The sequence below is a fragment of the Citrus sinensis genome, chromosome 1, assembly GCF_022201045.2.
Source record: "Citrus sinensis cultivar Valencia sweet orange chromosome 1, DVS_A1.0, whole genome shotgun sequence".
In the NCBI taxonomy this organism is placed as follows: domain Eukaryota; kingdom Viridiplantae; phylum Streptophyta; class Magnoliopsida; order Sapindales; family Rutaceae; genus Citrus; species Citrus sinensis.
This window is the reverse complement of record NC_068556.1, coordinates 17,010,369-17,082,457: the sequence shown is the minus strand read 5'-3', so window position 1 is coordinate 17,082,457 and position 72,089 is coordinate 17,010,369. Positions and strand designations below refer to the sequence as shown.

The following is a 72,089-nucleotide window of genomic DNA, read 5'->3' as shown; positions in this document are numbered from 1 at the left end:
ATCACATTTTTTAAATTTAAAGTAAAGAAAAAAGTTTAAATAATTAATTAATTATACCATTTTCTTTACATAAGTCTATTGTTGATCACTGTAGATGCCATATTTCAAAGATAGCCCATTACGCCACGTGCCTACTCTTCTAGGTAAAAAGAAATTTTTCTGAAGGAAGCGACAACTAAGACAAAAAGGAATTATTCCAAGAGAAATAACACCCAAGATAAAATTTCCTAGGAACTTGTAAAAGCGGCAAGAGGGGGAATTAAACTCATTTCAAATTCAATGGCCTAAGGAAACCACGCCAAAAGTCATATGTAGGGAAACATGCATATAGGAAATAAATATGTTTGTTTCCTTACAATCAAATTCATATCCATGTATATAAAAATGATAGGTGACACGTGTCATTAGGAAGAGATCTTAAGGTAAAACCCCTAAATTCATGTCACCCATCATCTATAAATAGAGGCCACCTCTATAAGAAAGGGGTCTTTCGGCCTCTGAAGAACAATGTTCATCCTAGAGAGAGAAAACACATTTTCTTCTCCATTCTTCATTATATCAACCTTAGTCAAGCACTAAATTCGGGCGTTAGAGTGTCTTTTTTAGGTATTTCCCTCTTTGGATTCAAGGCCAACTAATCTTTACAAGTTTTCCGCAACTACAAATTCATGTAAAGGTAAAAATCTATCCCTTCAATCACTAATGTTGTTTCAACTAAAGGGTAGAGCTATTTGAACCCACAAATTTTCTCTCTAAACCCTCTTTTTAATTTAGTATTTTATTATTTAAATAATTTTTGAAAATATTAGTTCATCAACCCTTTCTTTTCTTTCTCTTCTCAATTTCAAAAATTCTCATCAATTCATTCATATATTTTCTTTTATCTGCAAATAATTGATATATCAAACTAAAAGAAAAAAATTACTATTTAAAAATGAACACCAACAACTTTTTAACAATCATGAAAGTTAATGAATATCAAGAAATTAATTTTTACCAAACACAAAAGCTGTTATCAAATTCTTACATACAGAAAACATGAAATATAAACCATGATATATTAAGAAAGGAAAAATAAAAGAAAAAGTGAAATTGAGTGTTTAATTCGCAGAATATAAGAGTAGAGAGATTATGCAATCATAAGATAGAGAGAAAAAAAGATCAGTGAGGGATAATTTTGAGATTTTTAAATTTTAAAAATTTTTAATAATTAATTTATTTTTTAAAATGAGTGTGGAGAGGAATTTAGTAAGTTCAAACAGCCCCACCCTTAACATAATTTAATTTAACTATTTTATCCTTATAATATAAAATGGCTAAATTATTTAAATCATGTGCTTTTTGTTTGTAAGTTAAAAAGATTAATGAAGATTTACTTGTTAAAATTTCTTCTTTATTTAAAATTTTTAAATAGTATATGAATTTTCTATAATTATTTGTTGGAGTGGGTTGGGTTTAAATAATTTGAGGGGTGAAAATATCACCACCCATAATTTATTACCTATTAAAAGAGTAAATAAAAATTGAAACATTTTAATGGATATCCTTATAGTTTAAATTAATGACAAAGTAATTGAGCGAAAAAGTTACCTTAATGAAGTTGGGGTTCATTAGGAAGGTGAGTATCATTTTTTTCTTTTTAAATTTATAAGTCAAAAAAAGCATCCTCATTCATTTTTTGAGTATTGATATTTGAATTTAAAGATGGCTAACAAGTCGTGCCGGCAAACCAAGGCTCGTAAGGGCCCACGGGCCGGCATAGCACAGCCCACCAAATTGGTGGGTTGTGTCGTGTTGTACCCTTTTTTTTGTTAAGCCCAGCACGGCTCATGGCACGAGTCCACGCATGTCATGCTTATGTCGTGCCCAAAAAAGGCCCAACAATTTTTTTCCTTCAAAACCACGTGCTTTTTTAAGTCCACGTGCAATGTGCTTTTCCAAGCCCATCAGCTTATCTAATAATAATAATAATAATAATAATAATTTTTATTAACTATTAAGAGAATAATTAACATTTTATTATCAGTTTATCACAATTTCGTAACTATATATTTAAATATTTAATTTCACAATTACCAATTCAATTATAACACAACAATATTATTTGAACTACAGTGAAGCAAATTACACATAATTTTATTTGAACTATTAATATTATAATTGGACTTGAACTCCATTGAATAAAATTGCAACTTTTAATTTATCATAAAAAATAAAAGAAATATTTCGTTCATAATTTTATTTTGTGTATAAATATAAAAAATATTTTATTCCCAAATCACAAATAAAACATATCTCCATTAATTAAGTTATGATTTCATAAATGAAATGTTAATTGTCGTAAAGTTTTGATATATCATTTATAAAATTGTGATATTTATAATTTTATTTATTAAAATTGTGATATTTATTTATTCATTTAATAAATGATAAACTTAAAACAATTAGAATTTTTTCTAAAACTAAGACTTAAATTAATTTAATAAAATATATTAAAAATTTTAATTTTAAAATATTTGTAAAATCATAACATTTTATTTTTAGTTTTTATTAAAAAAATTATTTTGATATACTTTAGCTCACAAGCGGCGTGCTAGCCCACCATTAAAATATGTTTATTACGTATTTTTTCGCGTGCTATACTTTATCTCACTACTAATCGTACCGTACTTTTAAGATCTACGTACCTAAAAATATAAACTTGTGTGCCTTGTTGAAACGTGTCACGTGCCGCCCGGCCCGTTGCCCTCCTTTATTTGAACTGAAGATTATCACATAATGACCACAAAACAGTTGTAAAATCATATGGTATTACTAATGCCGTACGATTTTATAAATATTTAATTGCAATTATATCACCGTTAGAGTTGTTTATCATTTTCCATCATCTCTTTTCATCAAATTTTGTCAATCGAATCTTATACAATTATCAGCTCTCATTTATTTCGGATTTTTATTTTTTTTTACGATATCTTTCTTTTTCCTCTGTCCAAATGTAGCCAAGTTGATGCTCGAACGAGTTGACTTCCCATCATTCATTGCATCTAATTGCTACACAGAAAACGAAGCCATGCATTAAAACATTGAACAATTTGTACTGTGAAAGGTACGTATACTGTCAGAAACCTCAATTAATTTCATCCATCCGAAACCCAAACCCTAACCCTACTAGAGTTTTCATTTCAATATCATTTTCACAGAGAGTTGGCCCAGATGGCCATAAGCCTACAACGTATAACAAACCCTAACCCTACTAGAGTTTCATTTCAATATCATTTTCACAGAGAGTTGGCCCAGATGGCTATAAGCCTACAACTAGCGGTGGTCAAAATATCTGTTTGGTCCGGATTCGGATTGTATTCGGGTATTATGAGCCGGGTATTATATAATTTGGGTATGAAATCGAGTCGGTCTTGGACATCACTTGATAAATCTGAAATCCAGATTTTATTAAAAAAATATTATAAAATATATATTATTTTAAATATTTATATTTATTTGACTCATTTATTATACACATATAAAGTTTTAAACACTTAAAGTTTATATTTTCATGTCAAATTTTATTAAAATAAATTTAAAACTTATAAATTATCAAAAAATAAAAAATATATACACATATAATATTAAAAAATATAAAATTTGGGTACCCGAATTAAAACTCGGCCCGAACCCGAACCCGGACCGATTGCATCTGGGCAGGGTCCGGTCATTGCAATACCCGAACCCAGCCCGGAGTTTTGCCATCCCTACCTACAACGTATAACATGATCACCAGTATTCTCACGTCGCAGGTGCATGAATTAATTAGGGGCCAGCTTCAACGACCATTTAATGGTGACCCCAATGTGGGGAAGCATTGTAAACCCTCCAAACAGCACAATGACAATGATGTAACCCCATGCAATTTTCATATTTTTGTGTTAATCCATCATATGTAACAACTGTAGCTGACTAGCTGTTTTAGCTTTTGGGACACAAACAATATATAAGTTGAATTTTGGTGCAACTTAATTCAAAAGCCTTAACAGGTTTCTTGCCTTCTTGTTGCAAATTGGACCTAGGCGGCTCTGCATACATGCACTTGGTTGCAAGTTATCAAGACTTTGAATAATTAAATGAAAGCGGTAGTTGCATCAGATAACATATTTAATATTTGTCTTGAACAAAAACTCATATTTATTAATAAACTGATGGTATTCATTAATTGGTTACATGGCATTTAAGATACCAATTTTCTGTAACTTTGAAAGTGTATTGTTACTGCAAGACATTGGGTCAAAGGCTCGAGTGAAGGAGAGAAAATCTCAATAAAGTTGATTTCTAATAAAAAAAAGATTTCAATGTATAACGTGTGTTAAAATTGTGGAGGGTATAATTGCCTTTGAATGTTATAGGTAATAGGAATAAGATGAGGATCCTTAAGGTCATGACACCAATCAAATCATACGACGATCGTTCACAATTAAAGTAGATATAACCAACAGCGATATTATAATGACACATCGAGAATGATAGTTATTTCATTCTTATCACTATCTTAAAATCTTCACTTGATTTCAACAGTTTAAATATTTAATACCTCTAAGGGTTGTTTGGGATTATCACTCAGAGGATCAAAAGTGATTTTATAAAATTAAAGATAATTTTAATTTTGAAATTTTTTTAAAAAAATTACTTTTGTCAAAATTTCTTACAACATATTTTTAGAAAGAAAGAAAAGAATAACTTTTCAAAATCTAATTTTGAGAGACAATTTTATAATTGATATAATTTCATATATATCCTCACATTTATTATAAAAATCTAAAATTATCCTTACTCAATTAGGAAATAAAATTATTAAATTTAATGATATTATTATTATTACCAATTATATTAAGATAAAAAATAAAAATAAAATTAACAAAAAAAAATTATTTTAGTTATCAATTATTATATATACACAATAAAAAATATTATCTGTATACACACACATATTCAACATTATGTCTATTTTAGTCATTTGTATTCTTACAACAGTTTAACATTAAGATTTACTAAACACATACAACTACTTTTAAAACTCATAGTATCTTTAAAAATAAATTTTACCAAACGTTTAACTACTTCACTTCACAACTGATTACTTCTATAGTACAACTAACAACAATTATGGTGCGTTTACTAATCAAGTTAATCGGAAAGGGTTGAATCGTAATGGAGTGAAATCTGAGTGGGCTGAAATCGGAATGAGGAATAAAAATTAAAATAAATTGTTTACTTTAATTATAAGAATCAAAATCGAAATGAACAGCATTGTCATTGATGTATTTACTTTATTTTGGAATCGGAATGGATTGTAATAAGTTACTAAACTGACATTAGTTGATTATTGTCATTATTTATTATAATAATCGTGATTAATAATAATAATAATAATAACAACAAGAGAATGACAAAATGAGAATTTTAAAATTTGAGCGGAGGTAATATGATCAGTTCAAGGAATAAGATTTTTATTTCTACCTCCCCTATGAGAGTGGAAACTTTAGTAATCATTCTCAATTTTAACTGAGATCCATCACTGTGATTCCCATTTCAACCTTCATTTAAACAAGTAAACAAATCATTTATTCTCATTCCTTAATTTCTATTTCGATTTCTAATAGGTAAATATATCATTATTTAAAAGTTAAAATATTACCAAAGCCACCCTAAATATTACACTTCTGAAATTTGTCTGTCAACTTTAACTGCTTTTGATTTTCAAACTAGCACAACAAAATAGAAAGTAGAAGGGGATGGTCAAACCAATTAAGCTTGGGGTCAAATTCAACAAGGGCGCAGCTGTCTTTTTCAAAAGTCATCGCCCAATTTTTTGTCCAACTTATAAATGTAGCAAGTTGGCCAAGTAAGACGAGACATTCCCCTTTTTTCTAACTTTCCAATATACATCCACTTTCAAGGGAAAATAATAGAAATTATTGATTAATCTAATATGTAATTAATTATCAGTTTATCGTTTGAATTATGTAATATTATTGGTTAAAATTATTTAGTTAGACAGACCCTAATATTATTATATCATGATTATCACAAATTCATCGTAACAAACCAATATTGATAATATTTAATACTTACAAGTCATGTAACTCACAAAACAGAGAACATGAACATGTCTGAATTCATTTCTTTTTCTAGATATTCTTCTCTTTGACTTATGTTGAGCTGCAAGTTGCAACTTATTTGTTGAAGATAATATTTTGAAAATTACAAAATATACTTAGCGAACTGGTAGGACATAGAGATTGATTGATCAATATGAATTTTCACTTGATTTTATTTATATTGATAAAATTTAGAATTGAATATTTTGTACGGACTTTTTAGGTCACGGTTATAAATTTATATTACGAATTATATAATTAAATTTTTTTATGTATTATTAAAGTACTTTTTTAATATTTATGATTTTAATTATGAAAATCCATAAAAAAATCTGCTGCAGTTTATGGATGGATTTAATAATTTAAATTTTTTATAAGCGTAGGTTTGGTAATGACAAATCTAGAGCGTGTGGGATTTATCACCAGCCTAATGAAGAGGAATTGTTTATTGGGAAAAAGGGCAGTGAATCCCCTAACATTTGGGAAAAAAGACATAAAACCCCTTAACGTTTAAAAAAAAACACATAATCTCATTTTTATTATGAAATTCCATTTGTTTTAATAGTAAATTTATTTTTAATTTACAATTACTATTATGTCCCTATAATAAATAATTCAATATATTGACTTAGGACATGTCATTGATAACATGTATAATGAAATCAACAACTTTTTATTTAAAACTTAAAATTGAGTTGTAATTACCTTTTGCCCAAATTATTCACTCTAAATTGTTAATATACCCTTCGTAATGATATGATGATAAAAAATGATGAATAATTGGTAAAATTAAAATAAAATTTATCATTGGAAAGGGTGTGTTTGTAACTTAGAGTGAATAATTTACGCAAAAGGTAATTACATCTTAATTTTAAGTTTTAAATAAAAAATTGTTAATTTCATTATACCCATGACATGTCTTAAGTTAATATATTGAATTATTTATTATAGGGAAATAATAGTAATTATAAATTAAAAATAAATTTACTATTAAAATAAATAAAATTTAATAATAAAAATAAGAGTTATATGTCTTTTTTAGAATGTTAAGAAATTTTATGTCTTTTTTTTCAAACGTGAAGGCCTCATTGTCATTTTCCCTTATTTATTTATATATGAGAAATTAATAAAGTGGGGGCCAACTTCACGTGCATAGACCACACTCATGCATGACTATCAGTCAACTATCTCAGCGTCATTACTATTGTAACAGTGTTATCCTACAATTTTATTCGAACTCAGCTGATTAGTTAAATAAAAATCATTTTTAGAGCAGTATTGTCTTACACTTTTATTCAAATTCAGCTAATCAGTTAAATAAAAGTTATTTGAAAACACTTGACGATGCCTTTGGAAACTTATCAACCATTTGATGAACATCGCATCACATACCACATTATTTGTAATAAAATTTTGAGATAAAATTTAGAATATTTATTGTTGTTACACTTTCTATTTAGCCATCTCAATCTCTCTCTCTGTCATGGAAAACGACAAAGTAAGATTGACTATTTCTCTCAAAAATTTTCTCCCATTTGTAGGGCACTAGGGCCCTTCGTCTTAACTCTACATGACTTAATCCCTTGAAAATTTTTCAGAAAAGGAAAGTCGAAAAGAGTTATATAAAGCCACAAATATCATAACCCAAATGCTTCATCCACCAAACATTCTCTTCTCACATATCTCTCTAAAAGACTGAAACTTAGAAACAAAAACCAAAAAGGATTATATGGATATCGCTGACACCCAGCAAAACCAAAAACACCCACCACCTAATAAATTAAACATCAAAAAGAGGCTAAATCAAGAGCAGGTGAGGGTGCTTGAGAGAAGCTTCACCACCAAAAAGAAACTTGACACAGAGCTGAAGCTGAAGCTGGCAAATCAGCTTGGCGTGCCGGCCCGACAGGTGGCGGTTTGGTATCAAAACAAGAGGGCAAGGTGGAAGACACAGAGCTTGGAGCTTGATTACAACACAATTCAAGTGAAGCTGGAGAATGCATTGGCTGATAAAAGGAGGCTTGAGAAAGATGTGAAGCTGCTTAAGGAAGAGTTAAGGCAGGCTCAAGAGATTTTGTTTGCTAAGTTGATGACTAGTAATAACAATAATAATCAGGAAGCAGTGGAAGCAATAACTTGCAATAATAACAGTAACTATTCAAGTGCTACTTCTTGTAGTGCTGAGAAAGCTGGTAGCTGCTCCAGCTTTAGCTTACTGCATGAGGAATACCATGTACATGGTAATGATCATGACCATGATCAGGGGCTGCAAATTGATCATGAGCTTTTTGCTTGTTTGATTGGCAATGGTGGGTCTGCATGGGGCTCAAATGAGTGAGATGATTGAAGAGGCATGTTTTGATGTAAGCTAACGACAAGCCATGTGAAGGGTGACCTGTAATTAGGATAGCGTGTTGATAATGATATTAAATAATTAAGTTAAGAAGCCGGCTAAGTTATGTTCCAGACACAGCAACAGTAGCGGGTGGGAACGTAACTTAGCCGGAGCCTTAAGTTAAATGTCTTCAGCGTATTACAAGTATTATTACATAGGCTACGTACATTGCTACATATCATGAAAAGTGATGGCTCATATGAAATTAATAATTAGATTAGATTTTTATTTTTAATCATCCTTTTTTCTTTTCTAAAGCTAAAGCATGACTGAATAAAAGAGCCAGTTGGCAACCACAACTCCAGAGCCTATGGTTAGGCAAGTTACAACAAGAGCTAGCCACGCAGGCACGACATAATTCACTCTAATGCATTGGAGGTAATCACATCGAGCCACCACGCTCACCTCAACACCAAACACCGGTTTAGAGTTACCACAATAAGGACCTGTTTGGGGCAGCTGCGCTGCCACCGCGCAGCTGCTCCCCAGGCCAATTTTAGGGGAATAGCGCAGCTGCCCCAAACAGGTCCTAAATTTGATTATTTAAGACGATTTTTATTTTTTCCACCACATTTATAAATTTGTACGGAATAATAGTTATTGCATCGAGAAATTTTGAAATCGTAGTCAATAATCACACATCCTCATTTACGTTTTAGTTGCTTTTGCAAGTCAACATGTTAACACCCAACCAAACGGAAGTAAAATTAATGCATTGTTTGGGGAGAACATAAAAATTGTAATAAAACGCCATGTGTCAATGAGGGGTGCCATGATGTTAAGTCTGTACGCACCCGAGGCACCTGACTTACTCCACAAGTTCGGATATCCAAGGTACCTGACCTACACCATAAATTCAGACACTCAAGGTACCTTGCCTACACCATAAATTCGGATACCCGAGACACCTGGCCTACACCATAAATTCGGATACCCGAGACACCTGACCTACACCATAAGTACGGATACCCGAGGTACCCAACATATGTTAGCCTAAAGGGCTATACATAATGTAATTTTGATGATAACAAACATATGTATTAAGTAAATTTAATAAATATTGTATTTCACATTTTCACTAGTTTTTGAAGGGTAATATTTATACAAGTGAGTCAAGTGAAATCAAGCTCAAGACACTCAACGGATAACGGTGAAATCAAGAATAAAGTTTAGAGCGCAACGAACAAATGAGTGCAATAAATTCTTGTAAAACCGGTATGATTTAATTGATGCATGATTTAACATTTGAGAAGTTCAAGAGATTAATTTAATTAATTACTTTTTATAAACTAAAAGGTTTTATTTTTATAAGATAAAGTACCTTGTGGTTTTGAGTAATTTGAACTTAAATGTAAAGTTTTGAAATCTTTGATTTTAATAAGTATTATTATTGAATATTCAGAGTTGGACCGTTTTACACTCATTTTAAATGTTTTGGGCGATACTATAATTTATGAATATTTTAGACTAAAGTGAAAGGTTTTAAGAACTTTAAAAAATAAGGGTATTAAGTTGAAAAGGACTTTTTTGTGAAATAATAATATCTTTGGGGCCATATCATAATTTCAAAAAGTTTTGGAAAGACAATTATTTTTAGGAAATTCTAAAATTGGACCTATTTGTAAAGTTTTATGACATTTTGGGCTGTAGTATAATTATAAAAAGTTTTAGGCCAAAGTGTAATTTTAGTGAATAGTATTACTGTAGCAAAATTCAAAAATAACGGTAATATCACTGTTCTTGAGCGGCTAGCTGGATAAATCAAGCGGTTAACCGCTTGGGCTCGGGAATTTGCATATAACGGCTAGTTTTCGGGATTTAACTATAAAAACTCAACTCAAACTTCATTATAAAAACTAATACAAGCATAAATAAGATCATATAACATATATTGAGCTTCCATTTCACAAATCATCATTTATTGAGTCATTATTGAGCTATAATTTGTCATCTACTCTTAAAGAGAGTTTCATTGTTGTGATTTTCATTTCTCATCAAATTGTGAGTGTACAAGTGTGAGAAACACTTGGGGTGAAGAGATTGGGGAGATAATCTCTTGTTGTAAAGGTTCATTGACACCTTGGAAGTCAATTGTAAACATTTGAAGTCTTGGGAGGCTTGGATAGTGAAATCCTGAAGCCGGGTGAGCTTGGAGGCGTGGACGTAAGCGGGGATAGCCGAACCACGTAAAAATCCATGTGTTTGTTTTCTCTTCCCTTACTCTTTTAATATTATACTTGATTGAATTTATTGTTTTTGATTTGATTAAGGCAATAGATTAAATTATTGTACGAATTATATTGCATAAATTTTAAAATCTCAATTCACCCCCCCTCTTGGGTTGCATAACTTACATTTCAACATACACCAGGTACACTTGGAGATTAAAAAGATACGAGAGGTATCACAGATCATATGCGAAACGGTCAAGGAAAAGTCCCTAAAAAGTCAGTCACGAAAGACGTCTCCATCACCTAAAAGATAATATTTGATTTTGTAAAAATAAATATTAAAATATTTTGTTGAAAAAGCGGCAACAATTGACTGTCACCTTTGCCAAAAAGTGAAGGACATTGTACCAAGGACAGTGGTCCTCAACAGCCCTGCCAGACAACCTCTACTAAGGTATCTTAGACCACCTTCCAACGTACACCACGTGTCCAAAAGGATAAATTACACCATGAACGCCTTCTTGCTCCCCAAGCATACTCTTAACGGCTCAAAAATCATGAAAAAATGGAAAAAGATAGAAAAAGCCTGGAAAAGGACAACCAATAACCATTAAAAATATGCCACGTGACAACTGGGGTACTCCATATATAAAGAAATCCAGGTTCTATTTTCATTATTCAACACCACACATACACTCATGAAAAGGCAGACGTCTTCTTCCACCTCAGACCACCATTTAAGAGGGCTGGTAAGCTCTCGCCACAGTAAAAAGCTTGAGTAACTGACTTGAACATGGGAGTGTGGATGCCGGGCTACCCCGACTCCAACTCTAACCTCTTTTTCATTGTTTTGCAGGTTAAATGCTCATTTCAAAGGACTTCCATTCCAGATTTCGACCTCTCGCTGTAATCACAATCCTCCCACTCTCATTACCTATTTTGAATCCTAAAAATATCGCATACAATAATCAAGTGAGGTCCCTCGTTTCCGCAAAAAAAAAAAAATTATTCTAAATAGGTTTTCTTCTTTTTTTTTTTGCACCCAAAATATATTTAAAACATGCATCAATAACAACAAAAAATTATTTGAAACTTTTTAAAAATAAGTTGGAAAAAAAGAAGATAAATTAAATGAGTCTACAACTCACAATGTATAAGATGTAGAAATCAGATTTAAATCCTATATTTAAAATGCAAAAAGAATAATCACAAGTTCAATGACGTTTTCTATAATTCCTTTTTTTTTAATTTAAAATTAGTTGTGGTAGTGTCGTTAAGGTGCACCAAATTTAAAACCTTACCACTAATATAAATAATTAGTACAGAGCGAGTAAGGATCGATCCCACAAAAACTATGTAGTTATATTTATTATCAACTCTAAAGCAAGATTTAAAATAAAATAATAGTAGTAATAATAATAGTAATAATAATATAAATTAATCTAACTAAAGAAAATGCCAATTATAAATAAACAAGGGGGTTTATGAATTTTTAACTAAATAGTAAGAAGTAAAGAAATTAAAACTACGAACAAGAATTTAATAAAAACTCTAATTAAAGGAGAAAGAAATAATAATGATGAAAACTTTGGTTAAAAGATCATTCGCCACCACCAAACATGCAGATAATATAGCAATTCTATCATTAATTTTTATTAAAACTATCAACTGTAGACAACAATAAGCTCTGTTAGTCTCAATCTTTCCTTAGTGTATCGTTAGGTAAAATAAGCTCTTCACCTAATCTCTAACCATTAAATAATTTAAAACAAGCTCTTTAAATTTAAGATAATGGAAGCATTAAACAGAGAAAGATATTAGGTTGATCTAGGCAATAAACACACAAGCTCGGATTATTTAATCTAGGTTATGTTCTTCAATTGAAATCACTAATTCCAACCTGCTACTAATGATTAAAATATTAAGACAATTACGGATCAAGAATTTTAATCTAGCAATAAAATTTATTCAAGTCCTATCTAATTGGCACTCAAATAAAACAAGAATAAACCATGAACATTAATTATAGAAGAACATAAACAATCTCAATTAAATAAATTGAATGATATAATTTAAATTTAATTGCATTGCATGTTTAGGATTTTGAATTCACCCTCAACCAAATAAAAATTTAGCCCAACATAATTGAATTGGGAATAAGAGAATTGACAAAACCAATCATGGAGATTAATTCAAGCGGCTGCCTTTGCTTTAACTTAATTCCAGCTGCTGATTTTTTTCTTCTCCTTGCGGCTACTGATTTTCCTCAGTGTTGCTTCCACTTGACCCTATTTATAATGCTTCAATTGTGGCTTTTTAAATCCTTGCCTGGAAAGAATTAATTTTCAAAGCCCAAAACCGCCACTTTCATGCTTCAATTAATAAGCCAATAATGATTTCTTAAAGCCAAAAGGCTTTATTCTCTTTCCTTTCACGTGGCCACTTTTGGTTTGCAATCTTTGTTTTCCAATTTTGCTTTCATGTGATGGCTTGGCTTGTTAATTGGCTTGGCTTCCTTTTTGACTTTCATTTTGTAATTTTAGCTCCATGTGCAACATTAATTTTGCTTGGCCCATACAAGCTTTAATTAAATTTATTTTCTAATTCCTTCTAATTCTTGATCTCTTGTGCACTTTTGTCTCTCAATCTTTAATTAAATTTCTTTACTGAATGCTCCGATTTAATTTCTCTTTAATTCCGGAATATACCTAAAATAACAAAATAAATAAAACTAAGATAAAAATTAACACAATAAAATATAATTTACTAAATTAAAAATTAACTAAAATAACTAGAATATTTAAGACCAAAATAAGAAAAAGATAGAGAAATTAATAGCAAAATATATGGAAAATATGCACTTATCAAGTTGATAAAATGAAAATGAAAAAATTTTGAATTTATGATTTTTATATCTTTTTAAGTGTTTTTTTTAAGGTGCTGGACTTTTACCTTCACACATATTTGTAACTTCTGGAGAACTTGCCACGATTATTTCGTCTAAAATTAGGTAGAGCGTGTACTTGAAAAAGACACTTCGATGCCCAAGTTAGTGTTTGTTTTCTACGGATGAACATTGTTCTCAAAGGCAATAGACCTCTCTCTCTTAGAGATGGACCTTTATTTACAGAAATATATAACATAAAATTGAGGTTTAGAATACATGAAAGTTTTCCTTTAGATTATCGATGTGTTGTGTTGTCTGTCAGGACGATGACCTTTCTAGAATGAGACTGTTAGGGCAGTTCCTTCGAGTAATGGATACTAATATAAGAAAATAAGGGATAAATGATGGAAACTAACTGTCATAAAAGGTAGTGAATGACAGACAATTCTTCTGTCATCTATGTCACTATTATTAATTTATGAAAGAATAATTTTCATCATGCATTCATGATGGTTTTTTGTTGTCATATATCTCACACACAATATTTTAATGTAAAAAAATATTTTAAATTTAAATTTAAATTTTTGCGACATTGTTTTTAATTTTGGCGTGAAATTTGATTATCATTTGTAAATTTATTATTCAATTTTGGCTGGAAATTATTTATGACAGAATTTATGATGGATATTTCCCATCATTAATTAATATAATTTTTTTAAAAAAATTATTACAATTATAATTTGTTGATAAATTCCTATATATTAATAAAATGAATATCATAAAAAATCAGAAAAAATTATTACTTAACATTCATTCAATCCAACAAATTAATTTCAAAAGAAATACATAAAATGTTCAATGTGATACATAATAAAACATCTCAAATTGGAGAAAACTATCTCCAAATATAAAACAACGGTTAAATTCCAATGCAACTACAACAAAAGCAGCTAAAATTCCAGCCACCAAACCTAATTTCTCAACAAAACTTCCAAAGATTAATGCAAGCCTTCTAGGACTTCCAGCACTCTAATTCCAGCCACAAAGTCAGGTTTCTCAACACTCTAATTCCAACCACGTACCCAGCAACACTCCAACTAATATCTAGGAACCCACCATCTTCCAACAACACTCTAATTCTAGCCATATACCCAGCAACAATCCAACCCAAACCCAGCAAACCAGTCTATGCAAAAATCAATCAAAATACGCAGTGTTATAACATCTACATTACAATCCTTAACAACAACCATTATAATTCGACACTACAACTTCAAACTCAACAATTTTTAATAGTTGATATTTATAGTTTCATAGTCATGTTGACTATTATGCTGATGTGACAAAGATGTTGGAAAGATGGTTAGCCCACTCCAAACAAACATCATCTAATTCATCTTAAGTGTATGCTTTATTTCCATTAAACTATTAATCATAAGATTAATATCGTCAAACTTCAAAAATAATGTCATATATAGGGAATAAAAGAAGTTAAAATATCTCATCATCAACTTACATTGTTCATCAACAAACTAACATCTACTATTATTTCCTTCATGTACTTTAACACATAATAGCCACACTACAATTTTGTGATGTTTTGTTTTGGAGCGTGTTCATGAAAAAAAAAAGGGAAAAATTTTGTTAGAGAACCTATCCATTTTAGTTAAAGTACGTAATCGATAGGTACATATATTTTCTATAGAGTTATTTCTTCTTCTTTTTATTTCTTTTTTTTTTACCTTCACAATTCTCGTCTTAATATAATAATTCCATTTTTCCTTACAATCTTCAGCTGTGAAAGGTGTCATGGCACTATATGAAAAACTAAACTATTATCTTTTAATCATATTGAAGAAACTTAAACTATCAGTTGTATGAAATGGATTGACATACATACATTTTAAGGAGCTATTCTAAATCAGTTTCAAGATTGGATTACATAGGATCCACATAAAATCCTTCTTTTTTTACCACATCAAATACAACTAATACCCAATGGTAGCTACAATAGGAGAAGGCAAAAACAAAAAAAAAAGCCAAAAGCAAAACCATGAATTAAGAAACAATTGTAAAAGTAATATGAATTCAGAAACAACTAAAACTTTTAAATGAAAATTAAAACTTATGAAGGATTATTTGACATGAGAATCAGTTGTCTATTTTTGGCCTCTTTCAAGTGGTCGTGAATATGCTCAACTCTCTCTGAGCAAAATATTTCTATAGCCCTTGGATTTGTTGGGCAAATCAAACTTGAACACATGAATCCGAATGGTTTTATTCATTTTCTGGTTAGTAGAATGGTACAATCCAACATCCTAACAAGAAAATCAGTGTATCAATAAAAAGGTATATCAGATTGATGTAAAATAGTATAAAGAAAAATCATAAAACCACTTATGCCATATATACTTTAGTAGCATTTACTCCTAGCGCTTACATTGACAACAAATCATTTTAATCTTTCTTCACAATATAAGTATAAACATCTCTTTAGAATACATTATCATTAATCATATATGTCAAAACACCATCATTTTCACCAGGCAGGTATTTCTCACACAATTTCCCAAATAAATGTAACATCGGATGGTTGTTTTGGTGCTTGACTACTGTACTCCTTGTATTCCTCATCAGCTGCACTATAAGTTTTTTAGTTTTATCCTTATTCAAAAGTGCCTTTTTTGTTAGGTTGTTAGGATGAATCTCGCGTATACCAACAACATAGTCAAAGTCCAATTGCCTTTCACTACTTATTCTTTTGCTCTCATCATTTGTATAACCCTTCAGAATTGAAGGATTGGGTCTTGGACTTTTCCTTAAAATGGTTGCAGTAGCGTTTCTTGGTGACTTGCCCAAATTATCTACTTCCTATGAATACTAATTATATGAACTAGTAAGTATATTAAATTAGATTGAATAATAGATATACAACGCAGTGAGTATATTAAACCGAGAAAAATACAACTAATTTTATAAATAAACTAACCTTATGTGCATCTCCTTCATTGTCATCATCGTAATCATCATTTTTGGCTAACTTCATCGGAATGGTAGCAATAGTGTTTTTGGTGTCTTTTATTTCTTCCTAGTTTCTTCCTTCTTTCTCAATGTTGATACTTTAGGTTGTTCTTCCTTTTGGCTAGACATCCATTTCCTTTTTTTCTCAGCTGACTTGCCCAAATTATCCCGCTCTTGTCTGCATTATCGACAAAAAGTAAGTAAATTAAATTGTATTAAGTGGGAGATATACATGGAAAAATATCTTAAACCAAGAAAAATTGAGCTAATTTTATAATAAGTAACCTAAAGTAATCTCCTCACTATCATCATCATTATTGACTTTATTATGTGGCAAAGTGGAACTTCCTACATCTGAATTAGGGGTGGGCATGGGGTGGTTTGGTTTGGATTTTAAGTCAATCCAAACCAAACCATCAAAATTTGGCTCAACCCAAATATTGTTAACTGAATCCAAACCAATCCATTTGGATTTGGTTTGAACTTTTATAATCAAAATATTTTTTATTTTGATAAATTTAATTGTATAAAAATTATTAATTATTAAATTAATACAAAAATATAAAAAAATTAGTGGATAAAAAATTATAATAATAGATTTTAGAATGACTTCATCCTTAACTATTAACCATATTACAATATAAAATCTAAAAATGTTAATACAAATTAAAATGAGAAAAGACATCTCAACTCAAGTATCAAAGCAATCCATCAAAATTAAATTAAATTAAATTAAATTATTCAATTTTATAAATTTAAATCTTCCAAGAAATAAATCTAAAATTTATTGTAATTAGAAAAAGCTCCAAAATTTTAAATGCAATAAGAAAAATTAGACATGAAATCCAAATAGATTTAAATTTAATTAAAAAAGAATAATATTTTATTTAATAAAATTTTATAATCAATTACATTTTTAATTTTAGTAAGTTACAATACAATTGGGACAATAAAATTAATAAAATATTATAATCAATTACATTTTTTATTTTAGTAAGTTACAATACAAATGGGACTATAAAATTATATTAGAGGATTTTATAAAAATATTGTTTGAATAATTTATTAAAATATTAATTTAGCCTTTTAACTCAAGTTGAGATTGTAAAAAATTATTAAATAATAGTGATTATTTGTTTTGAAACAATAATAATGACCACCCAACAATAATAAAGACTTAAACTCTAAATTTTGGTCTATCTAAAATTTTCCATGTCAAAGGGAAATTCCTTTTTTCTTTAAAAGTGGTTAGATTATTTTATATATCACTAGATACATGGCAAAAACTCTGGCATAAAATCTCATTTCAATCTTTTCAATTTTAAGCAGATTCGAAAAAATCTTTTTAATTTTAAGATTATGAGATGTTGGAAGTATAAACTCACAAACAAAATGAATAAATAAACAAATAACAAAAAGTGGAGTGCACATTAAAAAAAAAAACCAAAACATTAGCTATTAAGGGGGAGATATCTTACTTCAAAAAGACAATTGAGTTTCAAAAGAAAAATAAGTCAAACACAATGCCAAACATAATTAAATATATAAAGAAGTTAGCTTAAAATCTAATAACTTAATAGTTAATATCTCGTTGTCGATTTGCTCAATTTGAATGTGCGATTTTGGAATTGAAAATAATGGAATTAATTGGTTTCCATTTATTTTGTTTAATTTATATTTTACTAACATGTCATCTTGAATTTGTCCATGACCCATAGGTAAACCATACCCAAACTATTATGAAATGGTTTTTTTACATAAAAACTTAAATTTTACCCATTTCATGATTTATCCAACCTAAATCATTTCATTTGGTTTGGGTTTGGTTAAACCCATGGGTTGTGGGTTTGTGCCCACCCTATTCTGAATGGTGAGGTGTCCTCTTCAATTCTCTGTAAATTTCTTGCAACTGATTATCAATTGATTTTTTCCAAGCATCTAGCTCCTTCTCTCTTTCACTTATGATGGGTCCATGAATGGTGTGAAAGTACGTAAAAGCATATATAAATTTGCCCAGGCCTTGCATATGGCCAATTGGAAGAAGCTTTCCCAATGTTTGTGCAAGTCATTTTTTACATCCAAATTCAAGAAGTCTTTTTTGTCCTCTTTAGTTTTTCCTAACACCTCACCATAAAAAAAAACTAATATTATTAAATGAGCATAGATCGAATATCATAATAGTTTTTGTTCTAGTTAAACTTGATTACTAATATCTTGATGACTTGTTTAATTTCAAGGTCGTATCCTCTATTCTTTAGCATTCGAGCTCTCTTTCATAGCTCACTCTTGTCTATTAAGTCTTTCGAAAGACCTGATTCTGTGCACTGTTTTGATAAAGAAATTAGAACAGTTAATTAGTAAAAAATTTAACAGTTAAAAATAACTTTTATATTGATATATATAAACTTATAATTTCTTTCACTAATCTAGTGTATCCTTTTTAACTAAGGCGGTGATTGGACTTATTCAAAGCTCTCATATTCTTATTGACACGACTGATTTTCTGCATAAAAAGAAACATCTTCTTCACACAAGGTAACTATGATGTAACTATTAACATATTACTTGTCCTAACTTTAATATACTTACTTCAAATGATTCAGACAAACATTCGCCGACAAACTTTATCCAAACAGACCACTTTATTTAGGGGTAATCAATTGGGGGTGTATACAATTTCTTTTTATCATTTATGAACTTCTAGATATAGTTCTTTGTCAGCATATACTAAAAATTTCGAAATGTTGTTCCAACTGATTGTATTAACCACTTCCTTATTCTAGGATGAACAATGAAACAACCTTAAATATGGAGGGAAAATTGTTTAAGTGTCAGTTAATAAAAATCCAAATCATATAACTAATAAATGAAAAATGACAAGAAAAGGTTTAAATAAAATACAATAGGTTTTTCAAGAATTACCAAAACAAATTTTCACCAACGCTCATTTGTCTTTGGAAGAAGATTGGAAACTGATGTACGAGCCAATACCCTAAGAAAAGAAGCCAACTTAATGGCTTCATCCCTTGCAGGAACACCTATTTCATTGTATTGCACCCTATTCTTCTCTTTTTTGTTTTAAGTTTTTTATTTTGCCTAGGACTCATATTTATACCTCTCCTGGAGTTACTACTTTCAGGAACATCAATATCAGGAGCAGCCAAATTAGCACCATCTCTCTTAGTACCATCCAAATTAACTCCATCCAAATCAACACCATCAAAATAACTTCCATCAAACTCAACTCCATCCATCTTAGAACCATCCAAGTTAGCAATATCGTCCAAATCAATTTCATCTTCTTTATCTTCTAAATCAGTGTTATCAGTAAATAAGTTATGATAATCATCTTCCAAATTAGGGTCCTCATGAGAAATACCATTAGCCATAATGTGTTTTCCCTTAGCCATATTACTACCTCTGAAACAAACAAATGAATAATATTAGTTAAATGATTTTATCAACCTATATAACAATCAATCAGCTGTAGGAACAAAAAGCTAATCAATTTAATATCATATCAATTTGTAACCCAAAAATAACATAGATAGTAAATAGTTAAACAAGCACTGCAAGAAGTTAATCAATTTGTAACCAAATTCCCCCTTTGTTGTTACACGCATAGATCACTCGATAGCCATTAGTGGAATATAACAAAACATTAGCTGATAATTCTTTGGTGAATTGAGGATATTCTATTATATTATTAACTTCATCTTCATTTATTTGATTGGGATTACTTTTAGTAGGCATATGACATAAAATATACCACTTTGTTTGAATATGATCATTTACATAAAGTACTTGTTTGGCTTGAGAAGTCAATATAAATAGATCATATTTATATCCTAATTTATTTAAGTCTACTAAGATGAATCCAAGCTCATGCTTCTTGACGCAACTATTTTGAACCCAATCAAACTTCAAAACATGAATATTTAGCAAATGATAGTCAAGTACCTAAATCTCATCTATAACTCAATAATATGTCATGTCACATATTTCATAATCAACTACACTAGCTCTACTGTTTTGAGTTACTCGACTTGAGTCTTGATCTCGTGTAACAATATAGAAACCATTGATGTCATAACCATTATGTTTAATTACAAAAGGAAGAGGCCTATGTGCTAAGTAACGCAAGGTATATGATAAATGATCACCCTTTCCAATTAACCAACAAAATTAGACAAAACATAAAACAAACATAGTTTTAACACATCTTAAACATCAAGACATCAAATTAATCAAACAAAAATAGAAAAAAAGATCAATAAAGCTCTCACATATTGTCCTAAAGCTCTGACCTATCCGTTTTCTTCACCTCATGACCTAATCCAAGCTTTGTGTGATTTGAATTATTGCATGGGTTTGGCAGCAAATTGTTCAAACAATAACATAAATTAAAAGACAAAGAGCTTCATATATATTATAGTATATGCAATTTTTTTATAAATTCAACAATCAATGCATGCAAACACTACTAATGAAAGATAACCGTTAATAGACTATAAAAAAACACAAGCTTGGAGAAAAAACAAAAAATGGGGGAAATTATTGAATACCTTGATGGCGAATGAGCATGATTTCCTCAGAGAACTGGTTGAATTTTGTTCGCTTGGCTGGTGCTTTCTATGCTATGATGACAGCAACGTACGGTTTCAAAATGAAGAGACAATGATTTAATTGGGAAATTTTGAATTGAAGTGAAAGAGATAAAAGTATTAGGGGTCAAAGCAAAACTGAAGAGGTTGATGGCTTACAAGGAAAGAGACTAATAGCTGAACAAGAAGAATAAAACAAGTATGACGGCATCGGTAATATGTGAATGGTAGAAGAACGCCAAGAATTAGGGTTCCAGATAGAGGGCTTGTGAAGGAACAAGAGAAACAATTCGCATTTAGGGATTTCAATTATTTTAAGTGTGTGAATGTTTGACACTTAGAAAAAAAAACAAGGAAAGAAAGTTAAAAGTACCAAAACGATACAGTTTTGGTAGCACTTTCTTTTTCTTTCTTAATTATTAAAGTGACTTTTTTAAATAAAATAATACATCAAATTTGGTCAAATATGGTCAAAATCATTTTTCTATCACAACTTCTTGATAGATTAAATTTCTATTACGATTCTATCATAAATTCATGATAGAAAATATTTCTATCACAAAACTATCATTAATCTATAATAGATTGAAAATTACTTCGTGAGTTTGTTTGAATTTTGTGATATAAATCATTTTGCCTATAATCAGTCACAAATTGTCTGTCACTTATTGCATGTTTTCTGGTAGTATTACAATTTCCCACCTTTAGTGACTTCCCATTCGTGTAGACTACCCACCAAGCTTCCTGTCTTAATACTATGGTGTTCGACCAATCCAATGAGAAGAAAATCAATCTTCTCATTTTGAGGTAAGCTATCAAGCAATCTATTTCCCATTCCTTTGATTGTGTAAGGTAAAGAGCACTTTTGCCTTTTTCCCAAAGAGTACAAGAATGAAACCTATTCTATTTTTTGTGCTACTACCTTACCTGACCCGATCATCCCAATCCTTAATAAAAATAGATAGATCTCATATCTTTATTGAATATACCTTTCGAGTGTTTTTGCCTTCTTATTCAGACGCAATAATGCCCAAACTAATAAGCCTAATAAGTAGAGTGAAACAATAAAGGCAAGCATGGTCTTATTATACATTAGATAATGCCACCCTTAACTTGACTTTAGTCCCCGTGGCATAGCCGCATTTTTCAAAGCCATAGTGGATAGCCCATTTGGAGTGGGTTCTACCCCTTTGTTTAAGAGCGGTAAAAGTCTTTTAGCACCTTACCTTCTTTTTCCCACTGAATGAAACACAACAGCACATCCAAGTCAAAAAAGAGTCTTCCTCTAAAGGCAGCTATTGATTTAACAACTTAAGTTGAGTCAAACGTGATTCTTCTTGTTCTACTATAAATGGTCTCGTTATCGTATAAAGTCTTTTTCTTAGCTTCATTGCCTTTTTGGTCTTTAGCTTTCACTGGATTCACTACTCTAAGTGAAGGAACCCGAGAGGAAGAATCCGATCTTTGAAGGGGAATGAAAAAAAAAGCGTGGATTGAAAAAGCTAGGGAAGACGGATTGGATCGAGAGGCGATGCCTATGCCTCTTATTTATCGATAGGATTCCCATCATTTGCAGTCTCCGGCGAAGGGCGAGGTTAGCGCCAGCTATACTCAACCTCCATCCGCCATTAGTAATCTCAATCCGCTTTTCCTATTCACTAGTACACTACGAAGCATGTTAATATTGGTTCAAATCAATTTGTGAGAATGAGTATCAAATGATTTGGATAGTTATCGCACTGGCAAAGCAAGGAGCCTACAAGGAAGATTGAGGCAATAAAGAGCTTGACTAGCACCTCCTACCCCTATAAGATTAGTTTAGTCATAAAAGAACTTAAATTTCTCCATTTGACAACTTTACTAAAAAAAAAGGAAAAGTAGTTTCAATCAAAAAAACAAAATTGATCTTGATTTAAGAAAAATGAACTAAGTGCCAAAAAGATGTTAAGACTTTATAGAACTAGTCATTAAGACTATTAAAAAAAAGTCAGTAATTTTCTTGACTTGGCCCGCGGTAGCCCATTTAAGCAAGAGGGGTGGGTGCCCTATCTATACTTAATTAAGCCAAAAACAAAAGTGTAATGCAAAGTCGTAGGTGCCTCAATGTTGGTTGTTCCTTTCTGAGGCAGTAAGTGAAGGAAGTAATACCAATGGAAGAAGATTAGTGCGAGGTAGAGTAGAGGAGAGTAAAGCAACGAACTGAACTAATCTCTACTGAAACTCCCATGCCTTTCTTGGTTGGACCAAGGCGATTTCTGTCTTCCTGAATTGGGATAGTAAGAGTCAGTCTCTCTTTTTTGGGGGGGAGCAGAGCAGTCAAAGAATGAAGCAAAGCAAATGATTGTTCGTTTACTAGAATGGTTATTCCTTACAATTGCTCCTTGTGATGCAGCGGAACCGTGGCAATTAGGATTTCAACACCAGTGTTGAGGAAAACTCCCTATAGTCTAGAAGTATGTCCCCGCTCTTTTATGTGTTCATTCAATGCTTTGTTTATGAATTAAAAATGAGGTAAGGTGATGAAGTGGGAAGCTCATTTATCCGCTTGTCTTATTATCTTAAGCGATAGCAGGCTTTTCGGCTCGGTGAAAGAGGTTGTCTCGTCCATCTACTGAGTCAGTGACATAAGTGGTATCCTCTGCAGCAGCCAATTCATTAATCACTAAAGAAGACTCGGTTCCCCGGGCGGATGGGAAAGGAGATGAAGCAACGTTGGTTATATCAGCTATAGAATCAAAGTGGTCTATTTTGCTACGAATCAGTCAATTCATTCACGTATCAAAAAGGGCTACAAGTTGGCCGTTTACTTGTGATAAGGGTTGCTCACCTTTATATGGCTTGGCATCACAATCACTCAATCGGCCTAAAAAATCGTATTCCTACCATACAAGAATGCTAAAATTTTAATTCCAAGGACATGTGTCACTATTTTATATTAATACATGTTTATGTGGATTTGTGTGGAAGAATTTTGTGCATTATCCTATGACGTCTATTTCCTTTCTCTCGTGCTCCTGTTGATAGGCTTTGATGAGACTTTGAAAGCTCCAGGACAAGGAAGTGAAGATTAAAGAACATCAAGACTTACAGCTAAGTTAAAAAACACATGGGCAACGTTGAACCTAAAATTAAAATACGTTTGCGTTTGTGTTAGCCAAAAGTTGGCTTGTGAAGGAAGAGTGTGTGGAATAAAATCAACAATGATCAATGCAATACAACCTGACACATTTTATTTAGTCCTTTGATCTGTGAAGGCAAATACACAAGCGTCTAGCGACAAGTAATGTGAAAGTTGAGGCATACTATTACTACTTCTTGATTAGGCTTATTAATTGGTGACAACAATACCTAGTATTATAAAGTAAACTTGTTGCTTAACTTAATTATATATATATATATAACCAACACAGCAGAAACAAACAAACAAAAATTACAGCAGATGATGAACTATATGTCTAACGAAGCTTCCTCAATCAAAAATAAGAGGTATCGTCTCAGGGGAACACAAGTTTTCTGGGCACAGATGAGTTCTAATCTCTGATTCCACAAAGAGAGGCATGTATAAAGCCAGTTTCGTTGGGGTAAGCTAATAGTCAATACTGCCATAGCTTCTCCAACCCATTATTTCCCTTCTCTTCCGTATACCATGCCGAGGTGCGAGCGGAGAAAAAACCAGGATTCAAATATGGCAACAAATTACTAAGACTAACATAACAATACGGATTGCAAGTAGCTAGCAAGTAGAAACATGAACAGATACGGTGGGAATTAATAATATACTTACACGACTTTCCACGTGGGTATAAAGAAGAGTTGCAAACATACATATATAGATTAGAATTAGATAGATCATCGTCAAGCTTCATAGCCTCATTAGGTGTTTGATCCAAATCATGTTGGACCTAATTCCTCCTTTTATTCTTGTTTTCCTTTGTAACTAAAGAGCTTTATTTTGGTTGTCATCTTATCCAGAATTATTTTTGCTAAGTTAATGCTTCTAATCATAGTTTCTTTAGATGATAGGTCCACAACCATATTGAACATAGTTCCTCTTAATTTTATCCCGGATGTCATTTTATTTGGAATAATCTTTCCTTAGTTAAAAGGTACATATTGCAAGATCTGGCTCCTAGAAAATTGGGTACTTATACTTTTAAAAATATAATAAAATAAAGGCAATCCCTAAGTTGTGTTTAACGTAACATGCAATCTGGAAAATCTTGACCGTTCAAAGTGTTAAAATCTAATCCAACGACTGATGTTTAATTTGTCCAAAAGTTGTAAAGGACGGGAAACCGACTGAATTGGTTTGTCCATTTGACAATCTTCTCTGCCTCTCCAATAACCTTTTCTTGCTCCTCCATTGTCTTCTGTAGTATCTTTTCCTACTTTTTAACAAAAAAAAAGTACTCAAATCCGACAAGAACTCATCGTTCTTTATAACCCAATCAAGATCATCACCAAGAAATTGGACTTCCCTGCTCTTTTTCTTTGAAGTACTCTATGGAGAACATAAAAAATAGCCCTTTCTCTGCGGTGGAGACGGCAAAGAAGAAGGCGAAGAACTCAACGACAAAAGGAACATAAGCAAAAACAATCCCATATCTGGAATTTTCTTTAGAATCAATTTCTCAATTTGGGTTCTATTTGGACTCCAAGAAAATGACAAGGGAGGAGAAGAATCACAACTAGAAACTAATTTTTCAGTCTCCAAGCCAGGTTTCCCATTTGGGTTTTATTTGGATTAAAAAAAAACTTTGACTTTGAAGTTGGATTTGAATGATGATGATGAAGAGATTGTGTGTGTTTTTCAGTGTGATAATGATGATTATCATTCTATGGGTTTTGGGTTTGGCAGTAGCCGAGAAAGATTTGAGCTTGCAAAATTGCGATTCTAACTCAATGAAAAAGACTGAGTTGTCCGAGAAACCAGAACAGTTGACAATAAAGACAACTGCCTGTAGAAGGGTGTCTCCTGCGTTGATTTTTTTCAGTGACCGGCTTCCAACCGCGTAAATCAATTCCATTTTATTATTGTTATGTTTACCCGGTATATACTTATTGGCCAACTAATCATATCACCAGCTGTATGTTACGTTAAACGTAACTTAATGAGGTTCTAAAATAAATTATTTTGTAAAAATTAGTATAGCATAATTTTATTAGTTAGGTGAAAAAAAAATAATTAGTGTAGGCCTGGCCAGTAACCTCGAACTGGGTGCATATACACTGATTTTTTTAGCTTTCGCCTTCCAGTGGTGCCTTTATTATTTTTTGTTAAAAAAATTAATATCTTTATTATTTTTATTATTACTGAATGTACGACAAGTGTCCTAAGTCCTTACGAAACGAAGCGTTTTGCCTAAGGATTTTCCCTCTTCAACAATCCCAAACTCCTTCGCCCTCCCTCCAAAACGAACCCCCAGACAGCTGAAGCAAAGGAGAGATTTATCAATTCGACTCCCCAAAAGTAACGCAGCGTTTTTGCGGAAGATGGCATCAACCTCGGCTTCTCGGCACGACGCCGTCACCGGAAGAATCCGAAACGCTGCTACAACTCTCTATAACGACAATAATACTGTCATCGGTGTATGCCTTCTTCTGTTCTCCTTCAATTTCAGAATCAGTTTTCTTTTTGTAAACTTAAAAAGAAAAAAGAAAATTTGAAAATCTTTTTTATTTTTTCAAAAATTAAAATAGTAATAAATTCTGTTTAAGAGTGTGAAATTAATCGGTAGATAATGATTACTCCTCTAATTCAAAGACTAAGGCTGTGTTCGGGAAGCAACATATCTGAAGTGATAGAAAACTATTGGTGGTTAGTCTCATTGTGTTGTTCTGTTTTCTTGTATCTTATTGAAGTGCATTTTAAATTTTAAGAGTTATTAGGTCTATTTAAAAGTGCTTTTGTGAAAAGTGCTTTTATGTATTAAGTGTTTTCTACCAATTGAAAAGCACTTACAAAGCATATTGAAGAGTGCTTTTAATGTTGCCAATGGGCATTCCAAATGCTGTGTTCGGGAAGCAACATATCTGAAGTGATAGAAAACTATTGGTGGTTAGTCTAATTGTGTTGTTCTGTTTTCTTGTATCTTATTGAAGTGCATTTTAAATTTTAAGAGTTATTAGGTCTATTTAAAAGTGCTTTTATGTATTAAGTGTTTTCTACCAATTGAAAAGCACTTACAAAGCATATTGAAGAGTGCTTTTAATGTTGCCAATGGGCATTCCAAATGCATCATTCGTGTAAGTGTTACTGTATTTTTGCTAAATCAAAAACATATTTAAAACTTAATATTAACGTTTACATGTTACTATTTAAACCAAATCAATCATGATATGTTGCTTCAATGAAGCAAGAAGAAAGTGATAACTAAATAGTTTCTAGTGAATCTCAACCCTAATATTGGCTGTTCTTTCATTTGGAATTTTTACTTTTTGTTGTAGGAAATCCGAAGGGCTTTGGGTATGATAAAGGAAATCGCAGTTGATTTGGAAAAGGACAATCAGTCTCAAATGGTATTTTCATTGATATTCTGAAGGGCTACGTGTTTGGTTGGTTGTATATGTACGTGAGTTCACATGATTCTGGTTATCAGAAGATTTGGAATGTTGAAATAACACCAAAGTTTTTGGATTTTTTTATTTTTGTGCTCCTAAGCAGAAAATTGTAGCTTCCTTCACATTGCTGTATAAAATCTTTATTCATTTTTTATTAAAAGTTGTGCTTCAGTCCTCTCCCTGATCCACAAACCTTGGCTTGTTTGATGAAGCTACGATTTGATTCCAATTGCCTATACACATACTAGTTGACTAGATAATGCCTGATAAAGATTTTGCCACTTGATTGAGTTCTTTGCTGCTTCCATATACATTCATGTCCCATTTCTTTTCAAGAGGATTTTTATCTTTTATTTCTTTACATATCCTGCATTCATCCACTCTAGTTTCTTATGTTCAGTCCTGGCTCTGTTATGAATTGCATTAATTGCAGTTAATGTAGTTTCCATTTTCTTCTGAACAATAACCCTGTTATATTATTTTGGATGTATTATATGTTTCACTTGGTATACTGCAATTCAGAATTATGCAATGTGATCTGCAGTTTCTTTTTGACATGTTTAATTAATTGATAATTGTACACTATTGCAGGTGAAGGAGCTAGAAGATGCTACTATTCAGTTGATGGAAGCTTTTGGAGACTGTACACACCATTCAGCGGCCATTCAATCGGTTGGGAATACATACCAGCCCGGGACAGAGGTGATTGAATTTCTTTGTTCAATTGACAATTCTGTACACATGCTTTTCTCTCCAATAGACTTTATTGGTTTTATTTTTGAACTGCAGTTAACTGATTTTAAGAAGTTGCTTGTGGATGAGGATGCAAAGTCCAGGGCTGCTTCTTCTTCTGTTCCACCGAATGATCCACTACATAAATTCAGAGAAGCAGTTTGGGTATGCGTCCTGAGATCTTGGACAAAACTATGAATATTATCCTTGGATTCTGCCAATAGAGATTGAGTTAATTTTGATTATTGGGGTCACCATTTTAGTCTTTAGATAGAATACGTGTGCAGAGTGAACAATTAGACATTTCTCTGCAACTGACAGATACTTTAAAATTATATGTATGAAGTGAAAATGGATTAAGATGTGTATGCAGCAAGAATAAATACTTCAAAAGTGATCTTAAGTTTAGATAATTAACATTCTATGATCTGCTTGACTTGCTTTAACTCTTGTTGCAGCAGTCAATGCAAATTTTTTCTGACTTCTTGAAAATAAAACATAATTTGAGTATATCATTTTCCATATTTATTGGTGATACATTCTATTGGCTGTCAGTGACTCCTTGGGTTTGTTTGTCTAATTATATAACTGGTGTTTTTCTCACTGTCTTTGTGCAGAATGTTCATCATGCTGGTGAACTAATGCCAGGTGAGGAGCAGGAAGACATTGTAATGACCAGTACCCAATCCAATATTTTGAATATCAGTTGCCCATTGAGTGGAAAACCCATCACTGAATTAGCCGAACCAGTTCGCAGGTACCAAATCCTTCAAATATATCCTAGGTTTTCTTTTCTTCCTTTTTGTTCTTTAGATTGTTATTTTCCAAGATGTAACCATTTTGGCTGCCAATTATATTTTAACTGGAAAAAGTGCGTGTTCAAATACCACCTGAAAGGGCATATGCTTTTCATGCAAGTTCTGGAATATGACGGGGATATATACCTCCTTGGACTGGCAAGTGGGACTTCACTTTGCCCACTATATGAATGAGATAATATATGTAAGTGTAAATTGGTGGGGATAATATTTTCAAGGGAATGATAGAATTAAGATATTATTAGATAAAAAGAAAGCCAAATTTTTGGAAGCAACCGTGCCTTCCCAAACTGTGAAGTGCTTTTTAAATTAGTTGAATACCGGAATGAAGAGTGGCCAATGTTGATAGCAACAAATAACAATGTTGGATGTTATGGAAATAGTTACATCTAGTCTACAAGCAGAGGTGTTGCTTACTTGATGGTAGGTTAAGTATGCATGTATTATTTTTCCTGCGGCAGTTAAGAAGTTGGCGAGGCCTGGATTAAATTATTCCATCAAAACTTGGGAAAGATATGCTGAGAATTATAACCCATAGACAGCGGACTTTCTAAGTCTCCAACATGACCTCTTTCGTTCTTGTATATTCTCCTTTGCAGTGTAGAATGCAAGCATATATATGAAAAAAATGCAATCCAGGCCTACATAAAATCCAAGAATGCCAATGCTCGATGCCCAGTGGCAGGTATCTTGTTTGCTTTGTTTTTTGATTATGTAGTTAGTTGTTATCTGCTTCATCTTTGACAATTGACTTTTCTTCTCAGGCTGCCCTAGGAAACTGCAGGTTTCAAAAGTTGTTTGTGACTCGTTGTTACTTGTCGATATTGATGAAATGCGAAGAACGAGTAAGGAAACAGCTAGAACTGACATGATTGAAGACTTCACTGCAGTTGATGAAGAACACAGCCAGTGATGAAATTAAGAGCTAACTGAACTCCATAAATGCCATCTCTAGAACAGAAGAGTGCAAATTACACTTTCTTAGTATACCTTTCATATTCTCTTTTGGGGGGAAAAGATTAGTAACTGATGCTAGATTGGCTTTGTAACTGTTGCCGATCAATTTGTCTTGAGCATCAATTGACTGGCCTAACGATTTTTCTCAAACATCTAAATCTATCAATTTTTGTCTAAAATGAAATTACTAGCATTGTCCTTATTGAGTGAAACAAATATTTGAATTACACTGCTGGGGGCATGACAGGGTGGTTTCAAGCAGTTTTATTTAACTAGCCACCCAAATTTAAATTTTGAAAAAGGTAAGATATTAAACAATAAATTTGTGTTTTGTCTATTTCCTTATCTTATAAAAAAGAGAAATAACAAGATAGAAAAATATATAATTGAAGGATTTTTTTATAATGCTGAAGGAGTTTTTACAACATTGATAATGGGATTGTTATGAACTCTTGAATTTTAGTAATTTAACCTCTACCATTTATTTGATATAATGGATAAAAAATTAATTATTTAAACAATAACAGGTAGCCTTTAGGTTGCAAGTAAATGAAGATTTTTATTTATTTTTAATTAATTGATAAAAGAAATTTTCTATTATGTTGGGATAAAAGTCCAATAATAAAAAATCAGATGATTAGATTTTAGATTAGAAACTTCACCCTTAATTTAATTTTAATGGATAAGTAATTATGTAATAGGTAATTTGTAAGTTATGATAATTCTTCATGCTTTAAATTATTTTTTATTTACTCAATGGATAAATATTTTTAAGTCACCAAAAAATAAAAAAATACAAATAATTTTTTAATTAAAATTATTATGTACTATCTATCACTTTACAATTTTTTACTTTTACATTTAGTATTTGAAATTAATATATATAATAACCTTAAAATAAATGTAATTAACAAGTAATGTTATTTCAATAATACTGTATATAAAGATATTTCAAAGTATTATAATAATTTATATTGTATAAATTTAATTACAAAACCATTAATGCTTAAACAATAATGATAGTAGAAGGTATTTTAATAAAATAATTTTTATATATTTTTTTAATGATACTATATGAATCACAGCAAATGAAAGACATTTTATTCAACAATTATTATTGAAAAATATATATGTCTATATAACTACATCATGAGAAATATTTTGATTTAAATAACATTATAAAATGTTGCTTTGACTTTTAATATCAACTATTAGACCGTGAGAGATTAATAGCTCAACTTTTGTGTTAAATTTTTAAGTTAAAATATCCAAACCATATTTTTTTATAATGGAAATATAAAAACATACAATGGATTTTTTTTTTCGCATTTTGTCCGTTTAATATTATTGGACGTAATATTTTATTTATTTTCTCCATTAATTATCATAATAAAAGTAATGACTCTTAGTAACATAAAAATATTATAATTACAATCGAAGAATATCAATAAAATAATTTTTCATGATTCATAAACTAAAGCTAATTAGGAATATATGTTAGATTTAACTATTATGAAATTAAAAAAGTGATATTCAAAATAAAAAATGAAAATAGACTTGTGAAACTTAAATTTTATAAGACTTTGATAATTTCCTACCATGTAAATAAAAATATATTAAAGAATTTCTTTCTCATTCTTTCCCATGTAAATATTATCGGAGATAATATTTTATTTATTGCCACTATTAATTACCATAATAAAAGTAATGACTCTAAGTAACATAAAAATGTATAATTACAATCAAAGGATATCAATAAAATAATCTTTCATGATTATATGTTAGATTTGACTTTTATGAAATTATCAAAGTGATATTCGAAAATAAAATGAAAATATATAGGCTTGTAAAATTTAAATTTACTATCATGTAAGAATATTAATTGTAACATAAACTATAAATTCATGTGGAATAGGTATGTCAAATGGGTGTTAAAAATAATACATATTTCATGATAAATTATACAATGGTCTTTAATAGTATATAAAATAATGAGTCTTTTAATATGCGATGTTAAATTTTATTAAAACATGGGTGATGAAATATTTCTTAGGTTACTAGCAATCTCACCCATGAATTTATTGATGTAATTATGACATTTAGTTAAATATACGTGCTTAGTTGTATCGTTTATTGGTATTAGATTATATATAAATTTTACAATTGCAACTTATTTGATTTGTTTTAGATAACCTAATAGATTTTATATCTTATACTTAAATAGTAATAGATTTAGAAACATTTATTTAAAAAAAATTATCACATTACAAATTTAAAGGAGGATTGAAATATGATTTTTAAATAAAATATGTTATCCATGTGAAATTATTTTAAACTCTAAGGGTTGTCACGGTTGTTTTACAAAAATTCTCCACCCTTAAACGGATGACAAACAGGTTACAAGTATTTTTTAATTATTAATTTTTTCCTTAATATAAATATTATTTACCATTAATTAAATTTAATGGCACACAATTAACATATTATTGATACCCTAAAAAAATTATGGCATCATAAAAGAACAATCATATTGTTAATAGATTAATTTTATGATAGGAATCAGCCATAAGCACGTTATTGGATTGGTGCCCTCAATAATGTTGAGTCCTTGAGGCCTCTGGTTCGTGTTCTAACCATTAATGATATGGGTAAGGCCAGGATGAAAACATTCTAAACGAAATAGCCGCCAATTTTAACCAAATCCCCCACTTCTGACTTGCATCTGAAAAAGCCCATTAAAAACCGAAACGTCGAATTCGTCAAAACTCGAAAACGACAATGTCGTTCTCAAAAATTTGTCTCTCCAGATTTGCTCCCCTTGGCTCTCCCAACTCTCTTTCTGCATTTCCATTTTCTCTTCCCGTTCCTCTCACTCGTGCCCATAAACTCACTTGTGCCCAGCACATATCTTGTTCATGTTCAGCTTCTTCTTCTTCATCTTCTTCTTCGACTCATCAGAAGGGTGCAAGTACTCGATGGAGACCAATGTGTTTGTACTTCACGCAAGGAAAGTGTACAATGGTAACTTTTTGTGCTGACCCTTTATTGCGTTTTTGCGAAGATAAGCTACCTTTTCTGCATTTGATTTTTCAGTTTGTCAAATTTCGTATTGCATATCACATGTTCGATCAAATGTTTCAATGAATGTACACGAACCTCGTTCTTGCTTTGGTGTAAGGTTTGGTTCTCACAAATGAAAGCATTTATTTGTATATAATAACGATTCACATTAAACATAGGCCGAGAGAGATTTAGGATCAAAGGGATGTTTGTAACTGCTATGGTTCTGCTTTATTTTCAAAGCTAATTTGGAAAGTATATCTCTAAACACCCTTGCTGGTGTTTACTTATGCTTAAGTTTGAAAGCACAATGGCTAAAGTGTGTGGTACCTACTTGGCCTTCTATTGTTAGCACTTTACTTACCACGCTCCTGTGTATACTTAACAGCTAGTTATTTCATCCTACTGTGGATTTGGATTAAAAGAATTTTTCACTCATGTCCTTTCATAATTAACAGCCACCTTAAGGCATACTTTGTCGGGTAACTTTTTAATTCGTATCTTTCAATAACTTTTCTAAAATGTTCCAGTTTACAAATTCAACCACATTTGTTTCTAGAAGTTGGGATGCTTGTGCAATCTGTGTTTTTGATTACATTTTCTCTCCAAATGTTGTTTTGAATTGTGTTCCAGAATCTATTTTCTTCTTTGCAATTTGAAACGTGGTTTGTAACTGGAATTACGCCCTCTTCATTTTAGATGGATGATGTTATGCATCTGGAGAAGTTTAATCACGATATCTCTAGGGATCTTCAAGTTGATGCAGCTGCCTTTCAACACAAGTGCTCTCAAGATTTAGATTTTTTCTTGGTGCTCGATTTGGAGGGCAAAATTGAGATTCTTGAGTTTCCTGTTCTGATGATAGATGCAAAAACCATGGCTTTTGTAGATTTGTTCCACAGGTTGCTGCTCTTTTTTTATTTATGACATACTCATATGGTGGGTAAATTATTAACTGCATTTCCCTGTTGGTTCTTTGCATTTGGTCAATTGAATATGTGCTCAGTGGTGCATTGTATTGTATATTTTCCTTGCGTTGTAATTTCTTCAAATCAGGCATCTTCATGGCCTTAAATTTATTGGAAATAATATATAGTGAGAACTTGTGCACCTACTGTTTACAAGCATTTGCAGCTGTCATAGTTCTGTCATAAAAAGATGAGGTCATCTTAGGCTGTAAGAACTGGGATAAGATTGGACTAGTTCATTTTCAGTTCTCTATGATTATTAGAGTAAAGTATATCATTTGACATTTTTGCATGCCTATGAAGGAGTCAGCATGTTGAACCTTTATGCAAGCATGTTTGCTTGTGGTGTCTGAGTTATGGAATTCACCTTTTAAATTAGTCTTTAATTGGTTTGGAACTATGCAAGTATCATATCAGCTGAATAAACAAATAAATACTTTTTTTACTTTTTCTACAGGTTTGTGAGGCCCTCAAAAATGAGCGAACAACACATAAACAAGTACATTGAAGGAAAATATGGAAAATTTGGAGTTGATCGGTATGCAGCTTATCAGTCATTGATCCTAATAAAACTAGTATTTTGTTTATGGTTACAGTATTATTAGTAGATCTTTCCCTTGTTCTCATATTTGACACCATTACAGTCTATACTGCTTCTGTATTTTCAGATACTTTAATAGCGTTCTTTATGTGATTATATGATATATTCTATAGACAGGAAGCAAATTTTGTATGGCATATATCTTTTCCTCACTGAAGTTGTTGAGTTTAAGTCTCTTTTTTGTCCTAATTTATGTACTTTGAACTTTTTGTGACAAATTGATATAGCAAATTGTTTAAATTTGCAGTGTTTGGCATGATACTGCTCTGCCATTTAAGGAAGTTATTCAACAATTTGAAGCTTGGTTAATTCAGCATCACTTGTGGGAAAAGGGGCGAGGTGGTCATCTTAAGCGAGCAGCATTTGCTACTTGGTGAATCCCTCTTTATTTATAGATGGACATATTAATTTACCTTTATGCAAAGCAAGTCATTTGCATCTCTCCTTTTCTGTTCCTAGTGTGTGAGAGAGGTGCTCTTGCTTGCCTTATCGGGCTAGTGACTTCAGCAAGGCACTTTCCTTTGCCTTGGGACTATAGTTCCTGAGCTGAGTCAAGGTGCTTCAGGCAATTGCTTCAATAAATAAACCGTCTTTTCATAAGAATATACTCAGTCAGTTCACCTTCAGTTAGGCAGCCCACCATTTGATGTTTATAAAGTGTTTTATAAATGATATTTTTCCTTCTTGAAACAAATGAATTATTAATTATTACTCGTAAGTTTTTTAATTGCAAAGTTCTCTTTGCCTCGTGTACACTTATGATACTTTTTTTTTTTCCTTTCTCTTGAAAATACATTCGACTTCTGACAATTCAAATGGTCAAATTTTTCTAAATTACTTGAATGGTATTCAACTTGGTTAAAATTTGAACTTGTCCAACTTGGTTTTTTGAATTATTTTTTTCTACTGCTATTATAGTGGAAACTGGGATTTGAAGACAAAGGTCCCTGATCAGTGCAAAGTCTCACAGATCAAACTTCCTCCATATTTCATGGAGTGGATCAATCTGAAGGATGTTTTCTACAATTTTTATAAGCCTAGAAAGAGTGAGGTAAGACTGCTCGAGAATTTAGCTTTCCAATTTCACTTAACAAGTTGTCCTTTTTCCCTCTATGTATCATCATAGTAAGAATTGTTCGAGAAAAATAGTGGGACTTTCTTCCTCTGTGTGTGACTTAGTTTCTGTTGTTGCTCAGTTAACATGATATGTATCAAGGTAATATGCTTTAAATGTTGATTCAATGCTCTATTTCTCGAACCACTAATAGACTGACCAATTTGTAATTGTACTGAACCCAGATGCACTATTTGTCTTCATTTTTTATAAAAGGAAAAAAGAATTGATGCTTTTGCATAACTATGTAACACAGGCCACGGGAATGATGGGAATGATGAAGAACCGCCAAGTGCCAATGTTTGGAAGTCACCATCTTGGCATTGATGACACAAAGAACATAACCAGAGTGTTGCAGCGCATGCTTGCTGATGGTGCACGTGTGCAGATAACTGCCCGGAGGAATCCTGATTCTCGAAATGTTCAATATTTGTTTGAGGATCGTATTTGATAGTGAAAGGAAGATGTACAAGCTAAAATGCTCTTTGGACAGGTTGTTATTTATTCAAATTGTATTTACTCGTATTCTACAGTTGAGATGCTCTCTCTCTCTCTCTCTCTCTTTTTCGTGCGCGCGTCCAGGTGAGATATATATGAATGTGGTGCTTCGCTTCTTTTAGTGCAAAAAACTGCATTACTTTAATGCAAATTCGGCTGTTTAGGGTGTACATTATGAAAATTTGTAAAAACTAGGCGTTTCCAACATAAAAAGTAACATTTAAAGCTACCAATCCTAGGGTTATTTTAAGTTTCTGCTCTCATTCTTTTAATCTTATTTTAAGTTTCTGCATCTGAAATTTGAAAACAGTCAAATAAACACAAACCCTAATGCCTTATCCCCCAATGCTCGAGAGAGAGACCTTACAAAAGCGTCCCATTATGTAGTTATAATCTTTTAAAAAAGAGCCGTTGTCCTTCACCAATGCAACAACACAACACCACACAGCCACAAACAATTTATGCATAATTGGCGGCAAATTTTTGGTAGGAAAATTGAAAAAATATCAGCAAAATCACCTTATCTCAATCCCCTTCCAATTCCCATCATAGCGCGTGTCCACCACTCTCAATAATCACTCCAAAATTTCCAAATTATCATTCTAGCCAGTAGCCATATAAATGATATAATAAATAAATCTAGTCAAATTATACTCTAATCATAAAATACTTTTGTAAGTCTACTAGGACTCACTAGCTTTTATTTAAATCAATAAATTGCATAGCATAATATCAGTGGTATTGAATCGAATTTAGTAAACCTACTAAATTTATTAAAATGAGAACTGAGAAGTGAGTGATGGTACATCCGACTCCTAAAATTTTTTACAAACACCGAATACGTCAAATTATCTTCACGCGTGATTCCACGCGCGCGTGTGGTAAGTCTCTCACAAGGGAAAAAAAAAAATCAGGTGAGCAACCCTAGTCTTGCTAGAAGTTACAGGCAGGCTTGGCAGGGCAGCGAGAGAAAATTTAGAAGAAATTAAAAAGGATTCGTATCGACGGACCCAAAAAATAAAAATAAAAAATAAAAACAAAGAACCAAAATCGAAACGGAAAAAAAAAATCAAGAGCAAATCGATTGCTAGGATTTGCTTTTGTTTGTTCTACGAATGGATTCATGTAAAAATCGAATTCTCTGCCATTCAACTTAGCAGAAACAGGTGAGCCACGGAGCTAAATCTCCTTTTTGAATGATTTTCATTGTAACTTTTGCTTAATAACACACCCATTTGGCCAAAATTCAAGATCGATCACTACTCATTTGCGCTAATTTACTCTTTTTATGTAAACGCATAGGGATAGACAGATATTACAGATATTTTCTTTTCATATATAAACGATATTATCCGTATAGAACTTCTGGATATTAACTGTTCCAAAGGTAATGCAATTATCAACGGCATCTTCTTCTTCGCCAAAGAAGAGGGACGGTAGTGTATCGGGGCCTCGGCTTCGAAAGAAGCACAAGAGGCTTGATGCAATATGTGAAGAGGAGTATGCTAAGAACCATGGTGAACCAAATGAGGATGATGATGAAGCTGCTGAGACAGGGTCAGCTGCCAGGAATTTGGAGCTCCGCAGAAGCTCCCGGGTGAGACGGGCTCCGGTGTTGCTTGATGTCTCTCCCTCCCCAGTTAAAAAGAGGCGTAAAATGGATAAAACAGTGAATTTGTATGTTAGTAAGAGTTTGAATAGTAGCAGAAGGAGTGCTAAAGAGAAGGATAATGAGAAGTCTGTTTCGCCAGGGGTTTGGGGATCGAGGTTGAGGTCAAGAGGGAGAAATGTAGGGTTTGGGGCTAAGAGTGATGAGAGTGGTCACCTGAGTAGGAGGAGGAAGCTTTTTAGGGAAATGGATGAGGATGCTGAGAGTGAGGTTGGTATGGAGAAGGGATCGGAAGGTGGGGATTTGGTGGTTTCGAAAGCAGAGAAGCTGGACAGGTTCAAAGAGTTGAATGATTTGGGGGACGAACCAGAGAAGAGTGGGCAGGAAGAGGAAATGCATGAAAAGGAGGAAGAGGTGGGGACCCGTGGGATGAAGGAGGAGAGTGGGAGGGGGGAGGAATTGGAGGTAGTGCGCAATGAACGTGAGGACAGTAAGACGATTCCAGAGAGTGTAGTGGGCAATGAAGGTGAGGACAGTAAGATGATTCCGGAAAGTGTACTGGGCGTTGAAAACGTAACAGAAGTAGTTGAGGCTGATGCTAGAGTGCTAATTGAGGAAGAGGAGACAAAAGAATTAAGTGATAAGGAGCTAAAGGAGGACTGCATTGGTGATGAAAATGTGGAAGTGATGGATACAACAGAAAAGAGTGATAAAGAAAGGATGCAGTTTGAGGATAGAGATGAAAGAGAAAATCATCAAGATGGTGGAGAACATGATGGAGAAGATCATCGAGATGGTGGAGAACATGATGGAGAAGATCATCGAGATGGTGGAGAACATGATGGAGAAGATCATCGAGATGGTGGAGAACATGATGAAGTAGAAGATCATCGAGATGGTGGAGAACATGATGAAGTAGAAGATCATCAAATTGGTGGAGAACATAATGAAGGAGAAGATCATCCAGATGGTGGAGAACATGTCAGAATTTCCACAAGTGAAGTGAAAGATGGAAGTTCTGATCATCAAAAGGATGACTTTCTTGCAATGCTTGAGGAAAAACCTGTGGAATGTGAGAATGCTCCGAAGGTGGATGCCTTTAACCCTGGGTCAGACAGTACACTTGGCTGGCCACGCATTAAACAGGGGAGGCGGTGTGGCTTATGTGGGTGTGGAAATGATGGTAAGCCTCCAAAGAGGTTGATCCAGGATGCAGGTGATAGTGAAAATGAGGTGTACAGTGGGTCTTCAGCTTCAGAGGAGCCTAACTATGACATTTGGGATGGATTTGGTGATGAACCTGGGTGGCTTGGTCGTCTTTTGGGCCCTATAAACGATCGTTATGGCATTGCTGGAACCTGGGTTCATCAGCACTGCGCTGTCTGGAGTCCAGAGGTGCATTCTTTTGACTGATTAGCAAATGAATCATGCTTAGCTCTTTCCATTTATGTTTTGCGGATGGAATTAAAGTGTATTCATGCTGATTTTAGAGATAATGATTCCTCATTTTTTGCCTTGTACAAAGAATAAGTAATATTTGTTATTTCCACATGCATGCTTCTATTTTCTTCTTTGTGATTCTGTTTAGATCAAGTATCTATTTTACCAAAAGGATTGGTGAGAGTTAATGACTTCACAGGGTATATTGTATATGTAGTTTATATGAAGCTAAGGAATTATATTAATCGAAGAATATCAAAAAGACAACCTCCATGTTTGACTGGGAAGGCTTATGTGTTGATATGTTCCTAATGTCTGGACGTTATGTATGAAGGTGTAGGCTTGTATAGGCTTTTACATAAAGCTATTTGGAGAATAACACAAATTAGATCTTAGAAACCCATACTGGGCATTTCATTAATTAAACCTTGATTGAGTGGAGGTAGAGAAATGATGAAAAATGTACTCGAATTGCTCAACTAGTTATCTTTCTGAATATCATTATTGAAGAACAAGGTAATTTCTGATGGTGATGTTTGATTATCATCAATTGATTATCTTCATTAAATACTTGAAATTTTTTTGGCTAATAGATTATTTGATTAGTTTGCTAGAACTGAATGAGAAATTTTGGAGTTCATATTTTGGCCATCCAAATGTTTAGATATCATAGTTAAGGCAATGCCATTTACCTCGGGGTTGCAGTGAAATATTATCCTCTGATACTTGGATTAAAGGTGTAAAGTGGAGGTTTATTCAACTTCTTCTGTTGTTTTTTCACGATCCTGTTGAGACAATGAACTTGAAAGGTGGTGACAGGATCTTCAGAGGAATTGATGGTACATGAAATTCGTTGCTTCTCTATCTGAAGAGATTAGCTGCAGATATTTGCTGTTTTCCTGGAACTGAAATTGCATAACAAATTTTAATTGTGAAACTTCATTCTTCTTTTCACTTCTATTCTTTATGTAGTGGTCTATTCTTAATTAACAAAAGTTGGTATACTTTCTCAGAATTAAGGTTGGTGGCTTTCTGCTCAAAAGATCTCACTGATTATCTTTACTTGAAATCCTTCCTCTTCCCGAGCGGATCCCTATTGGTGGACTCAGCTTGGCCATTCCCTTTCTGCTCAAAAGACTCACTGATTATCTTCTGAGCATGAATCATTATTGATATTGTGTCATTAACATCATCAGGGCTTAATGTTATACCTCTGTAGTCCTGCCATGTGATGGAACATATTTGTAGGAAGTAAGAAACACTCTTCATTGCTTGTGTATCAACAAGTTTGTTTTTTGTTTTTTGACTTGCTATTGCTATCCTTTTTTGTTCATATTTTTGAATTTTTGGGTCATCATCTCAATCTTTGAAATTTCTTTTCATCCAATAAATTTTCATACATGATTATACATGTTTGCAGGTTTACTTTGCTGGTCTCGGATGCTTAAAAAATATAAGGGCTGCCCTCTGCAGAGGAAGAGCACTAAAATGCACTCGGTGTGGGAGGCCTGGGGCAACTATTGGATGTCGTGTTGATCGGTGTCCGAGAACTTACCACTTGGTATTTAATATCTGATTTTGTTAGTGATTGGTTTTTCCTTTTCCCCAACCGTAGGAAGCCAGAAATCTTGTTCCTTATTTTCCTTATTTTGTTGCTTATGTCAGTGTATATTTTGCAGCCGTGTGCACGAGCTAATGGGTGCATTTTTGATCACCGCAAATTTCTGATAGCTTGCACAGATCATCGGCATCTTTTCCAACCTTATGGTGATCAATATTTAGCCAGAATAAAGAAGTTGAAAGCTAGGAAAATGAAGATGGAAATTAGGAAGCTGTCAAATGATGCTTGGCGAAAGGATATGGAGGCGGAAGAAAAATGGTTGGAGAATTGCGGTGAGGATGAGGAGTTCTTAAAGCGTGAAGGAAAGAGGCTGCATCGAGATTTGTTGAGAATTGCACCTGTGTATATTGGTGGCTCAGACTCTGATAGTGGAAAACTATTTGAGGGTTTTGAATCTGTTGCTGGGCTTCAAGATGTTATTCGTTGTATGAAGGAAGTTGTTATTTTACCACTGTTATATCCTGAATTCTTTGACAATCTGGGCCTTACTCCTCCTAGAGGTGTTCTTTTGCATGGGCACCCTGGAACAGGTAAAACGCTAGTAGTTCGGGCATTGATAGGTTCTTGTGCTCGTGGTGACAAACGAATAGCGTATTTTGCGCGCAAAGGCGCAGACTGCTTAGGAAAATATGTTGGTGATGCTGAGCGACAGCTTAGACTCTTGTTTCAGGTTGCTGAGAAGTGTCAACCTTCAATAATTTTCTTTGATGAGATCGATGGATTAGCTCCTTGCCGGACTAGGCAGCAAGATCAGACGCATTCTTCAGTTGTGTCTACATTGCTTGCTTTAATGGATGGTTTGAAATCTCGAGGTTCAGTGGTTGTGATAGGTGCAACAAATCGTCCTGAAGCTGTTGATCCGGCATTAAGGAGGCCTGGAAGATTTGATAGGGAGATCTATTTCCCGCTGCCATCAATGGAGGACCGGGCTGCTATTCTCTCACTTCACACAGAGAGGTGGCCAAAACCAGTCACTGGATCATTGCTAAAGTGGATTGCAGCCAGAACTGCAGGCTTTGCTGGTGCTGACCTGCAGGCTCTTTGTACTCAAGCCGCTATTATTGCTTTGAAAAGGAATTTTCCTCTGCAAGAAATATTGTCTGCTGCTGCAGAAAAAGCTTTCTGCTCCAAACGTGTTACTCTTCCTTCCTTTGCTGTGGAGGAAAGAGATTGGTTGGAGGCTTTATCATGTTCCCCTCCACCATGCTCAAAAAGAGAAGCAGGAATTGCTGCTCATGATTTGGTATCATCTCCTCTTCCATCCCATCTGATTCCTTGTCTGTTGCAACCGTTATCCACCTTGCTTGTTTCACTTTATCTTGATGAACGCCTATGGCTGCCTCCTTCTCTTACTAAAGCTACAAAGATGATTCAAAGTGTGATTGTTTCTGCTTTGGATAAGAAGAAACTGCTGAGTGATCATTGGTGGTCACATATTAATGATTTTCTTGAAGAAGCGGACATTGCAAAGGAGATTGAGAGAAGGCTCCAATATGCTGGCATAATAACCGGAGAGGCTAGCTTTTCTGGTCTTGATGCTTTTGCTGGTGATAGTAATGATGACTGTGCTAATAGTAAGCCTTCTATAGCGCATAGTTATGGTATAAACTGTAGTTTACTGCAAAATATATCTTGTACAGCTAGCAAGGGATCTGGATTTCGGGTCTTGATTTCTGGAAGTCCTGGATCAGGCCAGAGGCATCTTGCTGCTTGTCTTCTTCACTCTTTTATCGGAAATGTAGAAATTCAGAAGGTTGATTTGGCAACTATTTCCCAAGAAGGACGTGGTGATTTGGTGCAGGGTTTAACACTGTTACTAAGTATGTTCTCCTTTCTCTAGCTTCTTTATTTCATAGTACAGACCTATTTGTAATAGTGCTTGCATACCTTTCGGTTTTGGTCTCTGAGACTGGCTAATATTGTCTGTGCAATGTGTGGGAGGCTTCAGATTACTACGATCTGTGTCAGATTGTCCTTCAGAAACAGAGGGGGTAAAGAAATAGCTAAGAGTTTGTGACCTGCTTTTGTACAGCTATATTTTGGGTGATTTGACAGGAAAGAAACTCTTGTATTTTTGAGAAACATGAACATTGAAGATTTATGGGATAGAGTCCATATGCTAGCTTCTGTTTGGGCTTCAACTTCTAAGGCATTTCAAGATTGATCATTTCTTTTTTCTTTTTATTAGTCTTAGTTGGAGGGGTGTTGAGATAGTGTAAAGGCTGGTTTAGTCCTCTAGAGGGGCGATGGGTGTCTGGCTATATCTTTGTATGGCACAGAAAATTTGATTTTTGCTTACTCGGTGGATAACCATTCCACTTTATAGTAATTATTCTTCATCTTTTATATTTTTGTGTCTTTATAAAAAAAATAAATAAATAAATAAATAACAATTAAAAGTGCTTACATGTTTGAATAACTCAGTTTGGGAACAGAAAAGATCACTACATAGTTTCTGCTCCAGGAATTATTTAGTATTTAGTATTAGGAAATAGAAAACATTATTAATTGTCTGTGCAATGTGTGGGAGGCTTCAGATTACTACGATCTGTGTCAGATTGTCCTCCAGAAACTGACAGAAAAAAAAAACAAATAAAAGTGCTTACATGTTTGAATAACTCAGTTTGGGAACAGAAAAGAGCACTACATAGTTTCTGCTCCAGGAATTATTTAGTATTTACTATTAGGAAATAGAAAACATTATTAATTGACCAACTTAGCAATGTAATCTGACAGAGATCGACTGTCAACTTTGCTAAATACACTATTCTTCATGAACGTATATGCTAAGTGAGTTCTTGGTGGAAAATTTCCAGTACAAACCTGTGTATGCTAGTTTCGGGGTTGTTTACACATGCCAAACTATATGTTTGAGTTTGCCTTAGTCATTTGTTTAGATACTTGTTTCAAATTCAACAGCTCTTTTAAGTCTGAAATTTGAACTCCCGGGCATAGTTGAATGAGAAAGCTTCTAAGTACTTGCATCAATATGCCGTAACGAAGTGTTCATTCTTGATTAGTTTGAGAAGTACTAACTATTAGCTATTGACATGGCAGTGAAATGTTCTACTGTGGGGTCGTGTTTTGTGTTCATGCCCCGAGTAGATTTGTGGGCTGTGGAGACACTTCAACAAGGTAATGAGGAGAGTGATTCATGTGCAACAAACGATGACCTTGCCAGGAGCAATGGATCTTGTTTTGCCGATGGGCAATTTGTTGAGAAGGATACTGATTCCTGGTTGCAGCAGCACAAATCAGAAGGGCCCACAGAATTCCATGGTCACTCACATGCCTGGAGCACATTTGTTGAGCAGGTGGAATCTATATGTGTGTCTACATCCCTGATGATTCTGGTACAAGTGCAACTCCTCACCTGTTGATCCTTTCTAATATTTTTGAAGTTAAACTGTATATTAGTATTTTACAAAACAATTGATTCTTTCTGCCAAACTTCTTTTGTCCATTTCTAGCTATGTTTTATCAATGTAAACAATTTTTTCACGTCTCATATTTCATTTTAGTTATTAGGTGAAAGGCTTGACAATAATGTTTTTTGTGTCTAATTAGTTGCGCCACACAGTTTAATTTATACTATTGTTTTAGATAGACAGTTAGACACAGCTTTTCTGTTGAGCAAAATAAAGAAATAAAAGATTGAAATAAATGGACAAATTGAAACAGAAAAATGATTGAGTTTGCATCAAAATTAGGGGTTGTCAATAGTCTCAAAGGTTCAATTTTTCAATTTTCCTAGTCCTTTAGGCTATTCATACACATTACTTTTCACTGGTTTCTGCACTATACTGCACAGTGAGAAAAAAAACTCAAATGTTTATAGAATTTGTTTGTGGTACATGTCACCTAATATTATATCTCTGGCATGAAAATGGTGGCTAGATTCTCAAACAAGAACATATAAGGTAGAGAGAGGTCACCTGTAGGAATTCTCTTTATTTATACATGCAGTGGAAAATAGTTGTTTTAATTTAGTGTATCTCATGAGTGTTCTCGAAGAAAAACTTTGTTCTCAAAGAAAAAATAAATTACCTTATATTTTCAGCAACGATAGAGGAAAACAATATTTTAGAACTCGATCCTAAACTTTCCAATTAGTCTTTAGGAATTGATCTAGTTTTAATCATGATTTGGTTGAATTTTAATTACATATCAAATTTCCTTTCTCTGTATCATAGGCTCATAGCAACCATTGTTCGTAAAAGTGGTTGCTTAAATTTAATGCTTTTATGTGCCTACAGGCTACTTCAGAAGTTCCATATGTGTTACTCCCCAAAAGAGTAAGGCAGTTTTTCGAGAGTCATACATCGAACTGCAGTCTGTCAATGCCCTTGGAGCACCCAATACCCCGATTCTGTATACAGCTTGGCCGGAACTTTAACTGGGATAGAGTGATCAATCTATCTGCAGCAGAGTTAGTGAGGGATGTTAGTCAACTGGTTGTTCAGTCAATTCATCAAAGAACACATCCCTGTGAAACTTCTTGGAAGGTGCCCAAAGATTGTGGTTTTACTGAAGTCTGCACTGACACTGAATTTCACAATACAAGTCATGGTAATGCCAATGAACATGAGGTAAAACCCCAGTGTCCTGATGATTTCTCTGTAAGAGGGCCACCACCACCCAACAATAGAACTTTGAAGGGAAAATCAAGCTTAGTATTAGCAATATCTACATTTGGCAATCAGATTCTGCGATATCCTCATTTTGCTGAACTTTGTTGGGTCACATCAAAGTTAAAGGAAGGTCCTTGTGCTGACATAAGTGGATCTTGGAAGGGATGGCCATTCAATTCTTGCATTATTCATCCTAATGATTCAGTTGAGAAGGTAGTTGTTGCTTGTGGTTCCACCAGTATTAAGTGCAAGGAAAAATATGGTTTAGTAAGAGGTCTAATTGCTGTTGGCTTGTCAGCATATAGAGGTGTGTATGTTTCACTTAGAGAAGTCTCCTCTGATGTAAGGAGGGTTCTTGAGCTCTTAGTTGGAGAGATTAATGCAAAAGTTCAAGCAGGGAAAGATAGGTATCAATATGTCCGTCTTCTATCGCAAGTGGCTTATCTGGAAGATGTGGTTAATAACTGGGCATATGCCTTGCAGAGGTGTTAATTGCTATTATCCTTGTTTGCTTGTGTTTCCATTTTTGTTCTCCAATTATTTTCTAACAATTAGTTATTCTATTTCAGTTTGGAGTCGGATGCTCTGGTGAAAGAAAGCCCTAAACTTAATGTTGTGGGATGTGCAGAGAGTCTTACATGTACAGGCAATTTAGTTCAAACAGAAGAAAGTAAGCAAAAAGTTTCTGAGAAAGGCATCCATGAATCAGAAGGGACAGAAGACAGGCCTGATGGAGCAGCCACTGAAAACTTAGGAGGCCTTAGCTTGAACAGTGGGGATAGTGATACTGCAGGGAGAGATATTCTAATTGAAGAAGGGTCTTCGCGGCATAATCTCCTTCCTGATACTTTACTGGACAAGAATCTTCACAATTCTCCTGTTGCTGATCAATCAACTGGTAATACTACAAAGGAACAGAACGGTACAAATCTGGGACCATGTGAGTCAGAAAGGACTGGGAATATTGCAGTTGATACAAATTCTGAGTCCTTGAAACATTCCAATGGATTTGCATTCCAAGAATCTGTTGTTATTTCCCAGAATGGGCCCTGTAGTGCAAGTGAATTAGGTGCTACCGTGTTCTCAGATTCCCAAAAATCTTGTGACCAGATTAATGGTTTTTCCATGACAGAGACCGAACCTCCCTGTAACAATGGTGAAGCTGATCCCTGGGAGCATACAGTTGATGTCGACTTCTCTTCAAGAAAAACTACCAGTCTCTCTACTGACTCGGGCATTGTATGTATGTATCGTTGCTGCACTGAATGTTTATGCACCCTCCACAACTTGATGAAGAAAATTCTTATTCATACATTGGGATTGAGTGGGAGCAATTGGACGGCAGAGGATGTCCATGATGTTGTTGCATCATTATCCGTGGATCTTCTGTCGGCAGTTGGAAAAGTTTATTTTGCTGGTTGTGGTGGAAATGATATCGAGGAAGATGTGAGATGTGAAGATCCAGAGTTGTCGGAGTGTCCAGAACTCAGTACATGTTGCTGCAAAAGTTCAGGAAATTGTTTAGATGCACCAATGGAATGCAGTTGTCACTCTCTAGGTGGAGGTGTAACCGAAGCAAGTACTTCTACAAATACCCATTTGGGGTTTGATCCAAAATTTGTTTTACGGGATGGCATTCTGGTTCCTGTAGATTCTATTACAGATGGTTCTTTTCACTGTACATTTGAGACATTGTGCCTTTGTTCTCTCATAAAGTCATTAGTAATGATGAAGCAGCCCTTTGATTGATTTGTTAATTTTTTTTTTTGTTCCTCATGTTGAATTACCTGGTGCTGCTGCACAGAATGTAGCTGAAGTCATCTAGCAGAAAATCAAAATTTTGTTGCTGAGTTCAAATATTAGGCGGTGCCATTTCTGGTGTATTCCTTTTTATTTTAACTTAAAACCGCTTCTCTCTTTTCCCTGTAAGGTACCAACCCGCACCACGCAAGTATCTTTTTGAGGTTATTGCTTTTACTGATGAAACCATGCTTCGTTAACACACTTTTTACAATTACTTATGAAAAATTAAAGAGAGCAATGATATGCTACAAAAGAGGGTTACAAAGTTTGTATCTTAGACAATACATCATTTTTCTTGAATGACTCTATACTGTCAGCTAGGAGTCATCCTAGATTCCCTATCTACAGGTAGATAGCGATCATGAAATTAATACCTGAAATATTAAGCTATTTTGATAGGCAAAAGGGTTGGAAATCTAAGATTTAACATACTGATAAATTGAATTTTCCCCTGTTATACTACCACTTCCAATTATCTCAATTAATTACAGTGTTGAAGCATTCAGATAACTTTAACCTTTCCAACATTTAGATATTCCTGAAGACACGTACAGTAGTTAAATGAATGTGTATGAGCCTCACCTATGTGTGGGAAACCATTGCCAAAAATATCAGAACAATAAATATGCAAATGCTAGAACGGCAAAATACATTATAAAATAATGCAGAAACTTATCAAAACATGTATCTTAAAGATCAGTGATGCTGTTTGCATGATACAGTAATTCTTATCAATCAACTATTTAACCCCAACGATCACCAAACAGACTATGGAGGATTCAAATAACCAGTGTGGAATCAACTTCAGTCCACAAAGTCTTCCAACCATTAACTGAATATCTATTCCGTCGATACATTCCCCCTTTTGAATCCACTTGCCATCAATTTAAGTACCTGAGTTGTGAGCAGTCTTTGGCCAGTCAGTTGCCCTGTAGCTTCCCCCTCTGTCTGATAAATAGGGAGGTGACATGTGATGAATTCCAAGGATTGTAATTGCAACCCTTCTGGCAGAATAAAATTGTGCCTTTATTGTCTGTTGCAATGGCCAAATAAAATTGTTGAGTTAGGTTTGACTAAAAGCTTAAGCTTGAAATTCAGCAAGGGCCACAATAATAGAATTTAAGTTTGGACAGCGGTTCAAGCTTGGTCGGAGTGGTGGGCTGCTGCCCTCACAATGCTTGTGAGGGCAGCGGTTCAAGCCCCCACAAAAGCATTTGTGGGGGCTAACGTGCTTATTTGTTTAATATTTTAAAAATTTCCTCTCCCTCGTGCAATACGAGTGGAGTTTGGACGTAAATATCTGTGTAATGCAGTAATATGATGATTAATCAGTATTCAAAAAAAAAAAAGTTTGGACAGTCCCCCTATAAGCAAGGTTGTCCACTTCTAAATCAATAACTTAAAATCTCTCCTGCATTTAGACATTCCTGAAACATTGTAGATTATATTTATTATTAAGCTATCAACTTATTGCCTTTAGTCTTTGCAATGCCAGCGGCTCTGAGATGGCACAGCCATGGCAGAGAAATAAAAATAACATACTAAACCATGCCCATTTAATATTAAGTGTACTTACTGAAATAAAAGCTGATGCTGTGTGCATGTTCCACAGAGCAGTTGTCTGTCAAGGGTGAACGACAAAGGTGTTTATTTCAAAAAGTATGTGTTACATTAAAAAGGGATCATCATGATGCCATTTAATCCAATTAACAGACTAAATGATTGTATTTTTTCGGCTGAATTCAAATGGGAATAACAATAAATAACAGCGACCTTCGATATTAGGATGTTAATTACTGCAATTGAGAAATAGAGAGATGTCGGATTTTTTGCCAGTGATGGAAAATTCTTTCCAGTATTTTAATATATCTAATTACTGTTTGGTTAAAAATTATTTTGCAGTGGAAATATTTGGACCGCAATTCTCACATAATATATAAAATTACAATAATTTATAAATCATATTTTTGCTTTTTCATAGAAGTAATTTAGGTTTTAAGATCACGATCCGTCACCACTAATTTTGTTAGATCGCGATTTGTCACTGATGATTTTATTGCATCACGATCTATCACCAACGATTTTCTATAGGTTATGAATCAAATTTGAACCGCACTTGACATGTGGGCACTTTTATCACTACTGTAAGTAACTAACAATAAAAAAATTATTCTCTTAAAACTAGAGAAAAACTTCCTTTTATGTGCTATATATTGTGGCTCTTCTGCTCTTTTGTGAAAGAACAACTCTCTTGGTGGAAATCCTAAACTCTTTATTTGATCTCTTTTTTTAATTCTATTAAGTCAAAATTATTTGATTTAAATTAAAATATAAAATTAAAGCCAAAAATGAAGTTATGATTGTTCTTACTATAGAGGCCCATCTTGTTAAATAACACAAGATCCCTTAACACAAATATATTAAACAGAGCCTCCCACCAAATAATATTTTTAGGGTTTTAACTCAAATTGCTAGTTATCTTACTTATCAATCCAATAATGGCATAGTCAATTAAATGAGCTAACCCGGGAATTATATAAGTACATACAATAATGTCTATAATAATTAGACATGTAATTAAACTAGCCTAATTATTTATATTCTAAATCTACTCCATTAAAAGATTGAAATTGACTTCCATAATTATATTGTATCTAGGATAATATTCTTGAATAATAATTTGACTCATGTCACATTGATTTCTTTACTGAACAACCTTTTATACCACATCGCTAATTAAATTGATATCTCAATTGTCCAATCAAATTAATTACTCTTATTCTTTGACACTTACTGGTTTTCTCTAACGATTATTTTCAACATACTACTTATGTTGACACATCGCTAATTAAATTGATATCTCAATTGTCCAATCAAATTAATTACTCTTATTCCTTGACACTTACTGGTTTTCTCTAACGATTATTTTCAACATACTACTTATGTTGACACATTCTGGCTAGAGCATTCTATGATCAAGTACTAAAAACTCGTCAAGAGATATGTTGTACAAATTCTATACTGTTAATTTATAGTCTCACTGTTCATAATTGCTTCAATCAAAATACTAAGTAATCTTGACTACAAATGTATGTCGCACCCATGGTAACTCAAATGAAATGACAATTACAAATATGAAAATATAATTAACTCAAGATTGAGATTGTAATAAAATCAATTCATATGAGATTTAATAAGTCTGACAGCCTATAAGATTTAATAAGTCTGACAGTTATTTCAAGGTTGATTAAATCTCATATGTGATCCAGTCCAATGTAGTCCAACTACATCAATAAATTCATACATGATTAAGACAAATTATTCAATGAATTTACTACAATCTAAATATAAATAGGGTGTCCAATTTCATTTATCAACTACGAACTTAATTTTTAATCATAAAATAACTTGTATTTATGTCTTTTATAAATCTATATGATGATCACATAAATACATATAATATGATTAAATAGACATTATTTAAAATATTTGTGCAATTAAGATGTCTGAAAAAATATCTCAAATATTTTATTAATCAGAATATATATTTATTGTTGATGCAAATTTTTACTCAATGTACAGTAATTGATTTGTGTTTTGAACTTTCTTCTTAATCAAGATTTGTGGCTTATTTTCTCCTTGAGGCGAGCATCTCAAATCATGTGTCTCATTACGGCTAATTGTTCTATAAAAAGAAGCAATTATCAAAGGGCGTTGACGTGCCAACGATAACTCTTTGATGCTCAAGTCAGTTCTTTTTACTCAATTTTAAAAAGAAAAAATCTAGAATGAGATGGGCAGAGTTTTTGTATTAATTTTATGCCCTTTTTTTTTCTCTTACCTTCAAATGGGGGGTCTTGGCCTTTATATATGCATCCTAAGGTCAATTGGAGAACTTATGCGACATTTTTCTTGTGACAAGTTTCAGTTAAAGCCCATGAAAAGAGACACATATTCATATGTGTCAATACTTGTTCATGACAAGTATTCTTTGGACACTTGTCATGTTTTTGGGTCCTTAACCTTTTAATGGGCTTGAGCTTGAATTCAACACTTATATTGGTTTCTTACAAAGAAGATTGATTTTGTAATGTTTTCCATGTAAACATATTCTGTAGAATGTTTGTTGGTCTGTAGAAAAATATCGTAGAATGTGTATTTGCTTGTAGCTGTATTTCGTAGAATGTGTATTTGTTCGTAGGTGCATTTTGTAAAATGTAGATTTGTCCGTAGGCGCATTTCGTAAAGTGTATATATACCTATAGGTGCATTCCGTAAAATGCTTATTAGCCTGTATGCTCTAACTTAAAAATATTTTCTAGTGCTTATTAGCCCGTATGCTGTTACTTAAAAATATTTTCTAAGTGTCTAGTGTCTACATTATTCTTTGTGAGGAATGACCTAAATAATTTTTTGCAAAGAATGGACCTAGGTCTTACTTTGTAAAGAATTGACCTAGGTCTTTCTTGAATCATATTTTTAGCGCTTTGTCAAAGACTTGCACTTTCAACATTTTACTTAGAAATATTTTCTAAGTGCCCAAGTCATTCTTATAGAAAATGGACTAGGTTATTTCATGTAAAATATTTTTATTGGACCTATATTTTTCGTGGGTTTTGGACCATTCAAAATTTGCTCTAACATCTATAAATAAATGGTATGCTTTAAAGAGTACATAATCCCAATAATTACACCCTAGTTGTGGTGTGAATGAGAATGAAAATAATATTTTACAGTTACTGTATTTTGAATTTAAGCAAACATTTGGTATCATTTTTGTTAGCCTAAACAGTTAAACGAACCTTAATTTTGATAATAACAAACCACATGTCAAGGGTAAAATGGTAGATTTATATTTCACAATCTCACTAATTCTTAAAGGCTAAAAATTTATATATGCAAGATCAAGCTCGAGATACTCAATGGACAATGATACAATCAAGGACGAATATTGAGGGTAGTGGCTTAAAGCGATCTTTATTGTTATATTTCTTGTAAAGATAGTATGATTTAATGTATGCATGATTTAACATTTAAAAGATCAAGCTATTTTTCATGACATATTAAATAAATCATCATTTTTTCATATACATATAAGAAAAAATGATTTTATAAAATTGGTTGCTTTTCAAATTTATGGACTAAATTAAAAAGTTTTGAGAACTTAGAAATCAAATAGTATTGTTTTAAATTCTGGAATTGGACATATTTGCAAATGTCTAAAAATTTTTAGGCCATAGTATAATTTTAAAAAGTTTTGTTCCAAACTATGAACTTTGGAACAGAAGCGGCTAACCACTTAACTAATAACAGCTAACCGCTTCAGGTCCAGAAAGATAGCAGCTAAGCTTAAAGCAAGCAGCAATCTGCTTGGGCCAAAATTTCAAATTTGATATGTAACGGTAACTTGCCCCATTAGCATTGCGGCTAACCGTATCATTTTAGTGACGATTTGGAAATTCTCCAAAAACTGCTAATTTGCTTGTTTAAACTATAAAAATCCGAATCAAACTCAAATCAAATAACTTTTTCAATCTCTATAAAGCTTAAACTTGTTCATACAACTAATTTTGAGTTTTTGTTTTGCTTACCTACATTTGTTGCTTCATTATTGAGCTATAATTTGTCTAAACATTGTTGTAGAGAGTAATCCTTCTAAACTTCATTTCAATATCAAAATTGAGTAGAGTAAGTGTGGAAAATACTTCGAAAAAAGGTGTGTGTATTCATCTCCACTTGTCTAAACATTGTTGTAAATGTCTAGATAGTGAAATTCTTAAACTCGATTTGTTTGGAGGCATGAACATAGGCGGGTTTTGCCGAACTATGTAAAAATTCATGCGTTTACTTTCTTCTCCCTTATCTCTTTAAATTTATTGTCATTGAATTTCTTGAAGCATTGATTTAAATTGTTTTATGATTTTATTTGTATATTTTTCTTAAATACCCAATTCACCCCCCTTGGGTTGCTAAGATAGAATTTCAATTTTTTATGTCTTGTACTTTAAAATTGAAAATAGTAAAATGTGTTCGATAGATACAATTGAAAATAATAAAAATATTGAATATGTGTTCGATAGTACCATTTTTAAAAACAACTTTTGCTAAATATTTTAAGTCATAAATAAAAGTCTTGCATTTGTTATTGTTCTCAGATTAAAATTAATTCAAATATTAAAGAATTAAAATCCGCAAGCATTGTCTCAATTGGTAATTTGGTATCAAATGATTAATTAAGATCAGAAGAAACATTACAATATCAATGGAAGCATTTACTCTATGAAGATAAACTTTTATACGAAATTCCAATCCTCATCCACGGCTGCCCTTTGCACCCATGCTAGCATTAAAAAAAAAAAAAGTAATGAAAGGCCTGATTAACATCACAATGCTACTATAACGGCTCTCGATCATCTCAAATCTCAAAATTTAACATACATGATCATCGACTTGATGACAATTTTGCAGCTACTTACCACATTTTCTTTCAGTTTGTAATTTAAAATAATCAATAAAAGATGAGGAAGACGAGGAATAAATAAATAACAAATAATATACGGCCAGATATTTAAAATTACAAAAGCAGAAGCCAAAGACCATAAAACAAAATAAACCCAAATGAATAAAACATAACAAAATGACTCAATAATCTATAGAGATTTGGCTTTCTGTAAACAAAGACAAGGAAGTCAGTGTTAGATGAACCAAAAAGTAAAAGAAAAAAATTATGCAAAACAAAAGAAAAAAATTAAATTAAATTAAAAAAAATTACATATAAAAGATGAAGAAAATGGGAGTTAAAGAAAAGACTTTCTAGTAAGAGAGAGAGAGAGAAGAAAATGATGAGAGTGGGAGATAACATGTTGTGGAAGGGAGAGAAGAAGATGAGAGAAAATTTTATTTTATTTTCTCTGCTTTGGAGGAGAACGTATAGTATATTTTTTTATAATTCATTGTGTAATTTAAAGAAAACGTGGCTAAGTGGCTTTAACTTTTATTACCGTCAAATAGTCTCTGTTTTCTATATTTTATAATTTGATTTTAAGTTCAGGCCCACCAAACTTGTATTTCACTTGTATTATTAAAATGAAAATGAAAATGAAAATATGGGCTACAAAATAGTACCCAATAGGCCCTAACTAATTCAGCCCAACTAAGACCCACAAATTCAAAAATAATGAAACATGGTTAAACAAATAATTTGGAAAATAAATGAAAATGAAAATGAAAATGAAAATATGGGCTACAAAATAGTACCGAATAGGCCCTAACTAATTCAGCCCAACTAAGACCCACAAATTCAAAAATAATGAAACATGGTTAAACAAATAATTTGGAAAATCAATAGCAACATTTCATATTAACAATATATGCTCAAGCTACTACAAGAAACCTGGTTTTTTTGACTTCTCCAACCTTATTCACTCTTCTTTCTTTCCCTTTTTTTTTTTTTTTTTTTTTTTTGGGAGTAACCTTGATAGTAATATTACACAAAGATTTGATTACTTAAGAAAAAAGAGATGCACCTTGTAGGAGATCACCCCCTCATAGTATAATTATACATATACAGTATATGCTTCAAGCTATTACATGAAAAATGAGAAACTCTATAAAACAAACAACTATGCATGCTCAAATGACAAATACAAATAAACAAATGTACAAAACCAATAAGTATAGTGCGGTGATTTGCATTTTTGATGTCCTCCCACCAAGTGAAATGTACACAATGAAGCTCCAAATTAGCCAAAAAATCAGAAGCCTTATTACTTCCGGAACAGTGTGCATGAATGAAAATTCATACTAGATAACTTCAATGAACAATTAGCCCAACAACCACACAGCAAACATAAGAGGATTCAAAGATGGGTACTCCTTTATGCCACCTTGAAAATTTATTTGCAAAGCCAGACATTCACGATCAAATTGCTAGTGCACACAAAATCACAAGTTCACAGTAAGCAAGAGAGGATGTAGGAAAAAATTTGGAAAACAGAAATACATACATGGATTTAAAAGAAATACCAACCTGTTGAAAGAGAGAATCATTACTATGCATTCAATTGATAGCATCCCCCAACTGAATCAAGTCGTTATCAATTCGAATATTAGGGATATGAGCAATCTTTGGCCAATCAACAGCCATGTTGTTTCCACATCTTTCAGACAACTGGGGACATTGGATGATTTCCAAGGATTGTAATTGCAGCCCTTCAGGAAGAATCGCCATATTAGGACAATCATATATCCCAACAGTCTTTAGTGTGGTAGCTTTATTGAGCCGCTGTGGAAGAGAAATCAATTTCGGGCACAACTCAATAGATATATTCTGGATAGAAGGAAAGTTTGGCATCATTTCCTCTGGCCAAGTTTCTAAATCATCAATAGATTCAATGGTCAGAGACTTTAATTTGGAGAATGGTGGTTCTGCAGTATTTGTCGTTCGCATCATCGTTTGCTGCAATGGATGGGAGCTGGTAGAACACAGAGACAGTTCTTCCAAAGATGGGTACAACGGCATGAAAACCAGCTTTGGGCAACCGTCTATTGTTAATTTAGAGAGACTAGGAAACAAAGGTGGCTCTGCCGTTTGGGTAGTGGATCCATCTGTCCTCCACCATCCCTTTAATTCAGGGCAAGCAAAGATTCTGAGTTCCTCAAGGGAAGGGAATATAGTTGTTGATGGTGGGGAAGAAGAAGAAATGTATTCCAGAGCAGATAATTTAAAGAGTCTCAACCGCTTTAGAGAAGGCAATTGATCCAACTCTGGAATATATTGGCATTTTATACAGATGGATATGTCAATCATTGTCAGATTGGTGACAGAGGAAAGCCAACTAGAAAGCCTGATGCCCCCAAACCTGATTATAGTAAGTTCTTTCAGATTTTGGTGTGGTTTTAGGCCTTCTAACAGAGCATCATCAATGTAAATAACTGTCTTGTTCGCATCCCACTGCAACACTAGAGACTGAAGACCTTCCTTTGCTTCTAAGTTAGCTAACCTCGAATTTTGCTTCTCACCCAAGTTTTCAATTCTTAGGGAACCTCTCAATTTGTTCAGCCCATTTAATTGGCTCAGCTGAGTCTTCCTGCCTACCATGAACAATGGTAAAGTACGGAGATTTGTTAACTGGCCAAGTCCATTTGGCATATCAGTCAAGGATAGACAGGATTCAATTGCAAGATGTCTGAGGCTCACCATTTTTCCAATATCTCTTGGCAATTCCACAAGGTCATCACAGCAAGAGAGATCTAGTGTTTGGAGATTCAACAATCTTGACACAGAGTCAGGAAGGCTTTTAATATCAGCATTATGAGAAAGGTTGAAATATCGCAGGTGCTTCAGCTTCCCAATCAAACTTGGAACTGTCTCAATCTCCGAATTACTCAAATTTAACGTTCGCAAACACTTAAAACTAGACACGATTTTGTTACAGTAGGACTCATTTAGTTGCCTGTCAGATGAAGAATAAACTGTCGAAAGAAAGGTTCTTAGATTCTTAGCTCTAAGCAATGCAGTTGGAAATTCCAGTGATGAATCGAAACCAGAAACACATGAAATGTGATGAGTCCTTTCATTAACATTTCTTGCATCCAGTTTCACCTTGGCACACTCAGTTCCAGCAACTGACTCTGCTAGATCATGCATGAGATCATGAATCTTGCATCTGATTATATTTCCCCATTCATCATATTCTGCATCTTGAAAAAATGACCTCGAAAGCAAACTCATAAAATACTCATGACCAACATCTTCTGGACATTGGTTGTCGATTGATAGCCCAAGAAACCCTTGTGCCATCCAAAGTAAAACCAGTTGCTCCTTCACTATTAGATAATCTTTGGGAAACAATGCACAGTAAGCAAAGCACTGTTTCAATGGTGATGGCAGATGATCATAACTGAGTTTGAGTTTTGGTAAAATATCACTTTCTTCCTGAGGAACTTTTGACAGCTCATCATCCCTGAAGTGCAGCCAGTAAGTTTCTGTATTGTTATAGTAAAGTAAGCGTCCGATCGTCCTTATGGCAAGAGGAACTCCAGCACATTTTCCTACAACATCTTTTCCAATTTGCACTAACTTGGAATCTTTTGGTTCCGATCCTTGTTCAAATGCCATTCGCGTAAACAAAGACCAGGACATGTCTTCAGGGAGGCCTCTGAGAGCATGAAACGGAAGCTTGCTAGTAATTCTTGCCACACGTTCACTGCGAGTGGTCACCACTATCTTACTTCCACTCACACCATTCATCAGCAAAGCTTCCAATTCAAGCCATTTATCACGATTCTCATTCCAAACATCATCTAAAACCAACAAGTATCTCTTCCCATCAATTTCTCCGCGAAGGCGTTCCTGTAGTTGGTCTAGATCAAGTTTCTCAGACTCCCTATTGGTTGCAGATCTTATCATCTTTTCAACAATAGTAGTCACACCAAAGACATCAGAAACACAGACCCACATTCTTAGATTAAAATGGGTTTTCACATCCTCGTCATTGTACACTAACTGAGCAACCGCCGTTTTCCCCAATCCCCCTATACCCACTATAGGAATGACCGCGACAGACTCAATCTCACTCTCACTCGAATCTAACAACCGATCTATAATTTCATTTTTATCACCATCTCTGCCAATGATGTCCTCTTTATGCACAAAAGAGTGTGTTTCCCTCCTTGTATTCTCCACTCTTCTTTCATAGGGCTGCTGAAGAAGATGGAACTGCCGATCATTTTTTATAGACTCTAGTCTCTCCCTAATTGCCTTGATCTTACGACCCATCTCAAGAGCATAAGCAAATTGGTTATATTTTGAGAAGAAAAGAAGTACCTCTTTGGTTACTCTACTCCCAGACATCAACTTTCGGCGCAAGAACTCAGTAGAGAAATCGTCCAACAAATCTTCGGCAGCGTAGACGGCGTCTTTGAGCCTCCGGAGCCAAATGGTGACAGCGTGATCCTTCCTGCTGTGCTTGTCTTCAGCGTCCAGAAGAACAGCCTGGATGGTGTCGACGGTGTCCCTGAGGTTGCTGATGTCATCTTGGACACCGTAGGCCAATCCGATTTCGTGAAAGATTTGGGACGCAAGCACTTCCAAGATCTTCCCAACTGTGTCAAAGAGAAGCCCTTCCGCCATTCCTTGGTTGAGTGAAGAAGAATAGTGACAACTGACAAAGCAAAAATGGTTGGTCTCTTTTCAGAACTAGATGCCTCTGTTTTCATTTTTCTTATCTCAGTCAATGCGATTACCAGACTTGCAAAACGTCAATTATTATTCCCAAAAAGTGAATCCCGCTGTAATAACCTCCTAATAAATTAAATACATAAATTAAGATAGGAAGATTTTTTTTTTATTGCGTTTGAACTATTGGCACCCTATAGACTATAACGCTTATAAAACTCCTATTTTATTATAATTATATTAAAAGATAAAATAAATTTAATTATACTATTATATTTCTCTCCCTAACTCTTTATATTTATACAGTTACACTAAAGTCTTTTATATTTTTTTGTTTCCTCACAAACACTTTTCATTCTAAATTTTTTCTTTTTTTAATTTAAAAGAAAGTTACATGGGTGCTAATAGTCTCACTCTTTTTTATTTAGTTGATTAAATACATGCATTAAGATAAGAGAACGTTTTATTTGACAACAACACAAGCATTTTTTTTTTCACTTTTTAATTAATATTTCACGTAATTTACACTTATGTGTTAGGGCCAATTTAGTAATGCTACAACTTTTAAAATAATAATTATTAATTATATTATAAAATTAATCAGTTGTAAAAAAAAATAATTAAATATTTAGTAAAATTTATTTTTAAAAATAATCATATGTATTTACTCAATTTATTATTAAATTATTATAAAAATATAAATAATTAAATTAGATATTATTTTTTCTATAAAAATATTCTTTGGGTCGTAATGAGCTTTCTCAGCTGATTCGATACTGTTTCAAAAGGTTCCAATAGTTTTTTAGAACTTTTTTAAAGGAAAAGACCAAAAAACGGAGTTTTTCTTAGATACTTTTTGAAAATTCAATAGAAACTATTCCATGGCTCGAAACAAACTCCTTTTTTCCCATGTCATCATTTCACTCATATCGAGGTGCGTGCATAAAATTGGGCCAGGATTCGAATGCCGTCTTGGAGAAGCTTATGAAAATCCGAAAACTAGTGTGCTCTAGCTTTCGGTTTTGGACCCAAAATGAGCATAGAGAAGATAAGTTGGGTTTTTTCTGCATAAGTAATACGGTTTTTGTCTGCTAAAACATTCTTTGAGTCATAACAAATTGTCCCAAGTGATTCGATACTGTTCCTGATGGTTCTGCGGAGTTTTTTTTTTGAATTTTTTTTAATACAATTCTGTAGAAACTATTATGTGAGTCAAACGGGTCCGGAATGGTACTGATAAATATCCTGGGGCAAGGATGGTCAGATATCCTGATGGTACAGCAAGGCAAGATTCAAAACTCGTCATCCCTCATATGGAAAAAGCTTCATTTGTTAGTATGCTATTTTATTGTTTTATTATGCAGGGTGTTGCATGGTAGTTTCAGAACTAGAGTTGCCAATGAATTGAAAGTCGGCTGTATGGTAGATCGTCATTTGGAAGATGGGGATGATGTTCTTTTCAACAATCAAGCTTGTATCGAATGTCTATCGTGTGCCACAGGGTGATCAATGTTAATTCCAGACATTATAACTTTTTTCTAAGGCTTATTTCTAGTTATTCAATCCATTTTTTTTTATCGTTTATGCATGCAGGCTGGGGCGGACCCAGGAATTTGTATTACCCGAGCTAAATTAAAAATTTATATTTTAAAGTGAACATAAAAATTTATAAGTAGAAAAAACTGCATCAAATAAGGGGGGCACGAAAAATCTTATCGCTATAAGTTATAAACAAAAATAGTTATATAAAAAGAGTAGAAAACAAAAGCAATTAAAAAAATAAAACACTATTTTACAATTATGAAATCTGACTCTAATAAAATGTAATTATACAAGGATTATATAAGGTTTAATATATTAATTAAGGATTTTAAGTTGAAATAAATGAATACATGTAATTATAATCAATTAAAAATTGAAGGAAAACTTTAATGTTTGAAGTCAAGTACTTAATTACTAGGTTTCAATAAATTAAACAATTCAAATTTATTCCTCTTTTTAAATTATAAAAATATTATTAGTCAAAAGTTTCAATTATAAACTAAATTCAACCTAACAAAAATGTATTTGGGTGTTGTTGTTTCTTTGCCAAACGCTCTGAGTCTCTTTAAAGAACCAGTTGTTGATGATTTTTCTATCAAATTAAAGCTCCTCAAAATATTCAAATTTTATCTTAGTTAATATAACTAATAAATAAAATCTCAAAATTTACATAAAAAGTTTATGAAAATGCTGATAATTGTTAATACATGTTTTTTTTAAGTAGTTTAATACTAGTGACAATTTTATATTAGATTGACATACTTTTTTTCAATTAGAATTTTTTTAAATAAATTAAAGTAATAACATTTTACCCCCTAATGTTTTTTATCTATCTAGTAAATATATAATTTACTCATTTTATAAAATAAGTCAATAATTTCAATTGGAAAAAAATATAATTGAATTAAGGACATATTTAAAAATAAAATAAAAACTCCATTATAGTATAAAATTAATGAAAATATAAGGATAATTATATTAGGGACATGTATGAAAACAAAATAAAATCTCTATTATTGTCTATAATTGATAGTAAAATAAGGGGTATGAATGATTTTTTCCTAAGTTTGACCGGGCTACAGCCCGGTCTAGCCTTGCTGCAGGTCCGCCGCTGAATTGCAGGTGAGAATAATGCCTTGGAGAAGTTTGAGATTCAATGAATCTGTTTGCAACCATATGATGCTGATTTATTTTTATGGTGATGAGATGCATATGCATGTCCCACAAACAGAAGAAGCTCGAACGGAGGCCCATTTGTGATGGGGGAAAGTTCCTATCCGTCTCACTATTAAATGTGTAAATTTACAATGCAAAATTTTCTTTAATCCTAATTCTAATGAAACTTTAAAGTAAAATGATAAGGATGAACTTAAACTCAAATACAACAAGTCGTTGAGGACGGACACTCATATGACTTGTCATTTGAGGAACTTCAGAGCCAAACCATCGTGTCTTGATTTGTCATCTAAAGTGTAAATGCTTCACGTGTAAGACACATGATATGCTTCTAATTCAAATAGATTAGAACGACGTTGATGTGTGACGTTTTACGCTCACTTAAGATGGCTTGTGAGTTGCACTTGGTTTCAGTTAGTTTTGGCTGGAAAGGTTTGTTGGCATAACAAACCAAGAAATAGAGCAGAGCACACGTGTATATGTAGTTGCTTCCGGTACATTCTTAGTCAGTCGAGAAGAGAGATTAGATTGTAGAGAAAATACTGAAGAGTTGATCTTTGTAGTCTTTGTACACAGCTTGTGATCTCTGTAACTTTGAACTCATAATATTGAAATCTCCATGCTTGATTCCTCAAGTGGATGTAGGCATCTGCAATAGGCGGTGAACCACTATAAACATTGTGTCTTTGTTCTTATTTGCTTTTGTTCTTGATCGGTTTGTTGGATATTTGTAATTCTACTCAATATACATAAGTTAAAAAGATATTTGTTCTTAGGAAGCCTTCTATCTTATAAGGATGAGTACCTTAATCTCTTGGAGCAAGTTGTTTTATTGTAAAATAATGATTTTTGTTCATTTGGTTCATAATTTTTCAATTGTTAATATTGGTCACTGGTTTCATCTGTGAAAGGTAGCAAACGACTGCCTTTCATTCTTACGCATTCTCTCAAAGATACTTTTTTCTCAGTAATTACTTCTTTTTAACTTATATTGCTTGTAACCATATGAGATATTCTGTGTTCCTTAAGTGCAAAATAATTTGTACACACCAAAAAATAGAGAGATTTTGGTTGCTTCTACTCAAGATTTTCTCACATCTTCTTTTCTCATAACGCCAAAGAACACTTTCTATGATCTTGCAGCTTTTTCACTAATGTGTAGTGACATGGGTGATGGGATGGATTCTGTTGATTTTCCAACGCCTGCAATACTTAAGGTTAGCGATGAAAGTTTGAATGCTAAAATATACATTTTTCAATCTCGTAGTTACTGTTTGGTTACCTATCGTCGTCATCTTCTATTTGGGATTTTTTTTTTTTAGTTCTTCACTTTTTATTAGTCACTAAGTGCGATATTTGTAGTTTTAGCAAACTTCGTTCCGCAGGAAGAGTTTATATCAATATCTAGTTTCACCCTGTTTAGCTTAATGTTATAGCATACTTATTAAGTTATTTTTGGTTTAATCACTTAGTAATTTTTCAGTTATCTGAGTTTGGTTCAATGGTACATAAAAATTTTGAAGGGCTGAGGTGGAGAGTTATCAGTGATATTTCTCTGAATGTGGATTGTTATATAAGAGAAGCTTAAGTTTCAAAAATGGCTGTTGTTTGTGTCTGACGTTTAAAAGTGAGGTTCCTGAATCTTGCTAAGTATACGTCTCATAACTCATTTTTCCATTGGGTTGGGCAGTCTCTTTTGGGTAAATCAGACTTTTAGGGATTGATGTGTTTTGTATGGAACAAATTAAGAAATGGAAGAAAATAAATGAATCCTGGCTGATAACCCATTGATATCTTCCTCTTTTTCACCTTTAAAAATGCAGCTATTTCTTTCTTGCTAAATCACCCCCAAAAGAGCTAGGGTTAGATTCTTTATTTTGGCATGGAGGACTGTTTTTATATTGACATGTTTGTTTGTAATTTAGAAATTTGATTAAATAGCACTTGTACTTTGGTTCTTATGTCAAAAAAGTGTAAATCAATGCGCTATTTATTTATTTTGTAGTCTTGTTGCCTGCTGTTTATCTTTAATTTGAGTAAAATTATGTGATGCAGCCGGTAGAGCTTTGGACTAGGAAACAATTATTTAATGTTGTAGTCCAACCGCATGCAAATATGAGAGTCTATGTCAGTTTAACTGTGAAAAAGAAGACCTGCTCAAACAAGCTAATTAGAACTGAAGGAGATGAAGAAATTCGAGCAGAAACCATGTGCTCTAATGATGGGTTTGTTTATTTCCAAAACAGTGAGCTTATTTCTAGGCAACTTGGCATGACAACTTTAGGTGAATTACTCAGTTGTTTTTGTTGACATAATATACTTATAATATTGATTTTAATGACAACAAATCATATGTGTTATAGGTTAAAAATGTTAGTCTTTAAAATTGAATGAAATTCTTAGACCGAATAGTATTTTGGGACAAAATTGAGGTTCTTAAAATAAACAGATAACCATTAACTTTGAAATGGTTAACCGATAACCTAAAGGTTAATTTAATTGGTTTTGGAAGATAACGGTTAACTGATAATATGCAAACAACAAGCCAGCTTCGAATAGGTGAGCTTTTGGAATCAAACGGTAAACCGTGACTTGAAAATGACAAGCCGATTTCGATTATTGAACTCTCTGGAATTAAACGGTTAACTGACATCTTCTAACGGTGATCCGACAATTCAAAATTTTGTATAATGATAACTTGTACAAAGACAAAACAACAATACGACTTCTGTTAACGGCGATCCGATTGTGCCCAGAAAGTCAACAATGGCTAACTTTCTTCTCCAACTATAAAGGCTCAATCAAATTTAAATTTAGAATAAGATTCAACAATTGTCATTGAGCTTGCTTTTGCATATTCAAATTATATTGAGTTCAAACTTGTTTATTCTTTCATCAAATCCCACTTTGAGCTTTTATTTATAAACATATATATTGTGTGAGGGAAAATCTGTGTAATCTTCATTTTAATATCAAAATTGAGTGATTGTAAGTGTGGGAAACACTTTGGGAAAGGGGGTGAGAGATCATCTTAGATTGTAACGATTTTATTGGCACATTGGAAGTCAATTGTAAGTATCTTAAAGCCTTGGGTTGTAAAGGTTTGGATAGTGGAATCCTCAAGCTCAGTTAGCTTAGAGACGTGAACGTATGCAGAGTTTGCCAAATCACGTAAAAATTCTGTATTCGATTCTCTTTCTCTTATCTCTTTTAAATTTATCTATTACTAAATTTGTTATTTCAAGTTTGTAGCATAAATTTGTATTAAATTTTAAACTTATTGCTTAATAACTTTTAGATACACAATTCAACCCCACTATTGCGTTGCTTAGCTAGAATTTCAGTTTTTAATTCTTTTGGTAATGGTATGTGCCTCTTTAATTTTAGATCTAGCACCAAGGAAATAATGATGCTTGTTTGATAGATTTTTATCCTTGGAAGAGGGAAGGAAAACAATTTGATTATAATGTGGAATTGATCTTGGTGTGCCTATTATGAAAAAAATTAATAAAAAAACATTTTCATTTGAAGAGAAGGAATTGTTAAGCTTGCCAATGGTTTGGGGGGATCTGGTTTTAATCTTTCACTAAATGTTTTATCTATATTTTATGCAGTTCTTGTTTTTGTAGTTAAGTTTTACTATCTACCATAGAGGAGTTTTTTCCTGAGGTAAACAAGTACTAGCAGAACTTTCTGCACAGAATTTTTGTAAGCATCAAATGATTTTTTAGCATATATGTCCTTTGTAGCGATGTTATTCGATGTACTAGCAGAACTTCCTTCATTGAGTTTTGTAAGCATCAAATGATCTTTTAAGATGTCCTTTGTATCGATGTCATATATATATATATGGTTTTATTCAGTATTGAAAGTACTTGGTATTCTTAGTCCACCAAATGAACTTTAGGACATTGCTTTACATTGGTGCAGATGTCATCTATCTTGGTAAGGCAAAAATAGTATCAACATCCAAAATAAAGGCGAAAACCTTCCGAAAAAACAAAAGCCACCTAACCTAAATCTCCTTCGCAATTTAAATGTGTGAAAAAGAATGAAGTATCTTGAATTTCCTTTGAAACTGAGGCCCAAAGAGAAGCTAGAAACCGAGCTCTATCCCAAAGATAATTGACATCTTCCTCTCAAGGATCCTCGAAAATGATGTTGCTCCTTTCTGGCCAAAGAACCCATAGAGGAACCAAAACGCTACATTTCCATAGTACTCTTTGCTTTTTCTCCTTTAGCAAAAGCCGATACATGTTCAATAATCATTGAAACACTTAAGTGTAGAAAGGCCCATAAGATTTTAGCAGCTTGAAATAGGGTATTCCACAGGCTAGGACCAGATTAGCAACCCTTTTCTGAATGATTTCAGCTGTTTTAGTTCAATCATGAGAAAGAGCCCAAGCAACGAATTGTACCTTTCAAGACACATTAGCTTTCCATATAAAGATTCCAGTTCCAAGATGAAGTGGACGAGCTAAAAACCATTCTAGACTTGATAGAGATGTTATGATCATGAGTCAATCTATATAGCAGTCTAGGAAACAACTGACAAAAAGGAACAGTACGAGACCAAACATCTTTGCAAAACTGAACCTATTCTCTATTTTCCACCTCAAATCTTGTATGCATATGAGAGGAAGGATACCCCAAAGAGATGAACTTCTAGGGGCTGCGGTCGGATCCATTAATGACCACCTTAGAATCCCATTTATTGTTTGGATGTCGTACTTACTCTTTATGACATTGTGCCATAAAGAGTATTGTTCCAGAGGAAATCTGCAAAGCCATTTAGCTAGGAGGCATGATTCCTGTTCATCACATTGCCGACACCCAAAACATCTATTTTTTTTTTCTAGATTTTCTGACAGTTTCCCATTTCACCAAATGCATACTCTCGCCTTCTCCAAAACTTTCCCATAGGAAAATCACGCATCAATTTTTCTATCCTTTTGGCTATCTTGCTTGGGATTTCAAATAAAGAAAGGAAATATGTGGGGAGGCTAGAAAGAACAGACTGTTTAAGTCTTCCCCGATGCGCTCGAAAAGTCCCTTTCCATCCTCCTAAACCTTTTCCTATTTTCTGCACCACTAGATCCCAGAAACTTACTGATTTTGATTGCCACCCAAAGGTAAGCCGAGGTGCTTAAGAGGCCAACTTCTAACATTACACCTAGTTCTAATTGCCATGTCAGAAAGCTTGTTAGTTGAAAAACGTATTTACTTTACGCTCCTATAAACGTTGCATGGTGACATACTGCTATCATCAAAATGTCATCATGATTTAGGGGCATTGATCTACAACATTTAGAAAGTAGTCATGTTGTTAGTGAGGGTTCAATGCAGAGCCCATAAGTTGGAAAATTCTTTAAATAAGCTAAAGGAAAACTGACATGGAGATCTTGTTTTCTTCCAATAGGAAATTTTTATTTCAAAAAATATTATCTGCTGATATCTTGCATGGAATTAAATGTCCTCCGTTTGCAATCGCTCATGTTGAGAGGAGGATTCAAAGCTTAGTGGATTTGCTTCTTCTTTTTTGATATATTAAACTATTTATTATTCGAAGATTATACTGAATCCTGACTAATCTTTATTCGAGCCGGGTAGGACCACTAGGGCGGCAAAGCTCTCCCATTAAGTATTTAACGCAGCTGCATTTTCAAACCTCGAATCGTGGACCTTAGTTAAGATAGAATAGTGCTATCCTAACTGATCTACGCGCTTGTTGGTATGGATTTGTTTCCATGTAATACTAAATTCCCTAACGTATTCAACCTTTTTCCTAATATATAGAGCAACTTTTGTTTTGTTTTCCATTTTCTCCTCAGATTTTCTATTGTATTTCAATATTTTTTCTGTTTGTCTTCCCTTTTAATCCTCTCTCAAGATCCTACTTTCACACCTGGGCTTAGTCTTTGGAGTTTGTCATGATGGTTTATTATCATTGTTATTATAATTATAATTATTATTATTGTTTTCCTTTTCTTCTTGGCATTTGCCATATGAGATTTCATATTCTTACATTAGGAAAATGACTTCAGAAAATGGTAACAAAGATGGACTTTTCTCTGTTCTTCATAGAGATTAGGGAGCACATGCTGCTTCAGGCTGCATGAATCGGCTAGAGAAATTGAGTTAGCTTTCTACTTCATTTTCATTTTGGTAAAAATTCGTTTTACATTTTACTTTTTCGTGTTCTTGGATATGAACTTTATTTGTTGGCACGTGTACTTTCTCTTTTAATTACTTTGACACCCTTGCTTTTTCTTATTTGCTTGAAACTGTTTAAGAACTTTATTTCTTGGTTGAAATACTGATTAATGATATCAAGTTTCTCTTATCAGCTTTCCATTGTAATTATTGTTCTCTAACAGAAGAGCCTTTGTTAAAATTGTTTTTTCTTTTGAAGTATTTGTTTGGTCAACTTTATGTTCACTATGTATGCTCATTTACTATGCTATCACAATATCCTTGCATTTGTTTGATGATTTATTGTTTACGATTGAATGTTTAATCTTCTGAAGAACAAGTCTCGCCATATTTGCTTGTCTGCAGTGCTCGATGGATTATGAATCATGGCTTCTCAACAGGATTGGCTTTAGAGTATTTGGGGCCTTAGGCGATTTTTTTAATGGGGTTTCTTTTTATTTTACAATTTCAATACTAAAAAAAAAAAGAATTTAAAATTCATTCCATCTTCAATTCTTTAATTTTAACAATAATAGAAAGATCTAAAAATTTCAAAGACAAAACCTAAAAAAAAGTCAAGATGATCTTTTTCTTTTTTCTTCCATTAGAATTATTACAAGAATAAACAAGCAAATAAATGAGAACAACATTATTTTCAAATAGAATATTTCAAATGGTAGTAAATAGAAAATTAAGACGATGAACTGATTATTAGATAACAGATATGATGAATTTTGCATTTCAAGAAACTAATTTTTTCTTATTTAAACAAACTAATGAATGTAATAATTTTCTTTGTAAAGAAAGGAGCAAGAATATTTTTTTTTGTTTACTGATATTTTAGATTATAAGGTTTTATCGAAATCAAAAGGAATATTAAAAGTTAAAGATTTTAATGTTAAATAGTCAAGTTCTTTTATGAAATTGAAAAGGTAAAGAATTTAAATTTTTTTTCCTTCGAAGGACTAATAATGAATGAATTAATAGTTAAACAACATTATTAATCATATCCCTTCAACGTTAAGGTTAACAAATATTGATTTTCTATTAAAAAAATCTTAATTGTAGAATAGTTGTTAATTATAAAGATGTCTAATAGGCTTTTCTACAATAAATAATTTAAGAAAAGATCCTTATTAATTAGAGAATTATTAAAAAAATTCTCAAACAAATGAGGTCTTAAAAAAAAATGAGACCTTAGACAACTGCCTTACTCGCCTATACTTAAAGCCACCCCTGCTTCTCAATTGGGATTGATGATATCCAACCAATAAAAAAAATTGAGTGATAAAAAAGAGAAGTTGATTTCAGAAAATTATGAAGTTTGCAATGTAAAAATAAAAGAGTACAATGAAGGAAAGCTACAGCTTAACTGGTTGTGATGCTGCTCAATCACTAGAAGCTGTGATGACAGACATATCAAATAGGATTCGAGAAGATGTTGTGATGAAGAGTAGGAATTCATATTATACTAGGATTAGTTTCCTTATTAACTAAAGTTTAAGACTTTTAAATTCCTTTCTAATTTAGAATTTTGTTTCCCTTTCAATTTAGGATTTTGTTTCACTTCATGAATTAGGATAATTACTGCTACTATAAACAGCTCCCTCTTGTAGCCTTTGAGGGCAGAGAATTTTGAGTTCAATAATATTTCAATTTTCAAATCTCTTTGTGAGTATTTGAACAGTTAATTCTCTGTATTCTGTGGGATCAACGAGTCTTAACCCCTAAGTTCACGGTATTCTTTTGAATCAATGTGAATTTAGTTGTTCTTTTATTCCAGTATTCTCTAGAATCAACGGAATATTTTGAACATTAAACTTCCGCTGCATCAGTTTGGTATCAGAGCCAAAACCTGGTATTACTCATCTATTCCCATCTACCACCAAATGTTTTCCTTTCTCCTTTTTGTTTTTTTCCGTTTAGTTAAAAAAAAAAAACACCACTTTTTCAGACAAACCACCACCACCATCTTACCAACCCAAAATCTTTCAGACCCACCCACCCTTACTCGATTTCCGACCACCATCATCGGCAATCTAAAACTTTTTGCTTAATTACAATTTCGGCCTAAAATTTTTATTTACTTTCAGTTTAACCCCACTACCTTTTTAAACCCGAATTTGAAAAAAATGCCTCCAAGAAAAGCTCGTGATGCTCATACTACAACTTACAATCAAGAAGATGTTTCGAAAGATGAATCCCTGGCTAGTATGACAGCCAGAATTGATATGTTAGCTACACAAATGGCACGAATAGCAAAGTTACTTGACGAACGCCATTGTACTCCAGAACGTGAAGACAAATCAAGTGGAAGCTTTGCTAACCCATTCTCTGGGCGTCGACCTAGAACTGAGTCTATTGATGACAGAAGATGGGAATCTGGGTTGAGAATTGACATTCCCGAATTTCAAGGAAGTGGTCGACCTGAAGAATTATTAGACTGGATTAACGCCATTGAGGAAGTTTTCGAATACAAAGAAGTTCCTGAAAATAAACTAGTTTCGCTTGCTGCAACTCGATTTCGTGGAAGAGCAGCAGCTTGGTGGCAACAAACTAAGCTCACAAGGATTAGGCAAGGCAAAAAGAAGATTGATTCTTGGGAAAAGTTCAAGAAGCACTTGCGTGGAGCATTTTTGCCTCATAATTACGCCAAATTGTTATACCAACAGCTACAGAATTTAAGGCAAGGTAATCGATCAGTGGATGATTATACTACAGAATTCCATTGGTTGGTGGCACGCAATGACTTGACAAAGACAGCAGAACAATAGGTTTCCCGCTACATTGGAGGCCTACGATCTCAATTTCAAGACCAATTAAATTTACTTGACCCATACTCTGTTTCAGAGGCACACCAACAAGCCTTGCAGTTGGAGAAGCAATTTAGTCGACGTACTAATGACTCAAGCTTTTGGGGTGCTCGAAGTATTGTTCGTGATAATTCAAACCCGACTTCCCAATTTCGTAATTTCACCCCTCCAAATCCTCCAAATAAAACTAGTAAACCTAGTGAAATCGGTCAAAGCAGCAAAATTCAATCCTCGGGTTCGGGATTACGCTGTTTTAATTGCGGAGAAAATGGGCACTGAATGACAGAATGTAAAAAGGGAGGAAAATATGGTAAAGGCTTATTCGTAGGCACAGAGGAAAGTGAAGACTACCAGGAGGAAGAAACTGAAGAGTTCGCTGTAGAGCCAACTTTTGATAGTAGTGGTAGCGCTCAATCTGTTGAGGAACATGGTGATAGCGGGCCAATGTTGATCGTGAACCGCGCATTTTTCACTCCTAAAGGTCAAGACAAACACAAGTGGCTACGACAGAATATCTTTCAGACTACTTGCACAATCGGGGGTAAAGTATGTCGTATGGTCATAAACTCAGGCAGTTGCGAGAATGTCATTTCGGAAGAAGCCATAACAAAGCTAAATTTAAAGACAGAACCTCATCAAACTCCATACAAGCTCACATGGCTGAAGAAGGGAAATCAAGTGACAGTATCGAAACGTTGCTTAGTTTCCTTATCTATTGGTTCAATTTATAAAGACAAAATTTGGTGTGATGTTGTGGCTATGGATGCTTGTTATCTATTACTGGGTAGACCTTGGCAATATGATCGAAACATAGTACATGACGGGAAGAGAAACACCTACAGCTTTATGTTTAACAACACCAAGATCGTTCTCCTACCTAACAAGGAGTTTACTCTCCAGCAAGACTTGGGTAATTATTTGTTAGGCAAGAAGCAATTTATAGATGTTGTAGCAGAGACAAATAGAGTCTACATTTTATTGGGAAAAGAGAGTAACGGTGATTCTAAGATTCCTGAAGCTGTGACACCTATTCTGGCGGAATTTCAAGATTTGTTCCCCAATGAGGTACCACAGGGTTTACCACCTCTTCGGGATATACAACACCAAATTGATTTGGTACCAGGTTCTACATTACCAAATCGACCTCATTATCATATGAGTCCTACAGAACATGAAGAATTAAGGCGCCAAGTGGAAGAGTTACTAGAAAAGGGATATATCCGTGAAAGTCTTAGTCCCTGTGCAGTTCCTGCTTTATTGACTCCAAAGAAAGATGGTTCTTGGAGGATGTGCGTGGACAGTCGAGCTATCGATAAAATTAAAGTTCGATATCGTTTTCCAATCCCTCGATTAGATGACTTGTTAGATCAACTCAGTGGAGCAACAATTTTTACCAAATTTGATTTGAAGAGTGGCTACCATCAAATTCGAATACGGCCTAGAGATGAATGGAAAACAGCTTTTAAAATTCGCGAAGGGTTATACGAGTGGTTGGTAATGCCATTTGGCTTATCCAATGCTCCGAGTACTTTTATGCGAGTCATGAA

At 33.2% G+C, this 72,089-nt stretch overlaps 5 protein-coding genes and 1 long non-coding RNA gene across 6 annotated transcripts; 5 read left to right on the top strand and 1 right to left on the bottom strand.

Moving 5' to 3' along the window:
• Positions 1-7,652: 7,652 nt before the first annotated feature.
• On the top strand, positions 7,653-8,720 carry LOC102618646 (homeobox-leucine zipper protein ATHB-52). Its single transcript, XM_006464749.4, has one exon. The coding sequence runs from the start codon at positions 7,879-7,881 to the stop codon at positions 8,485-8,487; it is 609 nt and encodes a 202-aa protein (XP_006464812.1). The 5' UTR covers positions 7,653-7,878; the 3' UTR covers positions 8,488-8,720.
• A 17,859-nt stretch (positions 8,721-26,579) lies between these two features.
• LOC102618942 (E3 SUMO-protein ligase MMS21) lies at positions 26,580-30,522 on the top strand. Its single transcript, XM_006464750.4, has 7 exons — positions 26,580-26,816; positions 27,675-27,746; positions 28,380-28,490; positions 28,578-28,685; positions 29,138-29,277; positions 29,938-30,023; positions 30,103-30,522. Exons 1-7 carry the CDS (start codon positions 26,721-26,723, stop codon positions 30,249-30,251), a joined length of 762 nt encoding a protein of 253 aa, XP_006464813.1. The 5' UTR covers positions 26,580-26,720; the 3' UTR covers positions 30,252-30,522.
• Positions 30,523-32,864: 2,342 nt separating this feature from the next.
• Positions 32,865-36,653, top strand: LOC102619240 (hypothetical protein). The gene is made up of 6 exons (XM_006464751.4): positions 32,865-33,316; positions 34,055-34,257; positions 34,781-34,861; positions 35,172-35,297; positions 35,843-35,975; positions 36,295-36,653. The coding sequence occupies exons 1-6, from the start codon at positions 33,074-33,076 to the stop codon at positions 36,487-36,489; spliced, it is 981 nt and encodes a 326-aa protein (XP_006464814.1). The 5' UTR covers positions 32,865-33,073; the 3' UTR covers positions 36,490-36,653.
• An 809-nt stretch (positions 36,654-37,462) lies between these two features.
• On the top strand, positions 37,463-47,594 carry LOC102619535 (uncharacterized). Its single transcript, XM_052435624.1, has 6 exons — positions 37,463-39,540; positions 41,006-41,146; positions 41,265-43,026; positions 44,264-44,559; positions 45,463-46,322; positions 46,407-47,594. Exons 1-6 carry the CDS (start codon positions 37,927-37,929, stop codon positions 47,584-47,586), a joined length of 5,853 nt encoding a protein of 1,950 aa, XP_052291584.1. The 5' UTR covers positions 37,463-37,926; the 3' UTR covers positions 47,587-47,594.
• A 7,378-nt stretch (positions 47,595-54,972) lies between these two features.
• Positions 54,973-58,916, bottom strand: LOC102620383 (putative disease resistance protein RGA3). Its single transcript, XM_006464756.4, has 2 exons — positions 55,670-58,916; positions 54,973-55,569 (listed from the first exon to the last, which is right to left on the bottom strand). The coding sequence occupies exon 1, from the start codon at positions 58,772-58,774 to the stop codon at positions 55,700-55,702; it is 3,075 nt and encodes a 1,024-aa protein (XP_006464819.1). The 5' UTR covers positions 58,775-58,916; the 3' UTR covers positions 54,973-55,569; positions 55,670-55,699.
• A 3,020-nt stretch (positions 58,917-61,936) lies between these two features.
• Positions 61,937-63,897, top strand: LOC127902244 (uncharacterized). The gene is made up of 2 exons (XR_008054718.1): positions 61,937-62,754; positions 63,593-63,897. It is a non-coding gene; the product is annotated as an uncharacterized LOC127902244 (long non-coding RNA).
• The last annotated feature ends 8,192 nt before the right edge of the window (positions 63,898-72,089 follow it).

Excerpts from the sequence above, each read along its gene's own strand:
- LOC102619535 (XM_052435624.1), top strand. The coding sequence starts at position 37,927 with ATGCAATTATCAACGGCATCTTCTTCTTCGCCAAAGAAGAGGGACGGT. Across the intron at positions 43,027-44,263 it reads GGGTTTAACACTGTTACTAA|TGAAATGTTCTACTGTGGGG; the intron begins GTATGTTCTCCT and ends TTGACATGGCAG. Across the intron at positions 44,560-45,462 it reads CTACATCCCTGATGATTCTG|GCTACTTCAGAAGTTCCATA; the intron begins GTACAAGTGCAA and ends ATGTGCCTACAG.
- LOC102618942 (XM_006464750.4), top strand. The coding sequence starts at position 26,721 with ATGGCATCAACCTCGGCTTCTCGGCACGACGCCGTCACCGGAAGAATC. Across the intron at positions 27,747-28,379 it reads AGGACAATCAGTCTCAAATG|GTGAAGGAGCTAGAAGATGC; the intron begins GTATTTTCATTG and ends ACACTATTGCAG. Across the intron at positions 29,278-29,937 it reads TTAGCCGAACCAGTTCGCAG|TGTAGAATGCAAGCATATAT; the intron begins GTACCAAATCCT and ends TCTCCTTTGCAG.
- LOC102619240 (XM_006464751.4), top strand. The coding sequence starts at position 33,074 with ATGTCGTTCTCAAAAATTTGTCTCTCCAGATTTGCTCCCCTTGGCTCT. Across the intron at positions 33,317-34,054 it reads CGCAAGGAAAGTGTACAATG|ATGGATGATGTTATGCATCT; the intron begins GTAACTTTTTGT and ends TCTTCATTTTAG. Across the intron at positions 35,298-35,842 it reads CGAGCAGCATTTGCTACTTG|TGGAAACTGGGATTTGAAGA; the intron begins GTGAATCCCTCT and ends CTGCTATTATAG.
- LOC102620383 (XM_006464756.4), bottom strand. The coding sequence starts at position 58,774 with ATGGCGGAAGGGCTTCTCTTTGACACAGTTGGGAAGATCTTGGAAGTG.
- LOC102618646 (XM_006464749.4), top strand. The coding sequence starts at position 7,879 with ATGGATATCGCTGACACCCAGCAAAACCAAAAACACCCACCACCTAAT.